The 72,089-nt window shown below is 32.6% G+C and overlaps 1 protein-coding gene and 2 long non-coding RNA genes across 5 annotated transcripts; 2 read left to right on the plus strand and 1 right to left on the minus strand.

Annotated features, from left to right (window-relative positions):
* The first annotated feature begins 30,065 nt into the window (after positions 1 to 30,065).
* Positions 30,066 to 54,499, plus strand: LOC129800370 (uncharacterized). Of its 3 annotated transcripts, none has more exons than XM_055844707.1 (8): positions 30,066 to 30,397; positions 31,170 to 31,444; positions 38,272 to 38,379; positions 43,776 to 43,854; positions 50,120 to 50,445; positions 53,743 to 53,877; positions 54,011 to 54,210; positions 54,300 to 54,499. In XM_055844707.1, the coding sequence occupies exons 2-8, from the start codon at positions 31,294 to 31,296 to the stop codon at positions 54,324 to 54,326; spliced, it is 1,026 nt and encodes a 341-aa protein (XP_055700682.1). In that variant the 5' UTR covers positions 30,066 to 30,397; positions 31,170 to 31,293; the 3' UTR covers positions 54,327 to 54,499. The 3 variants fall into 3 exon arrangements, with proteins under 3 accessions (XP_055700682.1, XP_055700685.1, XP_055700684.1); XM_055844710.1 differs by having other exon boundaries at positions 54,038 to 54,210; XM_055844709.1 differs by lacking the exon at positions 30,066 to 30,397 and adding an exon at positions 30,689 to 30,986.
* Positions 36,767 to 37,339, minus strand: LOC129800373 (uncharacterized). Its single transcript, XR_008751619.1, has 3 exons — positions 37,079 to 37,339; positions 36,927 to 36,993; positions 36,767 to 36,865 (listed from the first exon to the last, which is right to left on the minus strand). It is a non-coding gene; the product is annotated as an uncharacterized LOC129800373 (long non-coding RNA).
* LOC129800374 (uncharacterized) lies at positions 37,428 to 38,000 on the plus strand. Its single transcript, XR_008751620.1, has 3 exons — positions 37,428 to 37,688; positions 37,774 to 37,840; positions 37,902 to 38,000. It is a non-coding gene; the product is annotated as an uncharacterized LOC129800374 (long non-coding RNA).
* Positions 54,500 to 72,089: the final 17,590 nt, after the last annotated feature.

Consider the following 72,089-nt stretch of genomic DNA (forward strand, 5'->3'; position numbering starts at 1 on the left):
ATCTTAAAAATCCAATACTCAGCATGTAAAATTTCAGCTTGAAATCGCTCTCCTGAAAGTTAGCCATTCGTGACTTATTCGTTTTGCATTCTAGGCTGTCGATATGAAAAATACTTCGGAAGAATTTCGGAAGGGCAAGGACTTGTGAGAATCAAGGTGGCCGAAATATTACCCAAAGCTATGTCTATATTTTTATTTATTTTAAAATGTATTAAGAATAATTCTAGGGAAAACAAAGATGATACGCTATCTACAAGATACCAAGTAACACTCTTTAAAAAGAAGTATTACAAAAGATCAATTTGTACTAAAAATATTCAAACTTAAAACTTTGGCGCATACATACAACTATGTCGAAATATTTGCTACACTTACCCTGCAATATGGCCCTTCCAGTCAATCTCTATAAAAATTATTTTTATTGTCTGTGAATTAATTGTGGGAAATTTAATAGTGAGCAATTCATAATTACTAAACCAATGAAATACTATTTCTTTTTATCATCACCACTTGATTGAAACTTTTTAGGGATCATCCACATGGAAAGATTTTGATTCGAAAACTCCATTTCGAAATAAAAATCCCCAACTGAGCTTTAGCCCGGTGCAGTTATGAAAATTTTTGTGGTACAAAATCTTCTTCTTTGAAAGCTCCGTGTCTTTATGTTTTGCATTTAAGCAATTTTAAGCGATTTAATATAATCTTTATTCGTTTTTCTAATATAGAGCAAAAGAGAAACTTACATATACAGAGTTTCATATTCCTAAAAAGAGGATTTGAGACCTAATATATTAAAAAATAATGAAAACACCATGTGACAAAAGTTCGAAACGTTCAGACTTTCTATTTTAGTCAGGACACACGTGGGAAACTTATAACAGAGAGGGGAAGAAATTTATCTCAGAAATGAACCACTAGGAGAGAGATTTCCCGAGTCTCAATGATGCATAGCACAGTGAGGTACATTTCGATATTCCCCTGTATTGCAGACGCGGAAGATTTATTCGGTTATTTTGATTATAAAATAATTCATTCTGCCGTTCCTATTATCTTATAACGTTTCGTTAACAAAATTAAAATCTGCCACATTTCCTACACTCACTGAGAAAAAAAGAGGATACGATTTCCGTTTTTCGTTATAATGGTAATATTTTTAGGTCTAAAGTAGTATTTTTCATGTTAAATTCACACCTTTCTGGGGGTAAAATTAACATGGGATAGGGTAACTTTAACTCCGAAAACACCTACAATAAATATAACATTTACATTAATTTCGGATTAATACCGTAGGGTAAAATTAACATTTCTGAAATGTTTTTTTTTTACTTTTTCGGATTTCTCTCAAGTGTATTTAACCCTTTAACAACGAGACAGTTTTCGCTGACCGAAAATCAGCAATAAAAATGAAACCGATAAACAAAATCTGTAAAAGGTCTTACATCTAACCTTAGAAAATCCAACGAAGTCTGTTTTGGTGTATTGTCTCTATGACTAATAGAGACAAAAATAGCTCAAAAATTAAAGTAATTTTTCTGATGATACTAATGACTGATAATTTTCACTCTGATGAAAAATATTATGTTTGAATAGGGGGAGGTGGTGCTGCTTTGAGCTGTGGGGCTAGATTGTTAGGGGAGACTGGGGCACATGTAACCATTTTCGATACATGCGAATTTGAGGTGATTTTCCAAGGACACCGTGATTTTTTGGAAAATATTTCTTAGCTCATGTTTTACCCTTGGGTATAGGCAATTCGTCGAGGGTAATGCGGATGCTGGAAAACAATTGAGTTTTCCATAAAAATAAAATTTGTGTCCCTGTGCATTTTTCTCTTTTCACAAAATACCTGGGGTAGAAGTAACCACTTTCTGGGGAGGAAGTAAACACCTTTTTTCCCACCCTTGAAATTAACTTTGCACCACTTTCGATTATTTTAATTACTTAAGAGATATATAAAGACTGTATATTTTTCAAAAAATCACGACACTTTTTACAAAGAATAATTAAAATAGCAAAAAAACTAAAAGCATGCATATCAAAGACATTTTTCAATGGATTTTCCCCATATTTTGACACCATGTGACTTTTTATTGAACACAGTGCCACCATTTTTTTTTCGTAATCTATGAATTATAGATATTTCGCATGAAGGTCAATTTCCCGCTCTTTTACCTACTCATTTTGTGAAATTGAAATTGCCTGGTTACATCTACCCCAAATGCTGTTTTCTGACCAATTGTTAATTCTTTTGAAATAATGAGAATCTCAATTTCTCTAGTAAATGCATTAATATAATCCTAAAAGATGTAGGAAAGAACTGGTATTGCTACATTTCGATTATTTTACACAATTTTTAATTTCCAGGTGGAAATCCAAATGATCAAAATAATCGAAATATCAACATTTTCAGGAAAATGATTTTTATTTTTAAAGTATTAGGATTTTATTGACCAATTTATCTGTGGACATACATCCCCATGGTATCTATGAATGCTTATGGGTTTTATCCTCTGGAGTCTTAAAATTAATGAAAAAAATCACAGTGGTTACAACTACCCCAGATTACTACTGCCCCAGTTCCCCCTATACGACTTTTTCGCCTACTTCTAAATGAAGCTGGTCCTTACAATTATTTTATTTAGATCCACAATTATTTTGTCTATCCAAATTACATCATGTTAAAACCCAGTTTCCATTAGAAATATGCGAAAAACCGTTTAACAATGTAGCCCCACAGCTCAAAGTAGCTCCACCTCCCCCTGCTGTAGTTTCTTTTACCAAAACGTTTTACTTAAAAAAAATGGAAATATAAAAAATAATTAAAATCTATTTTTAATATGAGAATTTAAAAATTCGTCGGTTTTGAACTCAAAAATTTACTTTATAGCAAATAGCTGGAGAGTTGCAAAAAATATCCTAGATTAGTTCAACCTTCTACTTTGCAAGTACGTACAAACATAAGAAAAAAAATACTTTAGGTAGTCAGGAAAAATTATTTTATTTATGGGACACCGGTGTCCCAATCGTCCTTAAAGGGTTAATCCGAGACACTAATGTAGAGATCATAACTAACAGAAGGGGCATTTTATCTTAGCAATGAACCAGTAGGGAAGATTTTCGGAGATTGATCGATGAATAGTCCAATGTAGCATATTTTGAAATATTCTTGTTTAAAGAGGTCAAGAGAATATTTCAGATTTATTGTATCCTGAGTTTCATACTGGTTACAACTCTGAAATAACTGTGCCAATTAATAAGATGGTGAGATGGAGGGAAGAGTCACTCTTACAATTGTTAGGTATCTGTTCTTGTCAACAGACAGTATTGAAAATCAGCATGAAGACAGTAGTGCTTGAGGAATAATAATGCATATGTAGGGATAATGCTGGTGAATGTACAACAATGCGAGAAAAGGGAACTTTCACCGTGGCTTGAATAGATGAGTTCCATAAGATGGTAGAAGCAACAGTCTTTTGTAGACAATTTTAACCTTATGCCATATCAACAAGAGAGGGGAATATACCCTCAGTTTCTGTTGTCATCCACATCCGCTTGAAACTGAATGGTTTTACAAAAGGAGAATGAGGTGGAGAATTTTCAATTGTGCACACCACACACAGGGAGAGACACCAGACAAAAGTCCTGTCCTCCATCCTCATGCCAGGCACCCATCTTCAGCTAGTACAAAAGGACACGCCAGAATAATGCACACAAGAGCTTTCCCATAAGTTTCAACGAGAAAATGAATTTCTCAACATAAATAATATTGCGAAATAATAAAGTGGAAAATTCTATTGTCCTCCATCGCTCATCCTCCCTGATATAAGGAGCCTTGAGACACCAATAGATATCAAACGCTAAGAGACTTCCATGATAATAATTGCTCAGAGACTTTGTCTACTGCACACAAGAACCCAAGAGGCACAACACAATAAATGGAAATGAATGCTCTTGATAGAGTCCATCATCAAAACTCCCAGCAATGTTCTTCCCCACAGAATCATCGTGATTTATTTGGGTGACGTAAGAAAAGAAATTCCTTCCAATTATCCTCCACAGCCCCCAAAAAAAAAATGAAATCTCACTTCAAGCTACTGGCCATTTCTCAAAGAAAAAACATACCATCCCGAATGTAAAAGTTTACTTTTCACACTTCATTTTCTGCGCCCCCAAAGAAAAAAGCTTCCCAAGAAACTTTTGACTCACCATCAAAGTTTCTTCACTGTATTTTTTTTTTGTTTTCCTAACCACCAGATAATTAATATATGAATATCATAAATCAATTATCACAGCAATAAAATATGTACAAATGCCACGAAGTTTCTTTGTGAGAAAATTCGCAAATTGCCGTGATGAGCGGGGGAGTTAATGGGGAAAAGTTTTTCCTACCACTTATCGTGATTATTCAGACCCACTCTCTTACAAGTGTCATTAGGGAGCAACAGTCAGGGAAATTTTCTTCTCTTTCGAGCTTTGGTCACGGATAATTTTTGCTTCGACTTCCTTGAGATGATCCTGCGTTTGAAAGCTAAAGGATTCGAGTTACATCAATTTCATCTGACCTTTGTAATACTTTGGAAGATACAAAGGTTTGAAATTGCCCTAAAAAACGTTTAATTAAAATTTAAAATGGGTGGTAGAGCTCATGTACTTTTGCAAAATTCTTGACTTCGAGACTTAGATGATCTCAAAAACACTTTCGCACAATTTTCACCACTTACCGATTCCTAACTGATTTGAACCGATTTATAAATGAATCAAAAGATCGCTAAATATTTTTGCGTATTTTGGCTTTCGGGATTTTGGCTTTCGGGCTTTTGGATTTCGGGATTTTCACCCGGACCCGATTGAGAGATACTCTGTCTAGTTTGACCCTTGACCTTGAAAAATCGTTATAAGGAATTTTTCAATAGCACTTTCATATATAGACGAAATATTTGCTTAGGAAACCTCTAAAACATATCCAGAAATAAAAAAACTGCACGAATCATCTGGGAAAGGGACGGAGGGAAATGAAAGGGCATGTCTACGGTCCTTTTGTTTGACTTAGGGGGAGGTTACGTCTCTATCTTTAACCGTTTAGCTTCTAGAGCTGTCGACGACCTAACGGATTAGAAGGATCACCTTAAGATATCCTCAATAAATTAAACTTCATATTGCTAAATTTCCCTTAGTCTTTTATACCAATTTTTCAAAAACGAATATTTTTTGAGTTATGAAAGTTGTCTAGAAGGATTTTTCAAGGTCAAGTATTAAAAAAGTTCTAGAGAACACTTTTCATCCGTTTCAGACAAAGGACAATGGGCAGAAATGTATGGGAGCTGGTCCAACCCTTCGCCAGAGATAGGAGTAGGCCCATTTTGTAAGTATTGGTGTATGACTTAAAAATTGCCGAGACCCGTATCAGAAAGGACTTTCAGTCCTTGAGAAATTAGCGATATCCTTCTGAAAATTCACAAGTTTGACATTTTATTTCTTGAAAACGGCTTAACCGATCTTAATGAAATTCGAGTCAAAGTTAATGTGCGACCTAAGCTTCAAATATATATTTTTAGATTTAAACTTTGACTGCTCTATCTGGTGGCTGCCATACAAAATAATTGCGTTTTAAAGCCTTCGAATATTACAGGACAATAAAATGAAGAAAAAAATCGTATGACGGAAAACCATTGGTAATTTGGGAGTCCTTGAAGTGTCTCTAACATATCTCTCGAAGAAACTTAAAGTCCGTCGCGTCAAGTTTCTGTGATATCTTAAAATAAATGTTCTTAAAAAATAGGTAGAATTATTTTTATGAAACTCGCTTTTTTTCTCGATAACGTTATATCGTAAGTTGTCAGTGGCAAAGAACTATTTCTAAAGGAGAAGTCGGGGGATATTTTTCTAGAAGAAACCATACCCCTATATCTCCGTTTTCCTTGTAATTGTCCAGATTTTCCTCAAATATCCTCGAATGTCCTTTATTGCATTAAAAGCATTGCGTCCTTTTGTCTTCTTAAAAGAAATATTCTCCTTAAAAAAGTGCTAGGGTTGCTGAAGATCAGGGTTTGAAAGGTACCGTTACCAAAGGAATTTTAATAAACGGCTCAGAATATAATGGCTAAATTAACTCTAAAATTATTATTGAAAAAGTTTTTGAATAACAGTAACATTTAGGACCATGTGATCTTCAGAGGCTAACTCTTTTTCTTTTTAAAGAAAATATTTACTGAGCAGACATTTCAATACATACAATCCTTTTTTATGATTTTGAAGAATATTCAAGGATTTTTTAGGTAAATCTGGAAAATTGCACAGAAAATGAAGAGATAAAGATATAGTTTGTTCTAGAAAAATCTTGTTTGAGCCCTTCTTTACAAATTTTTCTTTGAAATGACCAACATAACAAACTGTTATTTTATAAAAGGAGTTTTGTAAAAAAAATCGTCACTTTTCTTAATTATATGTTTTATGCTCTAGTGCTTTTCCTACATACTTAGGGTTGGACCCGGAACAAAAGTTGTTACCTTTGCAAATACCTATTCGATCGTATAGGTCTCATTCGTGGCGAAAGGTTGGACCATTTTGCCCATTATCCTTTGGATCTTTTTAGAGGTTTTAGAATCTCTGAAAAGTCTGAATCGGTTCCAAGTTAATATTGCAAATATTCACATAATTAACTTTTATCGGAAAATCAACTTCAAACTTTTTTTTATATTGATCATTTTATTGAATAATGATTAAGTGAAGTGAAAAAGAATTTTGCAGAAGGTTCGAAATTGAGTTAAATATCTTTCTTCATTAGAACAAATGATGCGAGAAAAATTTTAAAGGCAACCCCAAAGACTTGATTTTTGAGCATTTCTCAAACCTTGAAAAGTCACCCCTTTCATAAAAATTGTGAGAAGTATTTGAAATTTTCTGATAGTATCATTTCAAATACTATCAATATCATTAGAATGATAAATTGACATTCTGAAATTGAGTGATATTATCAAATATTCCTTCTGAAGGGTGAAAAATTTATTAAGAATTGATACAATAAAGTATTTTTGAGGAATATTGAGTACATTCTTGTGTAAGTTGGACACAGTAATTTCGATGAAATATTTTATGAGTCATCGATCATCGCAAGGCTTCGTGTTAATTTGCAACAAAGCATTTTTTTGCTGCCAGTAATCCAATTGTTGTGAGAAATGGAAGAAGACAAATATCCGAATTGTGATACAATTGGCGCACGCATTCAGCAAGGATAAGTGGTCTTGGGCCTCTGAGATTATCATGCCATGCACAATGCTCAAGAATCTAGCAGTGTTCGTCAAAGAATAGGACGCCAGAGAACTCCAAGGCTATGCATCAATATATCTTATTTAGGAATCCACAGAAGGGACTCATATGCTCCACCCACCCATTGACTATTCCAAGCTCGTCGGCTGTTGATATACCAGAAAACATACACATTACTCGGCCGATGGTGTATGTGATTTTTGGTAAACAGCTTTTATGGCTTAACAGTAACACGAGATGCTTTCCACTCATCTCACCCCACTCTCGGATGGTGTCCAGAGACATCCAACCCATCAATGGGGTACAATGGCTCACAATCTCACAATGATGATGATGGGAGTCTTCTCGTTGACCAGCATGCAACGAAATCACAATATTTCGATGAACGTGACAAGAGTTTAAATTGTGAAATTAGATAGAAAATGGATGTGAAAAAGAATTACACACTATACCAATCCTCCTGTCATGCTATCGGATGTTAAATTAGGTGGATATTTCCGATATATATCTTAAACTATGAGGATATATGTTACCACCCAATCTCATATTCTGTGAGAAACTTTTCTGGAAATTTTAGTATAGCAATATTGTGCTGAATTGGAACATTGTGATTTTTATTGCTACACATATAAATAGTGGTCATCCAAAAATAGTGATAATCATAACTCTATTAGATCCTAATTAGATACCTGTGTAAGATTTAATAATATAACTTGAGGAGTACTAAAAAGCTCTAAAAGCATTTAATGTGACTTTATGTGAAACTTTACTTGACGGTTCGACACTTTACGAAAACACGGTTTCATATTTAAAATCTCGGCTCAGATTGTAACGGATCAGTTAATGGAGTGGCAGAGCGTCTTATGTTTTGCGAAAAACACGTAGTAGTATCTTGGATATTTTACCTCTAAAGTACTTTCGCATCATTTACCACTTACCAGTTTACAATCAATTTGAACCGGTTTATAAATCACCCAAGAGATCTCTAAAAACAAATGATAAGAAGTAACTGAGAGTTGATTTTCTGACAAAAACTATACACTGAGTGAGAGAAATCCGCTAAAGTTAAAATAACATTCCGGAAATGTTAATTTTACCTTGCATTATTGATTCGAAATCGGTGTAAATATTATACTTTTTTAGTGCATTAGAGGTTAAAAGTACCCTTCTTCATGTTAATTTTACCCTTAATAAGGTGTAAAATTAACATTTAAAAATGTTGATATATTTTTACAGCTAAAAAGTGTTAAATTTCTGAGGAAAAAATGTCAATCGCATCCTCTTTTTTTCTCAGTGTAGTAATCAGTATAACGGGGTTATCACACTTGCACATTAAAATTTTAATGTGATTCACATTAATTGTCGCTTGTGAGCGACCCCAAATATGTTATTTGTGTCTTTGAGTCACTTAATATTTGGGGTTTTTCTATTTATTGATAAAGAAGTGGACTTGGCCTGCAAAAATAAGTTTGAATTTACCTAAAGCATAAATATTTTTGACATTAAAAAATTAAAGAAAAAGCGAATAAATTTTTCGCATTAATGCTATAAATCAATTTATATAAAATTTTGCGGGCCAAGTCTACCTTTTTATTAACAAATAGATCAAATTTTGAATATAAAATGATTCAAACACACAAATTACACATTTGGACTCTCACCAGCGACAATTAATGTGAATCATATTAAAATTTTAATGTGCAAGTGTGATAACACAGTAATACCGGTTCATAACCATTATCATTTTATAAGAGTCAAAATTCCATTACCTTTCTAAAGAGACCGAATCACTAGAGACATTTTAACCTTTACTGCGAAACTTTATTTTAAATTTATTTTATTTTATAAACTTTTATTTTATTTTAAACTTTATTGGCGAAATATCCCCCTACACCGTGAAAAATTTGGATGGTCACAAATTATGTCTTTAGATTCTACTGCCTTAAAAGACAGTAGAACATAGTCATTTTTCTTTAAAATCTACTATCTTGAGTTTTTAGAATTTACTATCGTAAGATTCTAATTGCCGGAAGGTAAATTCTTCCGTTCTCCCTTAGAACTAATCTCAAGCCTGTCTTAGATTATAATAGCCGAATAGTAAATTTTATTAACCGGATATTATGTAAATATCATAAATTATCTTGAAAACACTAAAATTTACCGGAGGATAATAATTTAGATTGCAATTACTATCCACGATAGTAAAATTTAGCATTTTGCTATTAGAATGTCAGTTTGGAATACCTTCAATGAAATAATTATCAATATAGATATACACTGAGAAAAAAACAGGGGTGCGATTAACTTTTTTTCCTCATAATTTTAACACTTTTTAGGTGTAAGAATATATCAACATTTTTTAATGTTAATTTTACACCTTTTTAAGGGTAAAATTAACATGAAAAAGGGTAAATTTAACCCCTAATACACCTAAAAAGGGTAATATTTACACCGATTTCGGATCAATACTGCAAGGTAAAATTAACATTTCTGGAATGTTATTTTAACTTTTTCGGATTTCTCTCAGTGTAGGAATTCGCAACACAATCGAAACATGCTCGACTGTCATCACAGAAGTCCCGTGTTCACATATTGATGCAATAGCCAATATTAGAAAAAGATTTTCACGGCCTAAAATGGGTCGGAATCCAGAGAGTAACAATCAGGAAAAATCTTAAGCCCCCAAACAATGGTCAAAAATTAATTCAAATAAAAAAATAATTTTCAAGATTGTACATTTTTAAATCTAGTTAGTAAAATTTACTATCCGGCTAGTAAAGTCCCCTATCCAGATAATAGATAGGATAGTAGAATTTACTGTAGAACTATTAGATTCCACTATGTGATTAGTAAAACTTACTATCCGGTTATTGGAAGCTAGGGGAGGCTTTAAGTAGGATAGGAGAATTTAGTATCCAGCTAATTTAATATCCCGTTTGTTGGGTAATTATCCGGCTATTATAATTTTGTATGGAGTATGGTTTATGTTACCGTCCTGTTTTCGTAGTGTAGACAAGCTCTAAACCATATTAAAAAAAATATAGAAAAAATCGAAAGACGCGTTTTCGAGTATCTTAAAAAAATGTGGTTTTGGACGGAAAAGGAAGGGCTGAGAGGGGAGGGTTATGTTAACGGTCTTCGAGTTGGCTTATAGAGGGAATCCTCCGAAGATTCCAAGTCACTATTTTGACTATTTTTAACAGATTGGCCTCTAGATGAAATCTGCCTGGCGGATCAGATGGACAGATGGACAAATTCATCTTGACCTCAAAAAAAAAAAAACTCGATACTTTAGTACTACAAAATTCTACACTGAGAGAAATCCGAAAAAGTTAAATTAACATTCCAGAAATGTGAATTTTACCCTGCAGTATTGATCCGAAATCGGTGTAAATAATACCCTTTTTAGGTGTATTAGGGGTTAAAGTTATCCTTTTTTCATGTTAATTTTACCCTTTTTACCCTTAAAAAGGTGTAAAATTAACATTAAAAAATGTTGATATATTTTTACACCTAAAAAGTGTTAATGTTATGAGGAAAAAATGTTAATCGCACCCTCTTTTTTTCTCAGTGTACCAAAATATGACCGCTAGTAAGGAGTCGAAATAAATAATTCAAAATATATTCTGCTCTCTTTCTGTGGAGTGCGAGCAATAAAAAATCTTCATTTCAATCACTTTTACTGATATTAGAAGTTAAATATAAAACTTAGATTCAGCTTTTGTAAAGATTTAGGTTTTTCTAATTACCAAATTTAATTCATTTTCTGTTCATTTATTTTTTAAAAAAATCAATCTTGATCTTGAGTGGTGAAAAATAGATGGATAAATATAAATTATAGATGGCATTTGTTTAATGTTTGGTCTTTATCGGAAACCACAAGTCGGTATCTCCTATATTTCCCTTTGCAGAGACAATTGTACTACGTGGATAACGGCCAAACGGATGGCCATTTTCTGTAGATTTATTATTCGTGATCTATGATGGACCAAATCGTTTCTAAAAGTTTTGGGTCATACCAGAAAAGATGGGTTACACTTCGACCATAGCCAATGATTTAAAATAATATTCCCGTTAAGATGTTATTTTAATATCAATTAACTTTATAAAATTCTCTCTTAAATAAGCCATCAAGTATTATATTTATTCGCTAAGACAAACGGGGGCGTAGCAAACATGAGGCAGTTGTAAAGACTAATTTTTATGTTTCTACTACTTCGAATTACAGTAGACTCTCTCAAATTCGAGCGACAAACTTTTTGAAATGCAACGATTTTTTATTCATGTGCATATAGTTATTGAGTTTACACACTGATTGCATGAAAATCCCTCAATAATGCAAAATCACATCAAAACTAAGACGAACCATGCCAAATTTGAGCATATTTGATTCATTTGATAATCATATAACTTGAAAAATGACAACAAACTTTTTTCAAATGTAACCGCTGCTGCCCGAATTAAAAAGTAGCCCGATCTTAAAAGACCCGAATTTGCGAGAGTCTACTGTATGTCAACCATTGCTTCAGTGAACAAGGATTCCTAGTATCTATAAAAACATATAGGTTTTCTCCTTTAAAGTCTAATATCTACTTCATAAAATCGCAGTGTTTACAACTACCCCATATTCCGCTCATTTTCCCCGTTTCCGCTCATTTTTAGAGTATTATAATGGGTCCCGGTCAAAATCCCGAAAGCCAAAATCTCGAATTCTTAAAAGTGTCATAGGTACTCCCACGATTGCACCCGCACTTTCTGGAAGCAAAGGGCAATCTTCTGTGTCTTGGGAAATTATTCTAAACATTTTCCTCCATATAATTTCATCCCTTTCTGGATTTTGGCCTTTTCGGGATTTTGGCTTTCGGGATTTTGGCTGCTACCGATTATAATAACTTGGGGATTAGTTCGTTTAAAATGTTTGAAAATTCTATCGCTTTTGTGAAAATAAACAAAAAGGAACTTTATAGGAAAAATTCAATTGTTAGTGGATGAAAAGGGAATTGAAAAGACTATGAGATAATGATATGTGAATAAATTATTTACCCTTTACGGACTTTGAATTGCGAAAAAGCATGGAAAATATTGATGGTGATATGAAAATTCTGAGAGAGTTAAATCCATCAGATATAAATACATACCAAACGTTAAATCAGTGTGACAGGAATAGAGATGGATATTCTTAATCGGTTAGAATTTTAACGAGATTATGTGATTTACACTGTGAGTTGTCCCCATAACAACATAGAGTCCCAGAGAGTCACTCTTGCCGGTTTCACCAACATTTTATAACGTATGGAGCTTTGGAAAGCTGCTCCACAACGCATGAAATCCATCCATTTATCCTGGTATAGTCCTCAGGTCTTTTTTTTTCTATCCATCCTATTATCGTCCTCCACAGCATAGTAAAATCACTGGCATATCGTCGAGTCAACTCATTCGTTTTCATTCGTATGTGATTTGGAATTCAAAAAGTACGTTTTCCAGGATAAATTGAGTTTTGTCCGGGGAGCTTTTTGTGCCGTCTCCAACCCATGAAATGTCTCTCGATTGTACTTTTGACTCTGCAGATAGTCTGGGAGGCGTTGTGCAAGAGATGAGCGGCTCTTGTTGTCGTTTTTTTATTTTAGCTATTTCCATTGGACTGAGGGGGTAGATTTGGACAGCGGATTTTTTTTATCTCTGTTCTCTTGTCTGAGACAAAGAAAATCATCTCTCATGGAAAGTGACAATGTATGGATGGGATTTTGTGCTGGTAGATATTTAAATATCCGATTTGTCGCAATTGTCACAGCTAAATTCCAAAAGCTCCCATTTTAAGTCACTGATGAAGAAATTGCATTGTGCTTTTTTTCTTTGCTTTACTTAAGCAAATTACGGTCGATAAATTTGTAATGTTATTTCTATATTGTGTTTGGTACAATTTAGTTCCATTTTCACTCATACAAAAAAAACTGCTAGAAGAAAAAAATATGTAGAAGACAGGCGAAGAAGTTCTCTCCTCATCTCTCAAGTATTTGCTAAAGGGGAACTCAACTAAAACCTTATATAGAACTAGTTGGATTTCTACTCTCAACCCCTCCCGTATACGGATCCCAAAGTAGAGTTCTGTGAAATATGAGTTATTTCGAAAATTTCCCGAGGGGACACTCAGCACACATTTTTATTTCTCCTCTCTTTTTTTTCCCACCCACCCTCCTTTTCCAACCTTCAAGAACTATTATTCTTTCCATTTTCCATCCATTTTCACCCACCCAAAGAGGCGAATCACCAGCCAAAGTATATCTTTGTTCTCATCATGAGACTCATAGACTTGGCTCAAGGTTTGGGGTGCACAAGATATAAAAGTATGAGGAGAAAATATCACTCAATGATGCATTAAATTTTACCCTCCTTAAAGTTGTCCCCATTCTGTCGTTTTGCACTCGTATTATTTGGTAGTTTTCTCCTTTTCACATGCGACAAAAAAAAGAAAAATATTTCTAGAAAACAAGCAGAGAGATAAAGTACTTAAAAACAAATAAAAATATATAAAACATGAGTAAATGCTTTAGCCACGAGGAAACTATTGCATTAAATTTGCTGGAAACTTATTTGTTGTCTTTTTTTGCAATAAGTAACACCTATTTCAAAACCACAATAAAAATGAATTGAAAAATCAGAATAAAGGCTAAATTTATAAGCTTGAAAATATTCATGCTCTGATTAAACATAATATAAATTAATCAAAATCGAAATAAAATTCGACTTTTTCTTGATTCACTGAGAAAAAAAACAGGGGTGCGATTAACTCTTTTTCCTCATAACTTTGACACTTTTAAGGTGTAAAAATATATCAACATTTTATAATGTTGATTTTACACCTTTTTAAGGGTAAAAATAACATGAAAAAGGGTAATTTTAACCCCTAATACACCTAAAAAGCATAATATTTACACCGATTTCGGATCAATAATGCAGGGTAAAATTAACATTTCCGGAAAGTTATTTTAACTTTTTTGGATTTCTCTGTCAGTGTTAGGGCCTTGACAGACATGAGGATTAGCCGAGAGACGGCCTAGCGTAATTATATTAGAAATAATGGTTAAAATACATTTCCATCATTTTTCACTAAGTCGTCTCTCGGCTTAAGTCGTAAGTGTGTCCAGGGCATTAGGATTCAAATTGATTAAACCTATTCTAGAACTGAGTCAAAATCGAAAATTAAGAATTCCAATGCATTAGATTTCAAATTCAAAATTTCGAAAATCGACCATTTGGTTTTTCGGTGATCGCATGAAATTGTGATGTTCTGAATTTTAGTATTTTACAAAATCTTTTATTTGCATCTTTATTAATTGAGTTCTAAAATCACAATTGCTGCTATAGCTACTTTAGAATTTTCTTTTTCAAACCAATAATGTTGAGGTATGTCCTCCAATTCAACTCAACTGTAATAAGTGAATTAGTCTTGTTCTAGCTGGACCCTTGAATAACGAATTATTTAATCCTCAGGGTTCAAAACTCGAAACTCCAAACTGTCGTTTCTTCTATCGAACTAAGCAATCTGACTCATATGTCCATGGACTTATTCTTTTAATCCCCCTGGGTAGATGTAGTTCAGTTATAATGGTCACTTTTAATATAAAATATAAATCAGAAGTGTGCAAAAACCGTTGAAACCGAATTAACGTCAAAATAAGTTTGTTATAGTAGCGTTTTGACCATTGACGTATATGTTTCATTTGACGTTTATTCGGTTTCAATGGTTCTTGCACGCCTCTGATATAAATATTCAGATATATAGAAATTCAGAATAATGGCCTATCGCTTCCTATCATTTTGTCACTTCCGCCTTTTACCCATCCCACCATTTCCCAATCGGATCAGTCTGGATTTATCCTCCAACAAGTACGGAGTGCGCGAAAGGAGAGTGGAAGTAATTAAACCTTCTCCATGTGGAGGAGACTTCCGGAAGAAAAGGACAATTCTGCCTAAGGACAGCCTCATCCACCCAAGAACAGACGGAAGCGAGATCTACATTGCAGGTTATTATTACCTAGGACACCTGATCAGCCTCTTGGAACGACTACGGCAGGGGTGTGCAAGAAGCGTTGAAACCGAATAAACGTCAAAATAAATTTGTTCAGGTATCGTTTAGACCACTGACGTTCAAGCTTCATTTGACATTTGTTCAATTTCAAACGGTTTTTGCACACCTCTGGAATACGGTATTCCCGGAAGGAAATTCACTCTATGGGCCCCATCGGTGATGCTTCGTTGCCCTTGTGGAAGGTTTCCAGCTACTTAAGGGTGTCATCGGGGGATTCATTGAGGGAGTCTGCCGTAGTTCGTGGTGGACCCCGACTCCAAGCGATTTTTTTTTCTGTAGAGTAGGAAAGGAAATGGATCTCTAACAGCCGTACGCGAGAAGAGTTCATCACGGATGGAGCCTATTAGGCAGGGGCATCTCGACATTTCATTTCTCCATACGTTTTTACATAGAAGCACTGAAGATTACTGGCAAGTTTTTTCCTAAAGAGAATTGACTTATCAGTCTGATATATTTCGAAATCGTGCATTAAAAGCTATCCAAAAATATATATTTCATAATGTTCGCCGAAATAATACAAGAACTACGAGCAAATTTGTCTAAGTCGCGATGCAATAGCTGCAAAATTTTTACAAGAAAAAGTGAAAAATAGCTTCACTTTTTATTAGGCTTGATGGGTCCCTGCTATTAGAAATCTCGGATTCCTTTTACGGCTCAACACCAGACTCTCTTATTGTATGTACGCTATCAACCCTTTTTCTCCCCTTTGAGAGTTTTATTGTAGTTCAATTCGGGGTTTCTTAATTCTCTCTATTAAATCTTCACTTCTATTTCAACAATAAATTTTTGCATTTAAAGTAAAATAAAATACTATCAATCTTTTGAGTAATAAATAATTAAATTCATTTCGGCATCTACGTAAAACCATTGTTTCACAGTTTAGTTTTTTCCGAAGAGTTTAAGTTCAGGATTTATATCAGAATTTGTACGTTCACCTATTACATTTTGGACATAGCTTAACCAAGAACTGAACCAAGGGTCTTTACGTCACAAAAAACTATTCTAGTTTTTCAGTAAAAATAAAACTGTTCTGTTTTTCAGTAAAAAAAACTGTTCTAGTTTTTCAATAAAACTAGAAATGTTTCCCTTCTGGTGCGCCACTAGCGGCAGAAAACGCTCACCAGAGGCGCTGATGAATGTTCCCAATCTTCAATTCTCAAGCTTATGGTCGAAAACTGAACCAAATTTAAAAAATGCCATGTCATTTTCTGCTCTTTGATATTGACAATTTTAAAATAAATATTTCTTTACCTGAATAGGCCATAAATGCAAAATAAACAATAGCGAAAAATGATCTAACGACCTCATATTCTAGTCAAGAACTACTAACTTATGAAATACCTCAATAATTGCACATTAAACCGATTACCTTAAATCCATTCATCTCCTTTTCAACATGAAGAAGGTCAAAGTCAAGATGCACTTAATAAATCTGAACTAGCATTGAGAATGTTCGTCATTAAATGGTAGATGAATGTTCAATCAATTGGCGAGGCATATGCTGAAAATGAGAAGTATGAGAACGATTTCAGCAGAATGGAATGTTGGAGTAATTAATGTGGAAGCTTATGGTATTGTGAGGTTTACCAATTACCTTTCAAAATTCTCTATTTCAGTTTGATGCAATTTAATACTGTGACAAACAGCTCTGTATCTTTCAATCGAACCATCTCGTACCATAACATTCTATATGAAAGGCAAAGGGGAATGAATAACTCCATATCTGCCACAAGAATCTTCTCCCAAGCCACACCAAAATAATCAATAAATATCAATATGAAGCACAAACCATCAATTGATCTCAATTTCATATCAGTGACATGAGTGCTTTCCAATAAAATTCTTCACCCCTCGAGCATCAACTCTTTAGAGATGGGTGATAAATGAAAAAATTTCCAGCTCCTTAATTCATTTTCTATGTCACCAAAAGAGCATTTTATTGATTTTGGTGATTGGAAACTTTTGTGTATAACTTCAAAAGCAAGAAAAATCGTTGTTTAGAGCATCACTGAAAATTTTCATTTCATTCATTTCTTTGTGGACGCTTTTCACTCTGCTGTTCGTGCCAGAAACAGAATAAATAAATTAATTACAAAGTAGAAAGAAATATGAAAGAGAAAATTGTTGCATTTTCTGTATCTTTATGCATAATAAAAATTGAGAAAAAGTTATGTGTTAAAATGGCTTTTCAACTGAATTATAATTGTTAATATGAAAATTTTATGGGCAAATAAATGCAAAAGTAGGGGGTATATCACTTTAGAGAAAATAGTTTGAAGGAATATATTTTTAAAAAAAAGTCTAGAAAATATTCTAATTCCTCAAAATATTTTCTTGAATATCACACAAGAAAATATTTTACCAAATTTAATGAAAATATTAATAGAAACTCTAATTTAATTAAAAAATCAACTATTCAAAATAAAATCTATCTAGTAAAAATATATATTCAGTAATAAAACTAAGAAAGTCCCATAAAATTTAGGTAAAAGTTATTTCTCTTTCATTTTCTATTACTAAAAACTCAATAAATATATTCAACACTTTATATATTTTACATTTGTTCAAATTAAGAAAACCTTTAAATTAAAGTATCATAGTTAAATTATTTTGTACCATAATAAGTTTTAATTAAATTAAAATTTAGTTTTTATGGCTCCGGCACGCCTTTTAGATCAGGAAAATTTCATGAAGTCGAAATTCGAATCCCTTTCTTTCTCACATGCTTTGTATATGACTATCTCATTCTCTCGCACTCTTCTTCTTTTTTCAAACATCACACCATTTTTTTAAATTATTTATTATTATCATCTCTCTGTTTTTTAACCGACCCCCATACGGCCATCGCCGTCTTAGCGTCGATTCCAATCTACTCCGAGATGAAAACGATGGAAAATCCCTTCTCAGGTTGTATATTTTGTAATCATACATAAACACGTTTCAATTTAACTCAATCGAATTTGGTATGCGAAAGATTGAGATAGTCATATGCAAAACATGTGAGAAGGAAAGGGATACGACTTTAGACTTCATGAAGTTTTCCTGATGTAAAAGGTGTGCCGGAGCCTTTAGTAATGATTTTCTCACACCATTTAGGCAGATAAAATTTCATAAAACCAAAATTTGCTTCAATGTCTTTTTCAAATGTATTTTATTTATCCCAGTTTATTTATTTTAATAATCACGTGATGATTTACATGTGATCATCAAGTCGAATTAAATTTAAATTTGATTTTAGTCATTCGAACACAAATCTAAATTGAATTTGTGTTGATGACCATGTAAACCATTTCCTCACACTCAAATCTAAATTGAATTTCTTGTTATTCATGAAAAAATGCTTTATTGAGATAAAATGAAAAATGAGGTAAATAAAATCTCTTTGGGAGAGTAAGAGATGAAAATTTTGATTTCACAAAATATTTCCAACTCTGAGAGAAATTCGAAAAAGTTAAAAAAACATTCCGGGAATGTTAATTTTACCCTGCAGTATTTATCTGAAATCGGTATAAATATTATGCTTTTTATGTGTAATAGGGGTTAAAATTACCCTCTTCCATCTTAATTTTACCCTTAAAAATGTGTAAAATTAACATTAAAAAATGTTAATATATTTTTTCACCTAAAAAGTGTTAAATTTATGAAAAAAAAGTTAATCGCACCCCCGTTTTTTCCTAAGTGAAGCTACGATTAAAAGATATGACTGAAGTTTAAAAAAATAAATTTAGTCAGGAAAAATCGAAATTGATCAGTAAGTAAATCAGCAAAATAAAGTAAACTAAATAAGAAAGTAAATAATTTTATTGACGATCAAAAGTCAATTTTTGTACTGACCAAAAATTGATTTGTATAGAATTACTTTTTTAATTGTCACTTTTATTTTTAGGATTTTTGAAAAATGAATTTTGTCGAAAAAATAATTCAATTGTAAATAAACTTGTAAGACTGTCCAGTAGGGGAATTCTGTAATTTTCGTGGCATTGTCACGTGTGAGTTCGAAACCTGACAATGCCATTCGAGCTTTTTTTTGTCATATTATATGAGTTCGAAAATGCAATTCATTGAATTTTTAATGAAATCCCTTTACTTGATGATTTTATGAAAATACTGTACGTCTTGGTTAATTTGTTTAACAAAATTCATTGTCATTTTAATTGCCAGAGATCTCAAATATATGACTTTTGACAATGCCACGTGAGTTGAAATGGCAATGTTACGGCTGCAGAATCGCATTTTCGAAAAGGCTCTCCTAAAATTCTAACCCAATTTGTCATATGGCATTGCCAGAGCGTTACAGAATTCCCCTCCAGGCACATTGTACCTTCATTAAATCTTAAAATATAATTATACTGCCTTCAAAATTCTAAATTGATCAAATTGTATTGTTACCGGTCATTATTATTTTGTGTTTATTATTAAAAGATCGCTAAACGACAAAGGAAAATTATTTTAAAAAATCAGAAATAGAATTTTGTCAGTAATAATATTAATTTAAGGACATTCAAACTATAACACTATACAAAAAATGAATGTAATTTATATAAATAACTTCTGTTATGATTGAAGATAAAATAAAAAACATCTTTATTTTATTAAATTTTATTTTGTATGCTGCAAAAAATATACTCAAAGAATAGTAAATATATTTATCCAAAATAAAAAAAAATGTTTCTTAATATCTTAATCAAGTGTTTTAGATTTATTTATATTATATATTTAAAAATAATAATAAAAATATTCACAATTTGGAAGGGTTGATAATTATTTTTAGCACTATTTTAGTTTTTTTTTTATTTAAAAAAATGGGACTGTGGAAACTGCTCTCTCTTGAAGTTCGAGCAGTTAAAATTGGTGTCTTTTTGTCAAAATATTTCCAATTAAAAAAAAAAAACAACTCACGAAGCTTTCCTTATTAATATTCTGAACTTTTTATAATTGGAATTTTGAATTAATTAATTAATAAATCTTGGGAAAAATAGTTGGAGATGAAACTTACCCCTTTGAGAAACCACTCCACATTTCTCAAGTTTAATAAAATAGTAAAAAGAACATAAGGTAATCATTATCTTATGGATTACAAATCTTCATACAGTATCTACCTTACTTATTTTTTTTTTCTTTTCAGTTATATACGCATAAAATTCCACTTCAATAAGCAATAAAAACATTTCTTCAACTCATCCTGCAAGAAAACTTCGTGTAGAAAATGTATGTATGATTTCCCACAAAAGCACTATTAAAACGTTAAAAACTAGCAGAAAGAGACATTGTGAATAAAATTGGCATTTGCATATCAATGCAAATTTTACGCAATAATCATCAAATTTAAATTTATTAATTGAATATGGTTGAAAGATATATTAATTAAAATTGAAATGAAAAGGTAATTGAATATCAAATTTAATTACCACCAATATTCCATGAACAACAGACGTTATGGGAATATTGAACACTGCTTGTTTTATTTATATTTGTAGAAAATTGAAACGCACTTTTGAAAATGAAAATGAGGTTAGTTAATTGATCAGAAATATTGGATGGGGAATTTATCCATACAGGTGAAAAGTAGCACACGGTTGTTATTGTTATCTATAAATGAATTAAAATCGAGGAAAAATGATAATATTTGAAGGAATTAACAGTCAATTTTGCAAATAATTAATATCAAATAAAATATGCATATTATTACGTTAGTTGGTAATATAATTATCAATTTCAGTAAAGTAAAGGGTATGAGGGTGTGGTTGAATAGAAAATTTTCATGGTGTTCCTGAAGAATCAGCAAGAAACCTCTATTAAAAAGTTGAAAGACTCGGCTCTTCCAATTTAATCTGCAATTCATTAGAAAGACAATAATTATTCATCACCACATAAAACATGATGATGTTTTCCACTTGAGTTGAAACTTGTGCTTCACGCTGAAGAGCCTCTGCTGAAGACCCTTTTTGCCCATTCCACTTGAGTAGCATATACTCAAGGGATTCCGGCATACAGCTTCTCCAAAGGGATGATGTCCGGCTCGGTGGGAACCACAAGGGAGGAAGATGGAATTGTGCTGTAATACTTCAAGACGCGCTATGAAATGAAATTTTAATTGAATGACCGAAGAGTTTTAAGCGGTTAATGCTGACGCAATTTTAATTAGGTTAATTTTGGCCTCATCACTCACTTGAATGCCTAATAGAAAGCTGCAGCACTAATCGAGGCTGTCTTAGCTAAATTATGCGACAGATCGCGGAAGATCATAACTAAATAATGCTAAATATGAGATATTCGATATCTCACATTAAGAAGCAGTTACATCACTGAGAGAAATCCGAAAAAGTTGAAATAGCATTCCGGAAATGTTTATTTTACCCTGCATTATTGATCCAAAATCGGTGTAAATATTCCTCTTTTTAGATGTAGTAGGGGTTAAATTAACCCTTTTGCATGTTAATTTTATCCTTAAAAGGGTGTAAAATTAACATTAAAAAATGTTGATATATTTTTACACCTAAAAAGTGTTAAAGTTATGAGGAAAAAAAGTTAATCGCACCCTCTTTTTTTCTCAGTGATTGAGAAGTAATTGAAAAAATCGGTAAAACATTTCTCATTGCTTTCCAATAAACCTAAAGTAATGAGAGATAAACAAGATTACTACCTTCATTACTACCTTCCCTATCGTTGAAAAGCTGCATCTCTATAAGGGAACTGTTTGTAATTTTGGACACTTTGAGGGCAAAGTTTGACACTACAAATAAATCATAATAATAATAAACCAAACATAATTCACAAAATTAAATATTTTAAATTTTTGCTGAAGATGGTTAGTGTAGCACCTTTTCTAATTTTCTATGATGACTACTTATGTTCGTGAATCCGTACATAAACTCTTAAGTGCAAACAAAGTATGACCAGTGATAAACCTAGAGAAGCTTATGGAAGCTAAGATTCTTTGCAAGTAACCTCGGAGTGCTTTCAATTCGGGATGCTTTTAACTCGAAATGCTAAAAAAAATATATTTACTACTTCTACGACTATTTAATATTCAGGTTATTGGATTCTAATATCACGGAGTATCGTTAATTTTAAAAGCGAATAGGAATTCGTTAGGAGCAGTTTCAGGTAGCTCAATTTTTTTAACACTAAACTTACCAAGACTGGTCAAATTGACCAGTTTATAATCATTTTAACCCATTCAGTCAATGTACCAGAAATACTTGAGATAAAATGTTCATAAGGTAAGGTGCCCTGAAGTCGACCGGTTCCTCAATTCGACCGGTAGAGTTATTTATTCAATTTATTTATATTTGCACTAATATTTGGCGTATGATCTGACATTAGGTCAATTATTCCATAAATCAATACAATTCAGTGACAATTTTATAGAAATTCACCATTAAAACATTCAAATATTGACCACCGGTCGAGTCGAGGAACCGGTCGACTCGAGGGCACTTTACCTTATTTTGGGATTATTTTCCTACAAACTAATAGATGCATTTCTTGAAAAGAAAAAAATATCTATTATGGTCGCGCGGGGAGCCCCTGTCAAACACACTTAAACGGTCACTGAATTTAAATTCTGTGCATTAATTCATTACAAACTCTATTGCTTTAGATAGAGTAACTATCCAAGAATACAAATTGGCAATCAGAATTTAAATCAGGAAAAAGGAAAGAGGGCAATTTTAACAAATTCGACGGGATATCGAATTTTCCGTTCGCCATGAGCAAAAATTGTTGCATGTCCTTCCGTGAAGTAAGAAAACAATAACAAAATGTATTTTCATATCTATGGGACTTTTTTTTCCAAGAACTAAAGTTACTAAAAATCTATTCCCGACAGCAATTCGGATAAAAATTGCCCAGTAATAAGTCATCTAAAATAACTCAATTTGCGTATGATGCATAATACCATGGTAAGGAATGGAATGGGTTAAAATTAACACAAATTTAAATTTCCAAAAATATGCGTATATTATATTTTTCATTGTTTAAATTTTAGTTTTTCCTCTTTTCTTAGAAAAAAAGAAAGACAGTTGATTATTCTACCTACCGCGATCTGTCATTTGATCAAGCGCGCTAGGAAGAACGAGTAAAAACTGTCGGTATCGGTAAGTTTAGTCTTAAGACTCGATTGCCAAAGTTTTGTGATCTATATTTAATCTAATTCCCAGCCAAAATTCTAAAACGTCAGAATTCCTCAATAACTATATCCCGAAAGTCAAAATACCGAACGAGTCGAATTCTCGCTCGAATAGCCAAAATTTCGAAAATCAAAATTCCGAAGTCGAAATCCCAAATAGCCAAAATCCCGAATGCTAAAATTACGAACGCGTGAACCCCGAAAGCCAAAATCCCGAAATGGCCAAAATCATAGTGGGAGTATCATAGCTACTCCCACGAATGCAGCCGCGCTTGCTGGAGAAAAGGGAATTTTTTTGTGGTTTGGTAAATTATTATACACAGTATCTTTCGTATAATATCGTCCCTTTGCTTAAAGACTTTTGTTTGACCTTACGGGATTTCGACTAATTCGGGATTTGGTTCTTCAGGATTTGGGCTTTCGAAATTTTGATGTTCAAGATTTTGGCCAGCACAATTCCAATTACTTTTTTATCGTATTAACAATTTAAAAATATAAAGCATATTCCGGATGTTTAATTTATTTTTTGAAGATTATGCATTTTACTGCTCAAAGTCAAAGAGAGAGGAGTTTTATAATCGTCTTTTTTTCAATTGTCTTTTTTTAGCCGACTAGTAGAAATATTAACAAAATGATGTAATGTGCAAAACATTGATTTTTTGATTTGATTGTTTAAGTATAATCTATAAACGAAAAAACAGTATTTTTCCTAAGCAATTTCACAAGTACAAAAAAACTAATTAAAAGTAATTATTTTCATAAAACATCCTTGATTTCAAAGGTAAAAATTTGCAGAATGATTGAAATATTTCTAGTTTTAGTCAAATTCATCCTTTCCAGTAAGGATTAAAAATTAATAAAAAAAAAGAAGTAGTACAAGACGATTAAAAGCATTTGGAATTTAAATTTAAACATCTTTTATTAACATGGGCGATTACGGGATATATTTTTTAGACCAGTAAGACATACAGTGGCGACCAAAATAATAGAATCATTTTGCAAAGCTTATATTTTTTTTTTACTTTTGTTTTTTTTTTCCAATTTGTTGATAAAATTCTGCAGTAGAAATTTTCAAATTATTAGAATCGTAGAATAAGGGTTGTTTTGGCCACTAGACATCTCTATTTTAAACAGAATACGTCAATAGTGAAATTCAGTTCGGCCAAAAAAACTGGAAGACTGTCATTTATGGGTTCTAAACATGACTTTATTTAAACTTATCCGATTTATAGACCACATTCTTTAATTTAAATAAAAGTGGTCCTATTGTGTTGTTCAAACCAAATTTCACTATTGATGTATCCTGTGAAAAATAGAGACTTCTAGCGGCCAGAGCAACACTTATTTGACGTAAGGTAAGTATTTGAACATTTTTATGTCAAAATTATTTCAACGAATTGGAATAAACAAAAATGCTCATTGTAAAATAGTGGTCTTTGCGGACCTGATTCTATTATTATGGCCGCCACTGTATGTTATTGATGGAAAAGTAGTACACATCCAAAACGCTAACAAGGTTGTTGCTTTTCATTTAATTTTTCATTAGATACTTTTCCGTTACCCGAAATTTTGAATGCGCCAATTGAAATTTTGATGATGATGGAACCAATGGCAACATTTATCAATCTTTAAGGAAGAGTATGTGAATATTGAATTAATTATTTATTCTAAATTTACAGGTTAATTCACTGAGACTGTGAGTAATTAAGATGTGTTGATTGAGATTTACAATTTGCTCTCTTACCGCTTTTCTCTGTGTCTTTTTTCCCCAAAAATGCTGCAGAGTGAATGTTTTCACACATTGTAAAATAATTCACTCTATGGCATACCACTCAATCAGGAACTTCTGGTAGCCCACAAAAACACATCCTAAGAGACTTTTCTGCACCTCAAGTCAAAGAGTCTAAATAGAGAAAAAGGTGAAATGTGTCTGTGGATTGTCTAATGCAGAACATTTATGGGGAATCGCTGAAATTAAACGATTAAATAGGGACAAATGGAAAAAGTTGGACAAAATCGGTAGAAAATTTTTACTTCTGATGTACAGTGGGTACAGCGGCATTCCTCATTGTCTAACCAAAGTTGGGAAAAAAGTGAAAAAAAAAATCTGAAGGAATGGTGAGAGAACGTACCACGGAGAGCTGAACATTAAATTCAAATGGCTTTTATTCCCTCAGCCATTTATTCATTCAACGAATGTCACTCACTATTACCTGAAGCTCCATGACACGAGAAAATTTTCAATTCACCCATCGTCTTATTCGCACCACCACTAAGATGGCACAATCTGTCTGTAATCTACCTTTTCTAGATTGAAACGTACCAAGAATTGCTAGAATTATGAGGATTCTTGGTGAATAAAATTGTTAACGTTGACAAGGAATATTGAAATTAGCATCAATGTCATAATGTGACACATGTTGCATTAATTCAATATTATTTACAAGTTAATAATAAAAAAATTTATAATGGAAACATTGTCAATTTCAGGCAAAGAGTAATTAAACCTTTGAATGCAATTGGGTAATATACACTTTACACATTGATTAATTGTATATATTTATTATTATAATTTTTCACACTTTAGGGGAAGGCTTTCAGACCTCGCACATATGTACTCTATCTTCGAACATTTAATATTTTTACTAATGTTCCGAATGTTCCTTTAATGAATCTGACCTAATTTTGTTTAGGAAATGTGTGACTTGACTAGCTATTAAATTATGTTGTTATTAGGTCAGATTCATTAAAGAAATATAAGACAAATATGATGTTCTCGCAGTCAGAGTGTGTGCGAAACCTGAAAGCCTTCCCCTACATAAAAAAAATAATCAGTAACGACGAGGAATTCAATCTTTTTCACACAAAAGTTCTTTAAAAAACACTGCAATTTTACAAAGAAAATCTTTACAAATGTTACTATTTTTTATGTTTTTAAAAATGTATCTAGAATAATCTGGGATATACTAAACAAAGCGATATTCCTTTAAAAAAAAATTGAACTTCAAAAGCATTTGAAAATGCTGTAAATACCACATTTGTATTAAAATCATACTTTTTCAGAATTAGAACTGAATAAAAATATTCTGTACAAAAGATTAAGAAATTATAACATTAAATTATAAAATTTTACAAAAAAACATTAAAAAAAAACTTTATTAAATATCCAAGAAACTTAAAATAATTATGAAAATAAACAGCTCTGAACTGTGCTATTAAAGCACCCATATATTTTCATTTTGTGTTAGGGTGCGCCTACAAGTTAGGGGAAACCGGGGTAGAATTAGCCAGCAGATGAAATTTTTCATTGCGTATAATTTGTACAAAACATGTTTGTACCAGGCTGAAAAATAATTCAGTGAGTAGTAAGGGATGTGTTTACTTCGAATAAGTAGCGGTTTCCTCAATATTCCTTCTAAAGCAGGCTATAACATCTCACTGTCTAAGGCGGGCTTCAGACCTAAGACTTAGCCATCTGGCTTAATTCCCCTAATTCCTAATCAGTCAGGATTTTTTAGCAAATTGTTGTTTAGGATTGGATTATAAGGGCAAATGATTTATTAGATTTTGAAAACTCAATAAAATTGCTTATTATTTAGATTTTTGAGACCTTCGGGAACTGGGCTAAACCTCCAGTCTGAAGCCGGCATAATACCGTGAGCGGCTAATTCTACCCCAGTCTCCCCTAATATTTGTGTTACCAAAAAAACATCTAAATTCTTAATTTTCTTAATTACTTCTAATATCGGTTTTTTAAGGTCAAAGGTTTAAAAGGTTCTAGATAGCGTATTTCTCAACTGAATGTTATCATCTTTGGGATATTTAGAAAAGCCTTGGAATTTCTGACGAGTCTAAAAATCGGTTCCATTCGGTTACGAACCGATAAGCATTTTTTGTCCGAAAATCAGTTATAATTACTCTTAACCCTTTAATGACGAGACACTTTTTACGGACTGAAAATCAACAATAAAAATTAAACTGAGAAACATAATCAATGATAAGTCTTACGTATTAGTATTGTAGTTTTTATTGCCAAAAGGGTTTTGCTTAAAAAAATTAGAAGTAAAAAAAATAAATAAAATCAATTATGAATTTGAGAATTTAAAAATTCGCCATTTTTCAGATTAAATTTGTACTACATAGCAAATAGCTAGAGACTTGCAAAAAATATTCTAGATTCCTTCAACCTTCTACTTTACAATTATGTTCAAACATAAGAAAAAATAACTTTGGGTAGTCAGGAAAAATTATTTTCTTATGGGACACCGGTGTTCCAATCGTCCTTAAAGGGTTAAGCTATTTTTAATGATTTCGAGTATTCCGCAAAGCATGGTAAGTCTTGCCAAACTTAAAAAAAAAAATTTATGATGAAAATAGACTTGGCTCGCTAAAATTGGTTCAAATTTACTTTAGTCATAAATATGTTTTAATATTAAAAATTAATGAAAATGCCATTAATTATTCACATGCTTATAAATAATTTTGAACCAAGTTTTGCGGGCCAAGTCTACCTTTGTGTCTTTATGATTCACTCTGATAATATCACGATACAAATTTCGTACGAATCTCAGCAGATATTTTTTGAAAATATGATTTTCTAATTGTGGCATTGTCGAGGTGAACTGACAATTCAAAAATGACAATTTTATAAAACCAAACAGCCACTTTTAGACCAAGACAGAATGTATTTTGCAAAATTAATCAATTAGGGGAGACTGGGGCAAAACCTGTCAAAACGCATATTTAATTCTTTCACAAGCTCTGAGAAAACTTAAACGTTTTATAATAAGCATATTCTTATAGGAAATTTACTTCTCTACAACATTGCAGAAGTCTATTTTCCTCTATCTCTAAAGAAATGTGATTTTCGAATCATTTTCTAAAAATCGATTTTGTGGAGATTCTCAAAATTGCTGGGGCAAATTTTGTCAGTCTTCGGATAATTTGTGACGTTTTACTCTCGCAAACGTTAAAAATATCAAATAGACATATTTTTATAGGAAATTTATTCCTCTACAACTTTGTCGAAGATAATTTTTCTCTATCTTAACGAGAAATGTGCTTAAATTGAACTAATCAGTATTGATATTTTCTGTAAGCCAAATATTCCAAAAATAGGGCTCAAAATATCATTATTTTTATTTTACATAAACCTTCCTCGAATCCCTTGAAACTTTGTAAGTTTAGGAAGGTTCATGAAGGCTATCTATAATAAAATTTTCAAGCCTCAGTCTCTTTTATTTTAGAAAATAGTGAATATTGAAATTTCCGTTTCAACAAATTTTGCCCCAGTCTCCCCTACATTTTCGAACTCATATGATAAATATGACAGGTTTCCAATTCACCTGTGACAATGGAATAAAATTTAGAGAATCCTAGGGTTAGGACTAATTAAGTGCAAGAGTAAAATTTGCGATAAAAAAAAACAGAGATCACAAATAAAAATCTAAATCTATTCTATTTTTGACTTATCGATTGTTTTCTTAATTTAGAGTAGGGTGAAAGGAACATCTATTGACACTTTAAGAACTCGTGTCAGCACCTATTGACACCCTACTTTGTACCATTTGGGATACGAAATTTAAACATCTCTGTTTATAGTAAAAGGTATTTTACAGAAAAACGTTATAGAGTAAGTGTGCCAAATTTTGGCAGAGTTGCATGCAAGCGCCAAAGTGTCAAGTTTGAAATTTAATATCTTTAATAGAATTTGATTTTTTCATTCCTTCCACTTAAGGAGTGTTGCTTAGAACCTTGTAGACAGTTTATCGTCTTTATTTACTTTAAAATCGTTCTTAATATATTTTAAAATGAATAAAAATATAGACATAGCTTTGGGGCCCTATTTCGGCCACCTTCATTCTCATAGTTCCTTGCCCTTCGGGAATTCTTCCAATGTCTTTTTCACGTCATCTCATTTGTCAAAGCTACATTTTTTGTTATTCTTTTGCATTGTATAATCTCTAGAGTACGTAAAATCTAAAAGTTCATGGAAATTCGAGGAACGAAAAATGTGGCCGAAATTTGGCACACTTACCCTATTACTTATATTTTTCTAGATACATTAAATAATTTTCAACATTTTGACAAAAGTGTCAATAGGGGTTCCCTGTCGAACAGACGTTGCTCCGACCCTAAGTATTTGTTTGCTTTATGCTATTTTTATAGTCCTGCTTAAACTTTCTAAATTGCTATTCCAATGACTTTCAATTGATGTTTAATCAACAATCAACTCGTATTCTACCAAATGGCTTGAGAAATATCCCAGCTATTCTTAATCCTTATCACATCATCCGCTTTTCGAGGGGAGGAGAAAGGGGTTGAAACTAGATGGTAAATATTTGTCAGGTTTTTTCGGCAATATTGACACTTTTTTCCCTCTGTCCCAGAGGAATGAATATAAATTCTTCCGTAGTTGGAGAAACTTCCCCTGAAGCTGTTTGTTCATGGAAATCACTTCAGACTTTTCCCCACTCTGTGTATGCTTCGGCACGAATTTCCCACCGGAAAATTTTCCCCTCATGCTGTGCCCCTTTTCACAGAAAATCCAACACCAGAAAATCACCGTGCTATGCAGACATCAGTCTCGATACTTTCACGGTACGCGGAGGACGCTTTGCTGGTCCTTGGAATTTTGGACTGACGATAGGATAAAAAAGAAGCACGCGAAGACTTCGGGGTAGTGACTTCCTGGGTTCTAGGGGTGGTAGAGTTTCGCATTTCACGTCTTGTACGTGTGAATTACACCTAAGCGCGCTTGATTGGAGGAGGCTCCTCCGTGGTCTGAGACGGATGGAAGATTCTCATTCTTGTGAAAATCATGCTATAGTGAATAAAAGTGAATTCTAATTTTCTCTGGGAGTCGTGAAAGGAATTTCTTCCAGGCAAGAAGGGCAAAAAAAATATTGCGGGTAATTTTTCATTTAAAGTGCTTTGAGAGGTGATACATGGCAATTTTTGGGCTCAATTTTCTGCGAAAATGGGCATTAGGCGGAGGTTTTTTTTTCTTATTCTTGAGATAAGTGATACGACTATAGCTCAGAATTTACTAATCTTTAGCACAGGCAATAAAGTACTAAGCCCATACCTTCCTGCAATTGAATATCAACGGCTGAAAAATTAACAATCACCTTGGGGATTGAGCCAAAAAAGACAGGGAAGCTTAACTTTCCCCATGCATAGATTATGAAGGTGGTGGGAGGCCATTGGGGCGGATGGGAAAAAGAAAAACAAGGAATAACAGGAAAAGTGAAGAAGTATTCATAGTTTTGAGCCATGGAGGCAAAATTAGTTCTGTAATTGAGTTTTCGAAGCAATTTAGATGCGCATTTGCAACCGATTAGAATTTCATTCCACTAGATTTAAACTTAATTACACACCATGTAAGACTCCAAACTCTCAGCATACAAACTTTATGTGCTGCTCACTTAAGCATCATGTGTGGGTTCTTTATCCCACCTTTAATTTCATCTCATGAGACAGAATGAGCCATCGTGAAATGTAATTAAATTTGTCGTTTGCGCTAAAGTCACTAAATTGCCATCTTCATCTGCAAATGATCAATTTTCTGCCAAAAAAAATCTATTTTATTTAAAAATTGTGCTTTAACAAATAGAAGAAAATCCTCTTTGGCGTTAGAGAAAAATCGAGTTAAAGTGGGACACTTTATGCCTTCAATTGCAGACAACAGAAAGCCATATAGTTGAGAAAAGCCTCCCACACAAAGCCACCCCCCGCACTGAAAGCCAAAAAGGGTGGAAAAGCTGATGGTGAACCAGTTGGAGGACTCAACTTTCTTTTCAGTGAAATGAAAATGAAAATGTCAGTGGTGTCGAACAACACAAATTCTCTGGATCCACTGTCTGTCCACTCCAGAGTGTTTGTTGGGAATCTCAACACGTTCCAGTGTTCAAAGACGGATGTTGAGAAGATATTTCAGCGCTATGGACGTCTCTTGGGTAAGAAATCCAAACCAATATTTTCCCAACCCACCAACTTTGACACCATCAACTTGATCTTCACGACACAAATTCAATAATTGCACACATTTCACATCTAATTTGGTGCATGAGATTGAATTTCTCTGACTAGAACTCCAACAGTCTCAAGTGGCATCCACTTGGAGTCTAATTGAAAAGGATTCAGCCAATAAGCAGACAATGTCACGATAATCCAATACATTAGACAATTTCTCTTTTATTTTGATATAGGAGAGCAAGTAACTTGCTTTTATTAGAATTAAATGGTATTAAAACCACAAATTTATAATTTGTACCGTGTTTAAATAAAAATTAAATTGAATTGAATAATTTTGGAATTTCATTTTAAAGTAGCATTCAAATAAAATTGAAATTGATATGATAATGTCTTATTAGATAACACTACCCAAGTGGTGCATCACTATACATAATCACAACTTTAATATTTAATCGACCAAATCAAAAATAGTATTATAATTTATTTAAAAACATAGTAGGGGAAACTGGGGCACCATCAAACACGGGGCACCATCAAACACTAATTTTTATTTCTAAACTACTTGGTCTATCTGGAGCATTTCTTCAGTGGACATGCATCCCTAAAATGCCTATAAATTTCTATAGGTCTTGTCGAAAATCTGATAAAAAATCACAGTGTTTGGTGCTACCCCGTGTTTGGTGGTGCCCCAGTTTTCCCTATTTGTTCCATCAGACGATATTAAGTGAATTATCATAAATATTTATTTAATTTATTGTACTTTTGTTTAATTTTATTTTATATTGTTTTTTTTATTTAAACACACCTGTTACTGTGCAGTTGTAATTCTCTTATAAGCTTTAAGAACGTCTCTTTAGATGTGTCGAAAATTCTTTAGACGAAACACGAGGCAGAGTTCGATCTAGGATCGAAACCAAGGACCTCTGTGTCACAAAACCAATGCTTTGCTCAATTAGTCACTTATTAACCCCATATTACACATAACTAAATAAGTTCCGAGGCTAACTAATAAAAGCATAATATTTTACTATTATTACCACCATTATTTCTGCTGCTATATTATTGCTATCACTTTCAAAATTACTACAAAATAAAGATGCAATACGTTTGTACATCCACGTTTAACCCTTTGAAAACCATTGGCTCAGAGGAGTCCTAAAAAATTATTTTTTTCCATTTAGAAAATAAAGATAAGGGAAGAGTACCAGCGATCGGCAGTGTCCCTCGGATCGTCAGGTTAATACCACAATCTTGCTCCATATTAAATGATTTTTTAAAAATTATTAGCTACTTTTTACCAATTAACTCTCACAAGAATACGTGCATTAACTCAGATTTAATTTATAAAACCAATTTTCCCTGAGACACTTGATTAAATTCCTGACGATCCGAGGTACAGAGTGCAAGTTTGCAATTACACATATTTTTTTATTAATTTATTGTAAAAATTAAAAATTCAAAAGTGCAGATATAGTGAAAGGGATCACTAATGTATCAATTAGCATACATAATAATAGCAAATAATGTTTTGTGGATTATATTTTCAACTAAATATGGAGCATGTCTCTTAAATTCCGATCCGGGGTACTCTTCCCTTACAACTTAAAAAAATCTCTAGAGTTGCGGCATTATGGTGCTATTCCAGTGAATAATGGAATTCTTTCTTAGCACTTTACTGTTCTCATGTGCTTCTACATAATCGACTTTTCTTTGCGTTGGTTCCTGCCCCGACTGTTTGGTGGTTTTTGAACACACCGAGGACTGCGGGTAAAACAGTCGAGATTGGCACCAACAAAAAGAAAAGTCGATAATGCAGATGCACTTGAGAACAGTAAAATAATAAAAACACATGTTGTTTTTCCATTGGAATAGCACCATTATGGCCTGTCATTACTTACGGCCGCATCGAAATTTTTGTGACAAAATGATTAGGGGAAGTGGGGCACCTTTGAAATTGGGATTTTTCTCCTATGTTTAAGTGGGACTAAGCCATATTATAAATTAATTCAGCTTCCCAATCTGTTTGTGCGGTTAAATTATATCACGAGAAGGCTCAATTTTATTTAAAAATAGTTGAAAAATCCCAATTTCAAAGGTACCCCGCTTTCAAAAGTTCCCCACTTCCCCCTACAAAGAATCATATGGGATAAACTTATCATAATACAATAAATATGCTTAATTATGTAGTTATTAGAAATCATTTTATGACAGAAAATGAAGTTTTGTGCGAAAAGGTCATGAGTATGGATAGACAGGCCATAATTAATGCCACAACCCTATGTTTTCAGTGACCCACTGATACTGAATGGGTTAAGGTCGTAAAACCAACGCTCATTGGTATGTTTTGGAGATCTCGTGGATTGCAATTGTTACAAAACTGAATGTCTATAGATGATGACATTTTCATGTGATAGAACGTAATAGAAAATGTACCACATTGTACATGGAAAAACATATAAAGTGTCCATTACGTATACGTACGGAGAGGTGCTACTGGGTAGTGCTATTAATAAACTTAGCAGATTCTTCAAATGCAGGATATGACATTGTATAAGTGATTACTGAAATACAAATATCACTACGATTGATAATGATTGCTTTTGATCCTGATTACATCTAGCCTAACCTTCGTCATAATGGTATACATCACAAAATAATGAATCATCACATAAAATTGTTTTGGATTCATTGTTTTCTAAATATCACAATTTGTTGCATCAAAATCTCTGTTCAATTACAAACAAACACATTGTCATAAAATTGGTACATTATATCGTTTGAAAGTAGGCACATTTTCAAAAGTCATATGGATTTGTCAATATTAGTCCCATCGGTCCCATCTATCAAGCTTAAAACAAACTTTTTATCTAAATATTCTGTACATTTTGGCCCGTTACGTTTGTTCTAAATATGTATAAATATACATATAGGGGAGACCGGGGTATATTAGCCGCCAAATGATTTTTTTCATTGCGTATAATTTGTACAAAAAATGTTTGTATGAGGTTGATAAATATTTCAATGAATAGTGAGGGAAGTATATATTTAGAATAAAGAGTGGTTTCCTCAATATTCCTTCAAAGGCAAACTATAAGATACCACTATCTAATACTATACATGGCTAATTCTGCCTCGGTCTCCCCTACTCTTATTTGTATAAAATTTTTACTTTGGGGTATGAATAAGTGTTTATTTTTAATAATTTTTTATATAATCAAAAAACTTATAGGGAAAAATGGGGCAGTTTCATTTAGGGGTAGTTTCAATTTTGCATATTTTTCATAGTTCCTTGAAAGGAATGATATAAATCCTTTATGTCACTAAAGCTCCATGTCCACAAAATCATTTACAGTAGGATTGCTCGCTTGAGATCTACAAATTAATTTTATAAAAGTGTATTAAAATTAATCTTTTTCATATGTCTTATTTTCACGAATTTCTGAACAAATGCAGTTATCTGTTGAAGTACACAGATGTAGTCGTAGTCTTATTAGTTATTACATGATTATAAGTGAGACCAGGGCAGAGTTACCCAGCAAATGAAATTATTCTTTGCCTATAATGGAAAACTAGTTTAAATATTGATAAATATTTCAATGAATAGGGAGGGAATTAAATACTTTGAATAAAAGTAATATGCTCAATATTCTTTCTGAGCAAAGTTATAACATCGCGCTGTGTAATTTTATTCGTGACTAATCTGCCCCAGTTCCCCCTATTAAGATATTTGGCACTCGACAAATTCTAACGCACTTCTGCCAATTTCGCTTTATATTTTCAACGTATGTGAGGGGTAGTTTTATGCAAACTCACAATGGAAATTTTCTGTGACTAATAATAAAATATTTTAGTTAAAGCAACATCAAATGTTCATTAAAAAATGTTTACTAGCTATTTTAATGGAGTAAGTTCGAAATTTTAAAAATATCTTTCATAACAGTAAGGGGAAGTGGGGCTACTTTGAGCTGTGGGGTTACATTGTTATACGATTTTTTCCCATATTACTAATGCAAACTGGACTTTAACATGATGTAATTTGGATAGAGAAATTAATTGTGGATTTAGAAATAGGCGAAAAAGTCGTATCAAAATCTAGCCCCACAGCTCAAAGTAGCCCCACCACCCCCTACACTTCAAAAAAAAAATTTAAAAAAATATTCTGTTAAAGTTTCTATTATACTATTATTCTACTATTCTGTTAATAATTGCTTTATTGTTGTTATATAACTGTTATACTAAAAAAGACAAGTAACAAAGCGTTATAATCAGGGTTATAATTATCTTTGATTGTTCGAAATTAGTTCAACACTAAGAAACATCTTATATTAACAGACGAAATTATCAAAATTGAGCAACTAAAAAGTAGTATGGATGAAACTGCCTCGTCCTCCTCTATGTCTTCTTTTTAAGCTTATTTTATATGCTCTCTGAAAAATTATTAGCCTGATATTGATTAATAAGATCTTTTTACACTTCATCTTTCATCTAATCCTAATGCGATAAAGAAACATTGAAAAACTACACTTTATTCATAAAGTTAAATCGTTTTACTAAAATGTCTATTACATTGGGAAGCTATGATTCAGTAATAAACACTTCAATTAGTTTTTGATTAGTTGCTTGATAAAGAAGTCGAATAATTGTAGCAGAGACAGCGGAATAAAAATCGATTATCACAATTCTAAATATAGAAAAATCATTGTCAAAAACGTTAAAAGAGAAATCAAGCGACATTATAAAGGAATGTCGATCGATGTAGAGGTCACAGGAAAAATATTAGCTTTTCTATTTTATCTTAAAAATATATTAATGAATATTGACATATATCTATTTTAAATTATTAAGTGAAATATTTAATATTAATTCTATCTAAATAAATATCTTCGTGAACTCTGGCATACGTATAGTTTATTAATGAGATAAATTAATAATCTAAAATAATTTTATAATTAAAATGCTATGTTTTAAAGAAGTATTTACCATAAAAATTTTAAGATCAATATAAGATAATTCTTGAGAAAAAACTTTCAGCAAAAATCTTGGAAAGAAACAGACATGTTTTGAAAAAAAAAAAACAGACAAAAAGAATAAAAATATACTATGAACCCTTGTATTATTCTGTAGTGTTCTTCAGATTTTTGTGTATTTCTTGATTTTCATGACTTTTAAAATATTCAAGCTAAATAAAAAGATGGCTGATTTAAAATAGTACAGTGAGAAATTGAAATTAACTATTTGCGCAAGCCAATTAAAAGGCATAAAACTCGAATAGTAAAATATTATACGAAGGTCAAGGAGATGGACTCCCTCCGGATGCGTCAGGGGGTGCAATCCTTCCAGGACAGGAAAACACAAAATTCTTTGCCAAAGCTTTCGACGCTTCAACGCGTCTTCCTCAGTGGCTAAAAAGGCGGGAAATTTTATTTAGACAATGTTCTTACATTTCTTTGTCTTGTAACTCACTCAAATCTGTGATTTGTCTCTGAAATTTTGTCCGCACTGTCTGTCTACTACTCCAAATGAGGATTTACTAAACATTAAAAATATATACATAACATAAATAACAATAATGTGCACGACTTTCTACAATTACTCTAATTTTTCACTATAATTACCAGGGAAAACTGGGAATTCGTCGCGGGTACTCCTTATTGGACATTGATATGAGGCCAACTGTTTTGTGTATGAATTATTTAACAACTATTTTTCAAGCCTTTGTGGCAGTTGTTGACCTTCTTCAATTTTTATAATTCCCCTAGATCATAGGCAACCGTCTTAGCAATCATTCTCTCCTTGTCATGCAATCATCTGAGCAATCCTGCATATGCATTATGTACCCCAGAGATGTCGGAGCGTTTGTTTACAGTGTCCGGGAGATGTCTTTTTATGTGCAGTGATTCCAACATCATCCTCTTTGCATAGCATTTGTGGATGATGTTGGAATCACTGCACATAAAAAGACATCTCCCGGACACTGTAAACAAACGCTCCGACATCTCTGGGGTACATAATGCATATGCAGGATTGCTCAGATGATTGCATGACAAGGAGAGAATGATTGCTAAGACGGTTGCCTATGATCTAGGGGAATTATAAAAATTGAAGAAGGTCAACAACTGCCACAAAGGCTTGAAAAATAGTTGTTAAATAATTCATACACAAAACAGTTGGCCTCATATCAATGTCCAATAAGGAGTACCCGCGACGAATTCCCAGTTTTCCCTGGTAATTATAGTGAAAAATTAGAGTAATTGTAGAAAGTCGTGCACATTATTGTTATTTATGTTATGTATATATTTTTAATGTTTAGTAAATCCTCATTTGGAGTAGTAGACAGACAGTGCGGACAAAATTTCAGAGACAAATCACAGATTTGAGTGAGTTACAAGACAAAGAAATGTAAGAACATTGTCTAAATAAAATTTCCCGCCTTTTTAGCCACTGAGGAAGACGCGTTGAAGCGTCGAAAGCTTTGGCAAAGAATTTTGTGTTTTCCTGTCCTGGAAGGATTGCACCCCCTGACGCATCCGGAGGGAGTCCATCTCCTTGACCTTCGTATATGAATTGCCGTCAGTAATCTACCGAAAAAGTAAAATATTATATTTCACCAAGTAAAAAATATAAACTTTTGCAAAATAAAGCTCTTTGTTTTTCCTCTGTCGAAACTTGCATGATAATTTTATTACTAATTTTTTATTCCTAGCCCAATTTAATTTTTACTGCTTATTTTTGCAGTGCCATTAAAATATCTTGAATTTAACAAAGTCAAATGATTTAAAGTAACTTACTGTCCAACCTTTTTCCACAGGTATTTCCATGCACAAAGGATACGCATTTGTGCAGTATGCAAATCCCTTCGATGCTAGAAAAGCATGTCATGGAGAAGATGGAAGAACGGTTTTAAGTCAAGTGCTCGGTAAGTTAAGACTTTTTAATCCCCTCACTCAATATTTCACATTTTCCCAACCAACTCTGACCAAAAGGAGGAGAGAAAGAGTCAAAACAATTAGTTTGATACTTAAACCTCAAACTCCTGGGAATCGTCAAGGATTTTGCTAAAGAATTAGAGGTAGGGGTAGAGAGTAAGAATTTCTCAGGGTTCGTCTCCCTTTCGAAAAAGAGCGAGGAAATAATTTCTCAGCCATAGCCATTTCGATTGTTCGTTTCAAGTCATTTCCTCTTCGAGAAGAGAAGAAATTAACTCCCATAAATTCAAGAGCAGCTATATCGAAGCTCTGAACACGTCCGGAGAAAAATGCTTTAGTGCTCCAGCACTCTGTAATCTGTCGATGTATCGCGTCTGCAATTGATTTTCTTGGGGCTTTCTTTTTGTCTTGTAATCTTTAATTGCTGACTAATTGAATTTTCTCCAATGAAACCACCCGGCGTCTCCATTGCACTGAATAATCCACATTTTCTGCTGTTCCTCCCTCTCTTTCCTTTCGAGAAAAAAAACACGTGATCCGATCTTAGAATATCAACAGGAGTAAAAGAGGATATCCAGAACCATGGAGACAGGAAGAAGAATCACATCCTCTATCAGTTAAATAAAGTGAATAAACCAATTCGGAGAAAATCACCTCAATTCCAATTGTACGTGACTCTGTGGCATCACAGATCTTCCATCTGCTCACCTACCTCGAGATTTTTCGCCTTCTTTAGCAACTTTACCCTCCATTCCAGCTATCCCCAAAATTCCACCCAACCATTGAGTCCATCATGATACCCTCAAAAACTTTTCTCTGTCCACTCTCTCCAACTCCTGAGCACAGTGTCTTTCTTAAGGAAACATGAGAAGAAGTCAATGGATAAGTCATGTGTGTTGAAAGTCTTTATTGGATGAATAAAAAATGTGTGGAAATGTTAGAGTTAGATACAAAATAGATTAATCAATTGAGGATTATTAGATAATTATTAAACTTTTTTATCCAAATTTATTATTCTATGACAAATATTTGCTATTAAAACACAATTGAATTTTATTCAGGAAAGGGATTAGGAATTCATGTTATAAAGGAAATTTATTAGACTTGGATGATTCCGCTACGTATATAAACAATACCTAGGACGATATTATTTAAAGAAAAAAAAATATTAGGGATAGTCAAATACAGAAATGACCTTGAACTCCTTTATCTTTTTTTCATTTTCTCAAGCCTAGCTTGAGATACTCAAGCTGAAATATTGAGTATTACGCTTACACTATTAAGTCTTAAATTAGTGATGGCATTGAATAAACGCTTTCATTCCATACTACGCTATTCAGAATAACAACTTTTCAGGAGAACCATTTGAAATTGGTAATTTTCTATGTTGCCTCTGTAATTTATCTTTTGAAAAAATTTAAAATATCTCTTCACCTGAATGTAGTATGATCACCAAGTTTTAAAAACATTTTCATTTTTGAAACTTTCAATTATCCAAATATTAAATTTAAAAAAAAACATATCTCTTGAAACTGTAGCACCGTCGGACGCGGGGTAGCACCAAACACTGTGATTTTTTTTTAAATTTAGACTTCAGAGGACGAGATCTCTATGAATTCATAAATACTATAGGGATGCTTGTGCACTGAAGAAATGGTCATCATGGTCATCATAGTCCAAGAAGTTTGGAAATAAAAATCAGTGTTCGGTTCTAGCCCATGTTCAGTGGAGCCCCAATTTCCCAGATTAGTAGAAAATGCATAATGGCATAGTACTCTTCAAGCGCCTGGCAAGTTGAGCTTTTTATATGGAGTTATTTGATTTGAAGCCAATTCCTAAATTGATCTCGGACTCAGCTCACAGTGCTCCAAGGAAAAAATTTATTTAAACAAAAATTTAGTATATTTATCCCTCCATACGGAAAGGTATCTTATAATACGGAAAAACTTCTCACTTTTTAAATATTTAGCATAACGATCACGAGTGCAGAAAAATTCCCATACGCATTTGTATGTGAAAGTAAGAAATTGGCTCCAACTTTGAAGGCCACTCGCCGGGGACTAGGTGCTCTTATTCATAACAATTTGCTGTAAAGATAATCAGAATTCCAGAAAAGAGCTGTGGGTGAAATCCATAAGGAACATAGAAAATAAATTGAGTTGTCCGAAGCTTGAGTCGTCCGAAGATAGCGCACTTTCCCCTACATCTTTTAACGATTTTACTATTTACTACTCAAATTTATTATTTACCTGTTCAATTGTTTTTTGCTGTTATATAAATTAATTCAACAATTAATATTAGAAAACAATAAAAAAATTAAGCTATAAGAATTGTTTGTACTAAATTGGAATCAAAAATTAAAAAATATTACAAAGAAATTTAAAAAAAAAATTAGGATATTGTCTTTATTAAAATACAACGCATTATCGTAGAAATTAAAAATTTAAACTCCTAAAATTGTTTAGTCCAATAACGTTTTCTGGTCCAGACATAAGTGCTTTCTAACTCTGGCAAATAAGAGACTGCGATGCAACATAAATATTTCATGAGATTTAATAATTAATTGCATGTCGATTAACCAAGAGTAAATGAAAAATTAACCAAAAAAACTCCTTACAATTTTCAAATAAATCTTTGTGTTTTAAATATTCATTTAGATATTTAAAGGCTAAACTTCTAATACCCCTTTCTTTCCTGTCCAAAATCACGTTTTTTGGAAGTGGTCGAAAACGCGTCGTGCACTTTTTTTATTTTTGGATATGTTTTAGAGAAGGCGGACATTTCCCCCTTATACGAAAATACTCTACCCTTGAATTATTCTTAAACATAGTTTTTCAAGGTCAAAGATTAAGAAGGCTCTAGAGATCATATTTCTCAAAAATACAGTATCATATTTGTGCTCGTTGGAATGGTCTCGGAATTTCTGACAAGTCTGAATTGGTTCCAGTCCGGTTTTATCCGAAATTTAATTTTATTACTCCTGAGCTAAGTTGGGCGATCTTTTGAGTAATTGACGATACGATTTAAATCGATTTTGAATTAGTAAACGGTAAATGTTGTAAAAATACTTTTGACGGGTCCTGTTCAAAATCCCTAAAAGCAAAATTCCGGAAGCCAAAATCCCTAAAGCCAAAATCCCGAAAGCCAAAATCCCGAATTCTTAAAAGTGTCATACCTACTCCCACGATTTCACGCACGCTTGCTGAGGGCAAAGCGAAATTTTCTGTGTCTTCAGAAATTATTCTACACATTTTCCTACGTATAATTTCATCCCTTTCAGAATATTGGACTTTCGGTATTTTGACTTTCTGGATTTCGGCCCTTTCGGGATTTGGCTGCTTCCGACTTTTGAAGTATAGGATGTAATTCAGGAGTTCGAGGATTTTGCAATGCATGGGACGCTTTGCGACCGCTTTTATGATATAACGTGAAGTCCTTGAAGCGTCTTGTTATGTGAACTTAAACGACATTATCTCAAGACAGTATCAAAAATCACATTTTCTGCGATTACAAAGCTTATAATTCATTTACAGTTGTTTTAATTACAGTTTATCATAGTTTTACTGATATTTTTTCTGAAGGTAAATGTAAATTAGCACAGTAAATGCAAATTTTAATGCTGTAGAAATGTGTTTACGCTATATGCCTTGACATGTGGGAACTGCTAGAGGTTTAACCCTTTACGGTCGAATGGACATCTGGTGTCCCAAAAACAAAAACCATTTTTTCGGACTATTAAAGGATAGGGTGGAGTAACCACTTATCACCATGCTTATGAAAAATGGGAATTAATTTTATTGTAACTTTTGAACCCCTATTACAAGATAACTCAAATTTGACACAAAGTTACTTAAATTTATTAGCTGCAGATTCGTGAAAACAATAGTCCTCCAATTTAACCCTAGACTACTTAAAAAACTGATTTTTATTAACAATGCAGAAATAACCACTTCGTCGCTACTTTTTACCACTTTTCGTCAGTTCTGTAACCACTTCTCGCCACCCACTTGGAAAGGCTCAAACTCAACTATTTTGGGCAATATGATGCAAAGAATACATTCAGTATTTCTCTTTCCTCATGATCACCCTATTATTATTCATTTTAAATGATTTTTCTTCGCTTTTATTTGATAAATCAAATTATTGGAGTATTGCATAAAGTAAACAAAGTAGATTTGACAAGTGAGAATCTACGAAGTGAAGTTAGCGTCGCTTATTGAAAAGAGATGGCGACAGGTGGTAAAATCATTTAAATATATTACCACTTTTCGCCATGCCTTATTTTTATATAAATATAATATAAAATGAAATATTAACTAAATACAAATTTTATTTATTCCACAAGTGTAATTAAATATTCAATAGATAAATTATTTATCCAAAAAGGTACATTTTGCTTGATGAAAATTTGATGACACTTATTATATTTGGTAAGAAATATTGGATTTGATGCACTTGCTTAAAATTTTGCTATAAAAAATGCTCAAAATCGTAAATTAAAAGCGAATAATTAGTATTTTTCGACTTTATACTTAACAGCAGTAAAAATACAAGTAACTTTGCGGATCATTTATTTCATAAATCGCGAAAAATAGCGATTTCATTATAAGTGGCGAAAAGTGGGTCACTCACTGGCGAGAAGTGGTGATTCTACACTATAATAACTTTCTATATTCGAAAAAATATTTTTGTTTTTGGGACACCGATGTCCTGCTAGTCATCAAAGGGTTAAATAATATTAACTCCTCGTGGATAGTTTGGATTTGGAACTCAGTCGTTTGGGAGTAGGTCAACTTTTCCATTAATTTGCAAAAAGACAGTTGATCTAAAAATATGAACGAGGGGATATCTTTGTCTATTTTATGAAATTCAAGCATTCTTAGAGAAGGATGAACCGGAATTAAATTAACATATTTAATTAACATCATCATATTTACTGAAACATTTATCAATTTTAATCCCATCAATGAAGAGCTTCATTTCCTTACTAAGGTTTACCCTGATCTCCCCTATTTTATATCGATTGTGAAGTTATAGTGCTCTATGAATAAGGCAATACAATATTTAATCAATCTGTGCCAAAAATACTTTACAATCCATCAAAATCGCAGTAAATCCAATTTATTGCTCTTTGATGATTGGAATTATATCTATTGAATAACTTAGTGTAACATAACTATCAACTCTGTGTTTGATGGTCAAAGTTTCATCTCCGTTCCCTATATCATTACTTTGTGTGAGTCTCATTTCTCTATCAGAGATTCCTCTCACCTCCTTGGAGCTATTTTATCCTTTTGGTGTGCTCGACATGAATCTCCAACTCCCCTGAAGCACTAAATGAAAATGGCAATAAATTTAATAAGTTCTTCTTTTGCCTTTCACACAGATGTAAATCTTGTGTCAGAGCCCAAGGCACATCAAATTGGACGCAAGAAGCTGCAAATGGCGAAAATTGGACAGGACATGTACGTATAAATTGTTATTTTATCTCTGCACCATCAAACTTTTCCATCACCAACTGCACTATGGTTCATCCCTGAACAATGATTTACATTATAAAAGTACTTTTAGCACTCATGGATAAATTGGATGGTTGTCTGGAAATTTTCATGTTGTGTGCTGGGAAATTTTATGACTCTCGTGAGTGGGTGAATAATTTTTGGTGCGTGTCTCTTATTCTCGATGTAACAAACTCTCTTCAATTGGATCCAATTGCAAATATTTACACTGTGATTTTAAATATCCGTGAGAATTTTTGGAGTAAATATTTACGGAAACATTTTGTTGTTGTTGCTGGTTTGTTTAAAGGCCCTTCAGATTTTTCCACGCAGTAGATGCTTTAGCAACAATACCCCTTTCCCGCATTTTTTTTCTACCATTTAATTTTTATTGCCACCTCTAACCACCACAAAGAAGTAGCAATTTTCCCACTCTGTCGGCTTTTCACCCAGAATAAAACCAAAGAGGAAAAGCCAGTTGGCAGAATGGGAAAATGGGCTTGAAAATTTTATTTTACCGAGGAGGACAACCTCCTGCAGTATTTAATTTACACCACCATTGTGAAAATGGAGTGGAAAAAGGGTGTGAAAAGTGGACAAGAGAGTTGTATATATTTACGCCATAAGAACACTTGAGACTTTGGTATTTATTCCCTATAAATGTTTATATCTCATTATTCTGTTGATTTTCCATTATTTCCATCCGCCTCTTCTTGAGACAATAACAACACCCAGAGTGTTTACACTCAGAAAAATTATACGCCCCCTCACCCCATTGTCTCTGAATAAATCGTTGGAGCTACAAAAGAAAATTCATGGGGAAGAAATTAGGAAATTGGTGAATGGCTTAATTTCTATTTACACGTGTTAAATTTTGATTTGTCATCGAAATATAATTAATTTATCACGTAAATTTTCCATGAAAGCAAAATTAAGACACAAACTTTGGGAGGGAAATGAATAATTATCTGTGAATTTGATAAAAATCTTTTTGTACAAAAATCATTTTTGATGGTAATCGCCTGTAATGACTGTAATTAGTGTGTCAAACTTCATAAAAAATGAGTTGGTATTCACCTGTGACTTTTATTTTTTTCTTTGTTAATTGAAAACACCGAATGGATGTGACACCATCAAAAATTATAAAAGTTGACTGATAATTTAAAATATTTTATAAAATTAAAATGTTGAATTATTCTTTAATTCCCTTGTTTAAAATATATAAACTTCGTGCAATTGCGAAAGATATGGCAGTATTTTTGTAAAAATAGTTAACTGAAATGGAATTTAGTTAATATATAAAGTAATCGGTAATCATAAATGGAAGCTTAGAGCAAAAGTACAGTGGAGCCTCGCTATAGTCCATATTTGGTTCCAGATTTGACACTTGGGTCGCACCAGGGGGGTGTCATTAGCTCTGAAATATGCGACCAGTTTTAGTGTAATTTTTTCCGTTTTCGTACACATTTCACAAGATATCTCCAAAACTACGTAAGTTGCCAATTTACAGTTTTCCGTTTGCCTCTTCGTTATTAAATTGGCTTTTATTTTGTATTAGTAGTTTTTGCTAATTCATTCTACAATGACAGAAAACAGTTAATAAACTCAAAAGTTTTTTCGGCTCGCTAGAAACATATGCAACACATAGGAAATGTCATGCCCCTGGGTCGCACTATAGTCAATGTCATTTTTTAAAATTATCAAAGACGTTTAGTATTGAAATTGCTCGACGGCTTCCACTTTCTTTTGCGATTGTGGTACTTGTCCTCGCTCTCTTCATTATGGATCACCATTATTACAAATACTCAATAAAGTTTGCAAAAATATTAAAATAATTATGACAGCATTGCATGTCGCATACTAAAAAAAAACATAACCTAGCTTTAAATCAGTGTTTTGAAATCAACGGTCGATAAATTGTGGACTATAGAGCGATGGACTACAGCGGGGCTCTACTGTAGTCTCCTTTGAATGCACACTGGAATTGTCGATTTGACTCAAAGGGACTTATAGGGGAAACTAGGGCACCACTAAACACGGGGTACCACCAAACACTGCGATTTTTTAATCGGATATTCGACTTCAGAGGATAAGGCCTATAGGAATTTATAGGCACTAAAGGGATGCTTGTCCACTGAAGGAATAGTCGAGATAGTCCAAGTAGTTTAGAAATAAAAATTAGTGTTTGGTGGTACCCCGTGTTTGGTGGTGTCCCAGTTTCCCTTAATCAAGAAAATTATACACGGTAATGACCTTTGTACTTTCTTCTTCTTTATTTTCTCAGTACGACGTTTCGGAGGCAGATTTCCTCCTTTCTCATGTCTACAAATGCATTTTTGAATCAAATTTCCGAGAATTTAAAAAAAATTACAAGCAATTAAAACCGTCTCAAAACACTTACACGGAAATTCGGGAAAAAAATTGAGACATTTTTTCCCGAATTTTCCACTTACATGAGACTGTTGTTATTATTTGTAAATCTATTCAAAAATGTATTTGTAGACCCGAAAAAGGAGGAAATCTGCCTCCGAAACGTCGTACTGAGAGAATAAAGGAGAAGAAAGTACAAAAGTCATTACCGTGTTATAATTTCCTTGACCGATATAATTGGCCGAAAACACGCTTAAAAAGGACTTATAATCTATTACTGATCGAATTCCAAAAAGAGAGCAGATATCTCTCGATTTTAAGTTATATATATACATATATTTCAACTCCTCGAATTTTCAACAAAATTTTGTCAATTTTAACATTCAAGTTTTCTGACGCCTCGCTGTTTGTCCGTCCGGCTGTCACCAGCGCTAGAGTCAAACGGTTTGAGATACAGACATGTAACTTTTGGGTAACCTCCATAAGTCTACCTAAGGACCTTTATTATGCCTCTCATTTTCGCCACCTGTCTCATTTCGCTCATTTCCCTCGAAAACCATGTTTTTTGGGATTGTTCGAAAACGCGTTGTGCGATTTTCATAATAAACGGTTTTTCAAAGTCAAAAGTTGAAAGAGCGAACCGTATCATGTTTGGGCTCGTTGAACAGTTGAATGGTTATGAACCAGTAATGAACCAGTTCATAGCCGATAAGCCATTTTTATCCGAAATTCACTTTTTTATATCTAAGCTAATTTGGACGATGTTTTAAATTATATATAAACCGGTGCCTATCGGTTTTGAACCAGTAAATTGAGAAAAAAAACTGGCCCAGTGGGAATAACTCTGCGAAATATTCGAACTCGTGAATATTAATTTTTCCCCATTATTTGAATTAATAAAGAAGTCTAATAACGTAAATGATGCGAAAATACTTTTGAGGCATAGCATCTAAGTTACGAGTTCGAGTACTTCACTAAGCCTGAGACGTTTTGCCGCTCTTTGCTTTTTTTACTGATAAAAAAGGAGTTTTTGCTGATCAAAAATATGTTTTTCGATTGTAATTTAATTTGTGTATAATCATTACCGCAATATAAAATTTTTATTTTTTATTTACTTTTAGGTGTGATTCCTTCTAATCGCACCTATTTAAAAGTTTAAAATTAGAGTTTCACAATAATGCCTCAATACTTTCCTTTGAGAAGGGAAATAAAATAAATTAATTATAAGCTAAATTGTGCTTACTTAGTGCAATAGCTAATAATTCCAAGGCATTTGTATAAATTTCTTTTTCATTACGATCCTTAGAATAAAAGAAAATTCTTTGCATATAGTTAAAAAAATATATAAAGATTATCAAGTTTACTTTTTTACCATGATTACTGTTGTAAAGATACACAAATATTTTCTTCATAAAAACGTGTAATCTAAAATTGTGTAAAATAATTTTGTATAATTTAAATTTAAATCGTTCAATTTAGAATGGATAACGCAACCTGGGATAAATATGAATTTTTTTTTGAGAACACTTGGAAGCCCAGGCTATTTGCGAGAATTTGAAAAATATTCAGAATTTCGGAAAAGTTTCGTATACAGTTACCCTAACATTTCTAATAATTTTTTACTATATGCTTTTTTGGCATTAAACTCCTGGGTTCCATTGAAAAATTGCACCTAATTATTAAGTTTTTGTTACATTAATCATATCAAAAAACAGCTCCAATAATACCTTTCATATTCGTACACAGTGGCGGCCAAAATAATAGAATCACTTTGAAAAGCTTATATTTTTGTATTTTTTCCCAATTTGTTGATTTAAATCTGAAGTAGAAATCTTAAAATTATTAGAATCGTAGAATAAAGGTTGTTTTGGCCGCTAGAGGTCTCTATTTTACACAGAATACGTCAATAATAATATTCAGTTTCGCCAAAAAAAATAGAAAACTGTCATTTATGGTTTCTAAATATGACTTTATTTAAACTTATTCGATTCATAGACCACATTCTTTAATTTAAATGGAAGTGGTCATATCGTATTGCTCAAACTAAATTTTATTATTGATCTATTCTGTGAAAAATAGAGACCTCTAGCAGCCAAAACAATATTTATTTTACGTAAGATTATTATAAAAACGTTTCTATATCAAAATTATTTCAACGAATTGGAATAAACAAAAATGCTAAAGGTAAAATAGTGGTCTTTGCGAATTTGATTCTATTATTTTGGCCGCCACTGTATATTTTGGTGGTAGTCCAGGCCGATAATTTGCCCTTCATGTACTAAGACTGCAAAAATCTATATTCTGAATTTTTCAGTATCAAAGTTAATCCACAAAAGAGCTCATTTCTCAACCAATCTGCTTTAAATTCAATTTATTTTTATAGTCTTGATATTGTATATCTGTATTGTTTGTAACTAGAAACAAGTCAGTATCGGTAAAATATTACCGATTTTTATCAAATTTTAGTGAATGATTTGTGATTTATAAGTCATTTTAAATCAGAAGTTTATATACAATGTCTATTATCAGGGGGGTGACATTAGCTCTGAAAAATGCGACCAGTTTCAGTGTAATTTTTTCTCTGTTTTCGTACACATTTCACGAGATATCTCCAAAACTACGCAGGTTGCCAATTTAGGGTTTTCGGTTGCCTCTTCGTTATTAAATTGGCTTTTATTTTGTATTAGTATTTTTTACTAATATATTCTACAATGACAGAAAACAGCTAATAAATTCAAATTTTTTTTCGGCTCGCTAGAAACATATGGGAAACATAGGAAATATCATGCCACTGTCTATTATTAAGGGATTGAGAGAGGATGTAATTGCCCAAATTATCTTTATTAGTTTTCTAAATTCCATTTCATTTAGCTATTTTCAACATTATATACATTTTCTATTCTATTTAGCTACACAATAGAATACATTTGAACTGTTCAAGACTTCGGCTTGACTTTTCTGGCCAAAGTAGTATCGAAGTGAAAACTTGTGGCGCCTATGCTCCTCTCAACACACTATCTATGCACTTTAGCATTGTCCTCTGCCGTGTTGCGAAATTCTTTGTGGCACTTGAAGTAACATAATGTTCTCGTAACAAGAGGATTGTCGACAAGTTAAATCTACAAATGACATGATATCTGTTGCTGACAGTTTTATGTGACATGGTCGTGTTTCCTCTTCTTCTCTCTGGCATCATTTCTTGTGTCACCCAGGATGTGTGTGATGGTAAATCTTGAAGCATAACACGACTTCAAACACGATTATTATGTAATTCTAAGCGCACAACAGAGCCATTCCATATTCTTGGACGTCTTCGACAATTGCGTGGAAAATTTTTACCACAAAAATATGAAATGGGTATGGGGTGGTTGAAGGGGGCTGGGTGGGTGGATAAGGTGCTAGTGAACAAAGAAAACCCTCGAGGGCAACAAAGAACCAACAGATTGGTCAAACACTCCTACGGATATTTCTGTGGCACTCTCAACAATGATGCACGTCTAATTGGCACTTTTGGGTCATTATGGGACCAACAATGGGGCTCTTTCTTCTCCCATCTTCATCATCATGATGCTGCTGGTGAAGGAAATTATCGCCTCTGGGTGGAAAATTTACAGATTGGGCTTCTTTGGGAGATGTTGTGTGCTTTCGACACTTTTGAGGTGTTTGTCAAAAACATGGTCATACGCAGAAAGGTCGTAATTAGGAGGAGAAACATGAGCATGTAGCATATATACTAAGATTATGTCTTTCACTGCAATTTCTCATGCAATTTTCCCGCCATATTTCATATCCATCAAAAAGCATCTTATAAGCACATTGAAAGCCAGAAAGATGATAGCACACGAAACTCTTCCCTTTACAGTTTATACACGTCAACACTGCTCCAAGGAAAATTGCAGAAACCAATGAAGAGGCAACGGTTAATGCAACAGCAGCAGCACAATCGCTTGGCTGGCATTTCGTCAAAAACTAAATTGAATTTGTTCCAACTAACACAGGGCTATCAGCACCATCAGATCTTTCTCCAGCAACACCACAAGCCCAGGCAGAAGCCACTCTTCCGGTGGAAGCTGGAAAATGAAGATAGTGCAAGAACCAATGGACATACATCGGTGCAACAAGTAAATCACAATCTCGACCAGACCCAACACAAGCCACTCAATTTCGCGGATAACTTCAAAGTGTACAGTAAGTTTTTTTATTCTGTTCTTTCAATTATTCACTTGACACACTTTTGCCTTAATCATTTTCTACCCTCAAAAATACCATAAGATGGTACAAAGGGGCTGGGAAAACTGTGAAAATTTTTCCGCAACAGAATTTTCTGCATGAGCAAATGCCAAGGGCTTTATTCCACAAGAATTCAGGCTGATGCTAGAGTGCAAATTTACTATGCTTTTGATGTGGAAAATTCCTCAGGGTGAATTTAAAGGGGAAAATCAACATTTTCCATCTACAAATGTGACATTCAGCCCTCCTTGCAATTTTAACATCTCATTCTTATTGTTTGGATTTTAATTAGCCTTCAGAAGCTCCGGGGACAATTGTTATATGCGATACTTAAAACTTAATTATAGCGAATACTATTGTAGCTTGAGATCATAAAATGCATAAAATGCATTCAAAAGAAACGTTTCTAATTCAAAAAGCTTTTTACAAAAAAAAACCCAAGAGTTTAAATTTATACATAGAACTGAAAACCATTGAAACTATTATTTTCAAAGTTTATTTTAGAGCAAGAATGGTTGAAAAATTTATAGCTTGGAGTCAAAGAAGTTAAGAAGAATGTATGAAAAAAAGATCGAGAATAAACTATTTGATCTTATGAATGATATAATTCTTTCATCAAAAATTCAGTTTATAACGAATAAGAAATTTGGCATTGTGTTCTTTACAGTTGAGGGAATAGGTTTATACCGTTTTTTGGTATATTTATTATATAATATTCATATAAAGGCTTGATATAAGCACTGCGAAGGCTTGAATTAATACATAGAATTTAAATGGATAAACCCATAGTCATTATGTGATTTTGCAGCTTTAAATGAAATGAACTAAAGTGTATATGACTTCACGAATTTCATTTTAAGCACGCCAAATGCTTAAATTAACACATAGAACTAAAACAGTTAACCCTTTAACGACGAGACACTTTTCACGGACTGAAAATCAACAATAAAAATTAAACTGAGAAACATAATCAATGATAAGTCTTACATCTAACCTTGGAAAGTCCAACAGAGTCTGATTTGATGTATTTTGTGCTTCTATGAAAGGTAGGGACAAAAATAGCCTAAAAATTTAAGTAATTTTTCTGACAATACCAGTGAATAATATTTTTCGCTTTAATGAAAAATATTACGTATGAGTATTGTAGTTTTTATTGCCAAAAGGGTTTTGATTAAAAAATATTAGAAGTATAAAAAATAAATAAAATCAATTATGAATTTGAGAATTTAAAAATTCGCCATTTTTGAGCTTAAATATTTAGTATATAGCAAATAGCTAGAGACTTGCAAAAAATATCCTAGATTCCTTCAACCTTCTACTTGGCAATTACGTACAAACATAAGAAAAAAATAACTTTGGGTAGTCGGGAAAAATTATTTTCTTTATGGGACACCGGTGTTCCAATCGTCCTTAAAGGGTTAAAACATGTTTAGTTTAGAGCTAATACAAAATAAATATGTATATTAAGAAATACATTGCAAAGGTTAGATATAAACGCGGCGGAAGCTTAAGGGGTTACGTAAGTCACGAAAACTTAAAAAAAAAAGCATATTATATCTACAACTCTTTTTAATACAATAAAAGAAAATTAATAAATTTAAACTCTCAAACACATAAAAATACACCATTTTAACTATATTTTCGGAAATCTTCATATTATAATTTTAAAAATTCATCCATTGGAACTTGATTTTGAGAGGCCTTTTTTGGAAAAACTTACTTTACGATCTGGGATAGTCACGATTAAGATTAAGATTTGAACAAATCTTAGTCACGATTACTCTGCATAGATTGAACGTAGAATTTTTGAAAAAAAGTGGATTTTTGGGAAAATTTTACACAAAAAGATACGATTTTCGACATATTTTGTTTTTTAAAATAAAGTTATAATCAAACATATAAAAATCATTCATTTGAGTACGAGTTTAGGAGTTTAGCTGCTCTTCTGATAACAGAAAACATTTTGTTTTTTGACTTGGTATGAATTTACTCAGAATAATCTTGACCTTAAGAGTGGAAAAAGATGGTTTAAATATAATTAAAAATATCCAAAAATATAATTTAAATTTAAATGTTATACTATTATAAGTTTAACCATTTAAGGACGATTTGGTCACCCATGTCCCATAGAGAAAATAATTTTTCCTGATTACCTAAAGTTATTTCTTTCTAATGTATGTACGAAATCATAAAGTAGAAAGTTATAGGAATCTAGAATATTTTTTGCAAATTTCCAACTATTTGCTTATGTAGTAGATATTTAAGCTTAAAAATAACGAATTTTCAAATGACCACACTGATAAATATTTTTTATTATTTTTTTATGTTGCAAATTATTTTTAAACAAAATCCTTTTGGGAATGGAAAGTACAATACAAATACTTAATATTTTTCGTTATAGTGAAAATTATCATACATTGATATCGCCAAAAAAAATTTAATAAATTTTTAGGCTGTTCGCAAAAAGTGGTAAAAAAAATACACCGAATGACGTTTTATTGGATTATCCAAGGTTATATGTAACACGTTTCATTGATTTTGTTTATTAGTTTCATTTTTATTGTTGATTTTCGGTCAGAAAAAATCGTCTCGTCCTTAAAGGATTAAGAGCTCAAATTATATTATTATTATGATAAAAAATACTGCTTTTTAGTTTTTGTGACTAGATGAAATTAAAGCAAAAATAAACCTATTTTGTATTACTTTAGTATAACTTTAAGTCAAAAAATCAGTAACAAACAAAAAATTTTTGAAGAATTATAAAAGATACTGAAAAATATTTTAAATACAAAAAATGTGTTGTTATAATACTTGATGCTAAAATTAACACATGAGACTAATAACCTCTGCACACTAGAGAACTTTATGTCCATATTGAAGCAAATTCCCTACGCTTTTGTAGGAAAAATTCTTCAATATAGACATAAATTTCTCTAGTGTGTAGAGGCCATGAGGCAGAACTACATACTACAGATGTACATGATACACAGACGATGTTTAAATCAATACACAGAATTGAATCAACTGACACTGAAATTCGTAATGTAGTTTCATAATTTACAGTTAATGGAATAAGCTTAAGAAAAAGATTACTTTAATTGATTTCTCAAAAATAAGCACCCCAAAAGCAAAAAAATACACAAAAAATAGATTTCCGTTGCGCAATTTTGAATTTGAAATTTGACGTTTCCATATGTCAAAACTTAGTTCAAATTCTTCTTTTGCATGACAAGTCCATGTTTTTTTCTTCTCCAGACAATGCCGATACCCTGATTTGTGGCAATTGCCGAGAGCATTTTACGGAATTGCAAGACATTCTGGATCACAAGAAAACCTACTGTCAACTGCGAATGACGTGCAAATGTCAGGAATTTTCAATTTCCACGAACGGTGAGTTTGTCAAAAAAAAAACTGGTGTCCCAGAAATTATGACAATTTTTGTGTGACTAAATCTTTTTTGGTGATGACCACTGCTGTTTTTTTTGGAAAATTTTTGGTAAACTGCCTCATCTGGTCAAAGCAGCTCATTTGACAAAATTGATTTGTATAGTGTGCAAGGAGACATTTACAAATCCCTGGGATTTAATGGTGCATGCCCAATCGAATCACTCAATCAATATATACGAGCTGGACGAGGAAAATCCTCAGAAGAGTGACTTTGAGAGGGAGCGCAGTTCAACAGGTGATCCTTCGCAATCTTCCGATGCTGGAGATTCGAGTTCGGTGAGTGTCACTAACCCATTTTCCTGGACACAATATTCCCCTGTGATATCCAGGATATAATCAATTGTGGTATCTTGTCTTCCATGCAGGATGAATCTTCTGGGAAAATGAATTAGTGCAGCAGAATGACAGGAGGGAATATTTTATCACCTGAAATTGGGCGTTATTGTGAGATGTAATATGTGACAAAATCTCTTAGAGGCACAGGAAAACAATGATATCAATTCACCTATCAAACAAAGAAAAAAACAAAAAAAAATGAAGAAATAAATATTTGATGCTTAAAAAAGGAGGAAATTAATAAATTTCCTGTTGTATGGTATGTCTCGGATTCGTTGCTAACAGAGTGTAATTTGAGGCAATATCATAGACTTTTTTATTGCTAAAATATATTTTCATTCCCAGACGTATTTTGAAGATTGTCTAAGGTCATATTTTGTACATCTTTATAAATATTTATTATTTATTTATTTATTTTGATGTACCAGACTTGTATTGACATTTTGTACATTGTTCAGTTTATAATTTTTATTCGATTTTACAATGTGTTTGAGAAATATGTCCCTTCAGACGCTTCAATCCAGGGGCATGGCATTTCCTATGTTTCCCATATGTTTCTAGCGAGCCGAAAAATCGTTTGAGTTTATTAGCTGTTTTCTCTCATTGTAGAATGAATTAGCAAAAAATACTAATACAAGATAAAAGCCAATTTAATATGGAATGGGCAACCGAAAACCCTAAATTGGCAACCTACGTAGTTTTGGAGATATCTTGTGAAATGTGTACGAAAACAGGGAAGAAATTACACTAAAACCGGTCGCATTTTTCAGAACTAATGGCACCCGCCTGCTTCAGTCATTTGCACCGGACGGGATTCGAACTCACAATTGTGATACTCTTACCAATTGCATCACGGACCCTAATGTATGAAGATGTCTCTGAATTTTCCTAGTAAAGGTTTTTCACGGTCAATAGGGTCAAAAGTTAATCAGCCGTACAGACTATATTTCTTAACCGCTGTACTTTAGATAAGTCTGGATTGGATCCGGCCAGTTACGGAGCAGTTCTGGACCAATAATAAATTTTATAAAAATTTATGTAACTTCTAGACTATTTTAACATTTTTCTAGTAAATTACAAAATTGGTTAAAACCGATTGTGAATTGCGAAACTAAAAAAAAGAAAAACTAAAAAAACTAAAAAATAAAAAAAACTAAAAAAAAACTAAAAAAAATAAAAAAGGAGTGTAAAAATCTACGAATAATGCTCGAACTCGTAAGAATGACAGTTTTCTTATGAGTTAAGCAGTCTGATAATTTTTATGAATTTACCACTGAATTCTGAAATAAATCTTTTGAACGGTAAATCTCTAAATTTAATATTTAACTTTAAGCCCTTCAAACTCAAAATTGAGTGAATAGTCTCGACAAATAATACACTGTGAGAGAAATCCGAAAAAGTTAAAATAACATTCCGAAAATGTTAATTTTACCCTTAAAAAAGTGTAAAATTAACATTAAAAAATGTTGATATATTTTTACACCTAAAAAGTGATAAAGTTATGAGGAAAAAAAGTCAATCACGCCCTCTTTTTTTCTCAGTGATTGATCCAAGATCGGTGTAAATATTACCCTTTTTAGGTATATTAGGGGTTAAAATAATCCTTTTTCATGTTAATTTTACACTTAAAGAGGTGTAAAATTAACATTAAAAAATGTTGATATATTTTTACACATAAAAAGTGTTAAAGTTCTGAGGAAAAAAAGTTACTCGCACCCTATTTTTTTTCTCAGTGTGCGAAAATGCTTTAGATATGTAGCCTCTAAGCCTTACTAATGCCCTATAGACACATTTATGACTTAAACTAAGAGACTGCTCAATGTCTAGTCCCCGGCGAGTGGTCTTCAAAGTTGAAGCCAATTTCTTACTTTCACATACAAATGCGTATGGGAATTTTTCTGCACTCGTGATATTTATGCTAAATATTTAAAAAGTGAAAAGTTTTTCCGTATTATAAGATACCTTTCCGTATGGAGGGATAAATATACTAAATTTTTGTTTCAATAAATTTTTCCTTGGAGCACTGTGAGCTGAGTCCGAAATCAATTTAGGAATTGGCTTCAAATAGCTCCATATAAAAAGGCCAACTTGCCAGACGCTTGTTTAATGTAATTATAATCACAGTATGATTAGACTACGTTCCCATCAGTTTCCCACTAACAAAATCGTTTCTTGACTTAAGCCGAGAGACGAGTTAGTCAAAAACTGATGGAAATGTAATCTTATCATTATTTTAATTATAATTACGTTAAGCCGTTTTTCAGCTTAAGTCGCAAGTGTGTCTAAGGCATAAATTTAAGCACTTTGTATGGAGCTTTGTATGAAAACAAACTAAAGAAATTTTTATCTACAGGGATATTTAAAGATTTTTACTTTCTAATACAGGGGCCCATCAAGCCTAATAAAAAGTGAAGCTATTTTCCACTTCTCCCTGTAAAAATTTTGCAGCTATTGCACCGCGACTAAAACAAATTTGCTTGTAGTTCTTATATCACTTCGGCGAACATTATGATATATGTGTTTTTATATGGTTTTTAGTGCACGATTTCGAAATATATCAGGCTGATAAGTCAATTCTCTTTAGGAAAAAACTTGCCAATAGTCTTCAGTGCTTCTATGCAAAAACGTATGGAAAAATAAAATATCGAGAGGCCCCTGTTCTAATAAATACAAGAAGGAAAAAATTAAAAGATTAATAGGCATTAGGCAGCATATGAATCAAATTCATTGAAAAACAAATAATATCCTTTTACTTGAAACTTGATCTTTAAAATTTTGAAAAACCAGTTGTGAAAGCTACAAAATGTTCTGTAATGCAGAATGTTTTGTACAGCAAATTCTTGACATCCAGTGTGAAAGTGTAAAAATGCCCGAAAAATCTAATTAAAAGGTAAATGGTTTGGAGGAAGAAGAGGGAGTGTCGAGGAAGTGTGATGGGGGGTAGGGTAAGGGGTCTCAAGAAGAATAATTATGGGGAGAACCTTTCATTTTCTTATGCTATTTTACGGGTTTTCACATTCATTCTCGCGTGACTTGTCCACTTTAATTATTTGAAATTTATTACAGCATTCAGGAATAGTTTTCTCTTCCCTTTCTCGGACTTTCTGTGGCCCTTTTTTTCTGCAGTAACACAGGAAAACTCTGTCCCTGGGTTTTATACACAAAACATTAAGAAAACGTATTATCACACTGTGACCCCGAAATATTTCCGTCAGAGACACAAAAGCATCCACGAGACACGCCATTGGGATCACATAAACTTCCCCAGGACAGAGTTGTGGTGACGAGAGGTGAGGTTCAGGAACAAGTCATCCCCAGGATGAGAAGGATGGGAAAACACGAAACTCTCTGAATGAATAATTAATATTTCAAGAAGCTTCTATGTTTGGGAAGCCAGAGGAATAAAAGATACCTACAGTGGATTTTCTTCTTGTCACACAGACCTCATTCTTCACTTACCCCAGCCCTCTGTCCCTTCCCTTATTTGTCTTTTGTTCTGCCAAAAGAACTGAATGATTCTGCAGCTACATCAGTAGTTTGATGCATTTGCCTCATTTTCTGATCGACGTGGTCGTGAAAACAAGGATTCAGCAGGAAAAAATATTTTACTAATCCATGAGTCACATGCAACAAAAAAGCATGTGCTGGCTGATGTTTTTATAGAGCAAGGTGAAATGGAAGTCATGTCTATTTGCAACAAGAATTATGAGAAATAGTTTGGTTTTCTGGATGACTAATTAAAGGTAAGACGCCAAATAAGGTAATTCAAATTAATTTTGAAATATTAACTTACTGATTGTCAACTAATTCACAATAAAATGAAAATGAGTGTTGAACAACACAGAAATTAGCTTTGATTAACTCCCCATGATCATCTTAATTCAAGCACATTGCATTAAATATACACAAAGTTTTCTATTTAAAGAATTTAAAAAAATGTATCTCTTTTTGCCAATTTAGTTAGTCAATCAATTATTTAAAAAAAAAGTATTTTTTTAATTGTTTCTTCTTAAGAAATTTGAAATTATAGATTAACCTCAAAAATATAGTAAGAACTCAAGAATTTTTTTTCTATTAGTGATATAAAATCTAGATAGGGGCTTCAAACTGATATATTTATAAGAGATGTTACAGGACTTATTTTTTCGAAAATATATCCAATAGGGGAAAGTGCTCTCCCTTCGAACGTTCATGCCTTCGAATAATGTGAATTTCATTTGTTTTTCTGAAATGATGATAAGCCAATAAATATTTAATAGAAATGTGTAAGTCTCTTAGGAAAACTAAAAGAAAATTCACATTATTCGAAGGCATGAACGTTCGAAGGTTAGAGTACTTTTCCCTACGTGTTTTATTAATAGTATTATTTCAACATTAGCATGCTTTATTTTAACAGGTATATGTATACAGTTTAGTAATAAAATTAATTAAAAATCTCTCCAAAATTTTCTATAAGGGCCAATCCATCTCAAAACGACCGAAAAAATCGCAAATCGAGGGGTCATGGTCTTAGATGTTTTTGAATTTTACATATGTTAAAGTACACGATAAAATAATATACCCCTATTTTTTTTTCGTCCGAAAAAAAATCCTGGCCGGAGATACATGGCGTCAAAGATGGCGCCTCGCGCTTCATTCCTCAATTGCGATTTTTAGCAAATATTTTAAAATGCTCTATTTCGGGAACGGGTTGAGATTTCTTCTTACTCTTTTTTTTTATTTGAAAGATAATTTTATACTCTTTAAAACTATATACTTGATTTTGCATTATCTGCTTAAGTTTTTTTGTAACGGTCTTTTAAAAAAAATTTGAAAAAATTTAAAAATTAATTTTTCTCGAAAACCCCATTCTCAAAAATTTTGATTTTTTTACTGATGATCAGTAACATTGAGTACTACATTCCCTGAAAAGGCGAGCTTCCACTTTTGCACTTACTTTTTTTAAAAAATATTTGAAAAATTACCATATTTTCAAAATTAAAAATAACCAGTTAAACTCAAAATTTTGAGTTCAACTTTTCAGGGAATATAGTACTCCACAATACTTATAAACAGCCAAAAAATCAAAATTTCTCGAAATCAAGTTTTTGAAAAAAATTTTTTTTTTGAGTTTTAAATAAAAATGTCTTTTATTGACAAAAATAAGCCTTTAAATCATATTAAACACATGTACTAATTATGTTTTTTTGTTTACTTTTAGTTTTTGAAAAAAAAAATTTTTGGAAATTTTTTTGGATTATTTTGAAAAAATTCATTCATTCATTTTCAACCGCTTATCCCTATTGGGGTCGCGGGCCCATGACATCCAATCTAGCAGCCCACGCCTGTCGGTCCTCCGCCACTTCAGGAAGATGTTCGGGTTCGATCCCGAGGCGTTCCAAGGCAAGATTCTGAATTTGATTCAGCCACCTTGTCCTAGGTCTGCCTCGAGGCCGAGGTCTCCTCACAATGGCTTGCATAGCTTTTCTGGGGAATCTTTCTTCATTCATGCGTTGAACATGTCCATACCATCGAAGTTGTGATCTCTCAACCCGAAGAAGCAGCTCCTCGATTCTTAGTTCCTCACGAACGGCCACATTCCTCACTCGATCTCTACGAGTGATTCCCTTTACCGCTCGAAGGTACCTCATCTCGGCAGCTTGTACTCGCGATCTTACCCTTTCGGTCATTACCCAAATCTCATGACCATAGGTGAGAATAGGAATGAACACAGCTTTGAAAACCGATAATTTAGCCGATCGACTAAGCTCGACCTTCCTCAACACGCTTCTGCCAAGCTCCCTCATTACTGCAGAAGCCTGACCGATTCGCGACGAGAGTTCTGCCTCCATCCTACCATCACTCGTGAATAACACCCCGAGATACTTGAACTTCTCCACCTGTGTCAATGAGTCTCCACTAACATGTAGAGTGCATTTCACAGATTGTCGGGAAATCACCATTACTTCCGACTTACCCACGTTCACCTTCATACCTGTTTCGGCACAAACATTTACAAATCGGTCAAGTGTGCGCTGAAGCTCTTCTTCGGAAGATCCAAAAAGAACCAAATAATAAATAAATTTGAAAAAATACAAAAAAAATTTTTTGAAATTCCGTTTAAAAAAAAATCTACATATTGACACATGTGTCAAATGTATCTTAAAGTTTGATTTTTGTCAATAAAAGACATTTTTATTTAAAACTCAAAAAAAAATTTTTTTTTCAAAAACTTGATTTCGAAAAATTTTTATTTTTTGGCTGTTTATAAGTATTGTGGAGTACTATATTCCCTGAAAAGTTGAACTCAAAATTTTGAGTTTAACTGGTTATTTTTAATTTTGAAAATATGGTAATTTTTCAAATATTTTTTAAAAAAAGTAAGTGCAAAAGTGGAAGCTCGCCTTTTCAGGGAATGTAGTACTCAATGTTACTGATCATCAATAAAAAAATCAAAATTTTTGAGAATGGGGTTTTTGAGAAAAATTAATTTTTAATTTTTTTCAAATTTTTTTTAAAAGACCGTTACAAAAAAACTTAAGCAGATAATGCAAAATCAAGTATATAGTTTTAAAGAGTATAAAATTATCTTTCAAATAAAAAAAAGAGTAAGAAGAAATCTCAACCCGTTCCCGAAATAGAGCATTTTAAAATATTTGCTAAAAATCGCAATTGAGGAATGAAGCGCGAGGCGCCATCTTTGACGCCATGTATCTCCGGCCAGGATTTTTTTTCGGACGAAAAAAAAAATAGGGGTATATTATTTTATCGTGTACTTTAACATATGTAAAATTCAAAAACATCTAAGACCATGAAGGGTACCCCTATGGTCGTCTTGAGATGGATTGGCCCATAAGGACTTTAAGAACATTTATTTCAACCAGGGGCCCATCAAGCCTAATAAAAAGTGAAGCTATTTTTCACTTTTTCTTGTAAAAATTTTGCAGATATTGCACCGCGACTTGAACAAATTTGCTCGTAGTTCTTGTACTATTTCGGCGAACATTATGAGATATGTATTTTTAAATAGCTTTTAAAGCACAAGTTCGAAATATATCAGACTGATAAGTCAATTCTCTTTAGGAAAAAACTTGCCAATAGTCTTCAGTGCCTCTATGCAAAAACGTATGGAAAAATGAAATGTCGAGAGGCCCCTGTTTCAACTTTGGAAATGCATTTACAAGTAATGAAAATATTGTGCCAGATTCAAATGACATAGGGGAAAGTACTCTCCCTTCGAACTTCATGTCTTCGAATAATGTTAATTTTCTTTTATTTTTCCTAAGAGACTTACACATTTATATATTAATTATTAGTTCGCTTATCGGCAATTTTTATTGATAATCACGCGATAATTATATATAAATGTCTGAGGCAGTAGCGTACCTAGAGGAGTGCGAGAGGGGTGGCCCGCTTAGGGCGCAAGACTTCAGGGGCGCCGGTTTTGCTATTTTTTTTTATCAAATGAACTGTCGTGAGTTGACTCGTAGTTCACACTCTGACACTTTATTTTTGACATGTTGAACTAAAAAATGTTGTAATAAAAGAGACTCGGGGCAATCATCTTCCAGATGGACCCCTTTAAAAAAAATAAATAAAAAAAATTAAAGAGACCCAGAGACAATGGGGCGCTACTCTAATTCTTGAAATGCATCATTTCTTTTAATCTCTCAAAATTTCGCGTTGAAATATAAAAAAAAACTTTTAATTCCCTCAGAATTTCTGGGGCACCCCTCTGGTTCTCAAAAAGCAGTTTTCCCTTATATTTTTGCAAGTTTAGTGTTGAAATAAAATGCGACACTTTAAATTTCCCAGGCTTTCTGGGGCGCCAAGTATTTTGCAGGGCTTTCTTGACGCCCCTCTGGCTTTTAAAATGCATTTTGTTCTTATATTCTTTCAAGATTTCGAGTTGAAATAAAAAAAATACTTTAAAATGTTAAGTCAAGATTGTTCTGAATAGACGTTCAAGCATAAAATGGTTCAGATTGTGCATAAAACTCGCACTTCTCATATTGTCCATAAAATCTGCATAGCTGAAGCATAAAATGGTTTATATTGTGCCGAAAATACGCACAGTTCAATTATAAAATATATAACGAGGTTGTGATGAAAACCGGTACGGATCAATCATAAAATTGTTAAATTTGTGCTGACAACACACTCAGACTAAGTATAAAACACCCAAAATCGTATTGACGATCTGCACAGCTCAAGAATAAAACTGTTAATATTGTGCTGAAAACACGCACAGCTGTTAAACATAAAACGGTTAAGATTAAGACACCTGCTAAAAATTTAGATTCAATTTTGTTTGAGCTATACAGGACTTGTGCAGAATTTCAACCATTCTATTTTTGTGCTGTACTCGCTGTGCCGGTCTTGAGTATCATCCGTTTTAAGATTTAGCCACTGTGCATGTTTTTAACAAATTGCCGTTTCACACTTAAGCTGTGCATGTTTTCAGAACAATTTTTACCGGTTTATACTTGTACTCCAAACATATATAAGCTTATCAATTCCATTTTTTACGGGACACCCCTTAACGACAGTGCGAAAAAGTCTCACGAACTTATGCAATCATTCGATAGGTTAATATGTGTTTTTTGTGATGCTTCTGCATTCGACGTATGACCTGCTACCCTCCCCCCCCCCCGTTTGAACATTTTTTCCATGCTAGGGGCACCTTCGAGGTACCACCGCACCCCTCACATAAGTACCTAGGTACCCCACTGGTCTGAGGGATGATAAAAGAAATTTACATTATTCGAAGGCATGAGCGTTCGAAAGCAGGCTATTTCCCCCTACTTTTTTATTCATTTTTGTCCAAAAAACTATTAAAGTGTCTAAAAAACAGTTCATTATTCATTATTTAGTGTCTTTTGGCACCTTTTCCTCATGGAAATTCATAAAAATTTTATATTTTCACCATATAAAACTTTTTTTATATTTCAAAAAAATATATTTAGTACTCTGTTTATTTAGCTAAAACATCAATATATTGTACGATAAAATGAGAAATATTTTATGGATTAGCAAATGGAAAGTGAGACACTAGAAATGCATTGGATGCTGTAAAAAATATCACAAATTTTTTACGACTATATTTTTCAATTTTTCCACCATGAAAAATCACACTACCCCTTCCCAATTGAAAATTTTCACTCGGTCCAGAGAAAATAGCATTGACCAATTGTATGACACTCTATACCTTTTGCGATATTGCGACAGTTATTATTATTATTTTGTATGCATGTAACGAGCAGCGCAATAAATAATTTCTAGGTGCCTTTTGACTCTGGTTCGGATGGCGGGGTAAGAGGTCACAATTCTGTGTATGAATTTGCTCTCACCATCCATTTTGCGTCTACATTGAAAAACAATTTGATTGTTCATTTTTCATGATATGGCTGTGGCATGAGCTAGGTAATAATTTTACTTTTGAACACTTTTTGGGATGCATTGGATGTACGTGTGGTGGAAAATGAGAGTGAAATACACAAAGAATTTTAAATGAATTATTTTTTCGATGATATGAAATACGGGATATTGACTGTATAGCAAAAATTCTCATGGATTTTCTGAGAGAGTTATGTATAGATGTATATCCTACAAATTGCACATAATACCAATTATTTCTTGTAAATCTGAAAAATACTTGTAAGTCTTATAAAATCTTCTTTATCGTACTTGAATACAAGTGTCTTGGAAGGGTAGGACATATAAAATTTTAGATATAAAATAATAGCCCAAGAAGCAATTTTTTCTTAATACATAAGGAGGACATATTTTCATAGAAAATTTATTCTTCTACACCTTTGTAAAACACCGTTTTCTCTATCTATGCGAGAAAAGCGCATTTTAAGCTATTTTACAAAAAAACACAAAAGACTGCAAATCGTTTGACCAAAGCATTGACGTTTCTTTTCACCGTGGGACATCAGAAATTGCTTCGCTTTTTTGTTATTTTTATCTCTATACCTTTTGTTACTTTTTACCCCAAGTGATCGTTTTTAATAAAAGGATTTCTGGAGAAGAGAATCTTTGTAAAATTCTAAAATAGATAGGGGATTCGTATTCAAAGAATATCCAGATAATTTGGGAAATATTCACCAGTAGTGTATCAAGTTTAATATAAGTAGCTAATAATTGATATCTTCTGCAAGGAAAATATTTCAAAAATATAACTAAAAATTTCGTTTTTTTTATTTTCTAAATTACTCGTTCAACTTCTAACAAACTTACGACATTGAAGAAAACCAATGGAGGCTATCTATTTAAAAAAAATTAAGCCGCTATCTTATTTATATTGGAAGATATTGAATTTTAAAATTTTCGATTTGTGACTTTTTGCCCCAGTCTCCCCTATAGTATTTTTTCTATAAATCTTTATAAACTAGGGCGTTTATGAAATCCAATGGAGATTAATGATATATAATAATTGAAATATTTGAATTCTAAGAGGGTATATCATAGACCGATGACACAGTATCTGTATTGGTCTTTTTAAAAATCTACTAAATAAAAAAGAATTTTATTAAATATTGGAGTTCTATTGTAAATTCCAGTAATGGAAATGGCTTACTTACAAAATTTTACGCATTCTGTTTTGTACTAATTAATAGAAATTTAATAATATAAATTTCGGTTGTGTATTTTGCCTTAACTGGCATTAATTTAATGAAAATAATTATATAATTACCTGCAGGCAAACAAAATTAAGGAATAAGATTATCTATTAGAAGAATTCTAAAAATATCTTTCCAAATAAAATATTCTTTTTGATCTATAACCCAAAAGCCTAAATACCTTATTTCATTTAGTATATAAATTGTTTTCGTGGGCGTGGCCTATTTTGCAAAGATGTAGTGTCTTTAAGGTAAGTTTCAAAATTAAAATAATCACTGAGAAAAAAGAGGGTGCGATTAACTTATTTTCCTCATAGCTTTAACACTTTTTAGGTGTTTAATGTTAATTTTACACCTTTTTAAGGGTAAAATTAACATGAAAAAGGGTTAATTTAACCCCTAATACACCTAAAAAAGGTAATATTTACCCCGATTTCGGATCAATAATGCAGGGTAAAATTAACATTTCCAGAATGTTATTTTAACTTTTGCGGATTTCTCTCAGTGATGTAATTGTTTTGCTTTAAAATGTTGTCTGTGAAGAGTCTAATATTCGTAGCTCTAGAAGGGGGTGTGGTCTATAAATCTTTTTTAAAACACCCATATGGTTAATCTAAGCAAACGTTAGAACTTAGGTAAATAAGTAAGAATCTTGGTAAAATCGGCAAACTTTGAGGAATATTCACTTTGAATTTGAATGGTAACTGTTTCAGAAACGATCTAACAATAGAAATATGGAATGACTTCATTTTCACCACAGATTTCACAAAAAGCTTTTGACTTTGTTTACAAAATTTCTCTGAAAGATGAACACATCTCTTCAAATACAGAATGATAAGGCCTTTTGAAAAGTCTGCCAGGAAGAGGACAAATCCAGAAGGAAAACAAAAGGTTCCTCCGCAGATGGTTTGCATGGGATCTTTTCAGGTGGATTTTCAATTAGGCACACATTTGCTAAAGCTCTTCACATGACCCTTCATGTTGGCCGAGAAAGAACGTCAGTAAGTGCATCTTCAATTGTATGACCCTCGTGGAGGACAAAAGAGCATCCGGATGAGGACTCTTGTGCGTTAAGAGAGGAAAATGGAGTGCTCCAGAGACAGTTTCTTTTCACTTCTATTTGCACACATATTAATTGAAATACAATTGTGACATTTTGTCCTGAATAGAGTTGGATTCTTCAGATTATGCTCCACGGTACTGTAAATTGTTCTAAAAGGAGTCATGGAGGAGGATTCACAGAAGAAATGCTGATATAGCAAAGAGATGGTAGAAAGGAAAGAAGCAACACAGCGTTTCAGGGATAATTCTTTAGTCTCTGTCAATATTTGCCAAAGTGATTAAAGGATTTACAGAGAGATGCGCTCAACTGGTTGCCCGTGAGTCTCTTCTCCGGTTTTGCGAAACATCCATGATGAAAACGAAGTCAAAGGGGTGTGATTCTGTTTGCTCACCACACTTATGTGTGCTCTTTTCCCAAGCAAAACGTGTCTTTCACCGTCTCTCACCTGATGGAAAATCATCAACTCAACAAATTTTCACGACTATATATAGCACACAGCACACCAATCCATGTTTTATATCTCTCCCACTAACCAATTTTCATAGAAATCAACCCCCCAACACCCACTCTAAAATACAGGACAATAAAATAAAATTAATTTTGTATAATACCTTTGACATGTTCACACAAATCTCTCCAATGAATAGGAATCCTCGCATTAATTTTAGTCATACATGAACATATCTATTGAACATGAAAGAGCGTGTGTGTGTGCAATAGAAAATAATGTTAACTTATTAATTAAATCACAATGGACAAATTACACAGTATACTTTTTCACCACGCCTCCAACTTGTTGAATTTAAACGCGGCTGACACGTGTGGAAATTTTTTATCCAACTCACCAAATAGTGCCTAATGGAAAGCCACCCCCACTGCACACAGATAAAATGGGAGAAATATTGACTAAGGTTAAATTTAGAGCGTAGAATTAACACTTGCTGAGGTACAGAATACGTGAAAGTTCAAAACGAAGAGCTATTTCACACAAAAATGGATCAGTTGCTGGGAAGCAAAAAGGACAATGGGCAAAAATGTATAGGAGCTGGTCCAACTTTTCGCAAGAGGCGGGACTAGGCCCACTTTGTAGGTATTGGCGTATGACTTAAAATTTACCGGGACCCAAGTCAAAAAGGAGTGTCAGTCCTTGGGAAATTAACGTTATCCTTGTGAAAATTCATAACTTTGACAATTCATTACTCGAAAACGGTTTGCCCTATCTTAACGAAAATCGAATCAAAGTAGTTAGGGGAAAGTGCCCATGCTTGACACCATTGGAAGCTTCTTAATGACTAAATTTTCTATGTTTCACAATATATATCTGATTCATCGCAACCATATTTTAAAAACTATGGGAAAGTGGCCAGTTTTTAAAATATATTGCGGAATCACGTTTATTGAGAAACATAGGAAAAATTTAGTCATTACGAAGCTTCCAATGGTATCAAGCATGGGCACTTTCCCCTATATGACTTAAGCTTTAAATAAATATTTTTAGATTTTCCCTCTGACTAGTCCATCTGGTAGCACTCATTTAAGCTAATCATGTTTTAAAGACATCGAGCATCACAAGACAACAAAACGAAAACTTTTTCGAGTAGGGTGGAATTACCACTTCTCGCCAGTGCCCCACTTTTCGCCACCTATATTGAAATCGCTATTTTCCGCGATTTATGAAATAAATGAGCCGCAAAGTTATTTGTATTTTTACTGCTGCTACGTATAAAGTCGAAAAATCATAATTATTCGTTTTGGATTGACGATTTTGAGCATTTTTAAGAGCAATATTTTAAGCAAGTGCATCGAATCTAATATTTCTTACCAAATATATTAGGTGTCATCAAATTTTTATCAAGCAAAATATACCTTTTTGGATAAATAATTTGACTATTGAATATTTAATTACATTTGTGAAATACATGTAATTTGTATTTAGTTAATCAATATTTCATTTTACATAATGAGGCATGGTGAAAAATAATCATATTCTGGAGTTGATTTTACCACCTGTCATCATCTCCTTTCAATAGGCGACGCTAACTTCACTTCGTAGATTCTCAGTTGTCAAATCTGCATTGTTTACCTTTTACAATAGTCCTATAACTTGATTTCTTAAATAAAAGCGAAGAAAAATTTTTTAAAGTGAGTAATAAATAAGGTGATCATGAGGAAAAAGAAATGCTGAATGTATTCTTTTCATAACATTACCTAAAAAATTCGATTTCGGACCTTTTCAAGTGGGTGGCGAGAAGTGGTTACAAAACTGGCGAAAAGTGGTAAAAAGTGGCCACGAAGTGGTTATTTTTGCATTGTTAATGAAAATCAGTCTTTTAAGTAGTTCAGCATTAAATTGTAGGACTATTGTTTTCGCGTATCTAGTGCTAATACATCTAAGTAAATTTATTTCAAATTTGAGTTATCTTGTAATAAGGGTTCAGAAGTTATAATAAAATGAAGCCCTCTTTTTCCTAAACATGGTGATAAGTGGTTACTCTACCCTAATGGGAAACCATCGGTATTTTCGGAGTCCTTGGTGTGTCTTTAACACATCTCCCGAAAAAAATCATAGTCTATCATGTCATGTTTTTGAAAAGTAAAGTAAGAATTCTTAAGAAATAGATAGAATAATTTCATGAAACTTGCTTTTTCTCAATAACGGGATACCGTAATAGTAAGTTATTGATGCCAAAGAACGATTTCTTAAGAAGATCTCAAGGAACCTTTTCCATAGAAGAAATTGTATCCCTGTCTCTCCATTTTCCTTATAATTATCTAGATTTTCTTCAAATATCTTCGAATATCCTTTAATTCCATTAAAAGTGTCTTATTCTTTTGTATCCTTTACAGAAATACTTTCTTTAAAAAAGGAATTAGGATTGCTAAAGATCATAGGGTTGAAAAGCTATCATTATCAAAAGAATTTTAACAGCATTTCAAAGTAGAACGGCTTAATTAAAATATTTTTACTCTTAACTTACTATTCAAAGTGTTTAAATAACGGTATCTTTTTGAACCCTGCGATTTTCAGAGGCTTTAACTATTTTTCAAGGGGAATATTTCTGCATAGGACACATTTCCCTATATGCAATCCTTTTTTTATGAATTTGAAAGATGTTCAAAGATTTATTAGGAAGATCTAGAAAATGACTGGGAAAAGGAAGAGATAAAGATGGTTCGTTCTGGGAAGATCCTTCTTCAGCCCTTCTTTACAAATTGTTCTTTGGAACGATCAACATAAGACAAACTATTATTATTATAAAAAGAGTTTTGTAAAAAAAAATCGTCACATTTCTTAAACATATATTTTATGCTCTAGTGCCTCTAGTGCTTTTCCTACAAACTTTTGGGTTTTGTCTCGGAACAAAAATTGTTACCTTTGCTCATACCTATTCGATGATACAGGTCTTACTCGTGGCGAAAGAAGAAGCTTTCCAGAAAATATTCTGAAAAATTATTATTATGCCCGACGCACAATAACTTTTATTTTGTAAACATGTTTTTGACATTTCAATGAGAGTGAATGAAACAGAGATCTATAGTTATCTCGTTTTCTCTTATAGGAAATTTTGAAAACATATTTACAAACAAAAGTTGTTGTGCGTCGGGTATTATGCCCAACGCACAATAACTTTTGTTTGTAAACATGTTTTTAAAATTTCCTATAAAAGAGAGCAAGATAACTAGATGTCGGTTTCATTCGCTCTCATTGAAATGTCAAAAACATGTTTACAAAATAAAAGTTATTTTGCGTTGGGCATTACAATAAAAGTGATCATTTCAAAAATTCATAACAAAAGTAAAGGATTATTTTTTTAATATTGAACATGATTGACTAATAGCTAGATTAACCTTGTCAGTCAACATTTGAAGTTTCATTTTTATGCAGTTTTATAAAAACAATTACAGAACTCAAACGAGAACTGTTGCGAAATTAATAGTTTTGTAAATATCAGGTACAACATAGGTTTTATCCCATTCCATTTACAGAAATAAGAAAAATATGCAAAAATTGAGTTTAATTTAAATAATAAAAATATTTATTAAATAAAAAATTTGAGAATTTTTGCCTTGCCCAAAGATATACCTAGCAATTTTGTCTAATGTAAAACTCTATATATATTTATGAGAAGACTTCTTTTGAACTGTAACAGATTTCAAATATTTTAGTAAAAATTATTAGTAAAAGTGAAAATTGGTAAGTAATATTCGCAAAGAGAAAATTAAAGTAAATGTATAAGCTTATTCATTATAATACTTTGATGTAAACTTATTTTATTTTTTTACTGACCAAATTTTGTCAAATTTCTTATCTTTATCGACGAAAAATATATTTTTCCTTTTATATTATATAATATGTCTGATTGTTCTAAATATGTAATACAAATAAGCTTGAGGATTCAATTTAAGAAATACTATGAGAGTTTTATAAATATCATAAAAGCCTTTTATAAAAGGAATCTAATGAAGTTTTTGAAACACTTATAAATAATAATAATAATAATTCTGGCACAACATTCCATGAAGGAACAAGGCCTTCCCGCAAGGGGATTTCTAGACATGCATTATTATTTGTTCTTGTACGGGATGAGGTTGACAGTCCCATGCCCGTGGAATCAATGCAGTGAAGCTCATTGGATGCAATCCTAACACCTTTAACTCTTTCGCGTCTTTAGGGTAATGTCATGACTCGGGGAAAAAAGTTTTTTTTTGGGTATTTACATTAATTGAAATCTATCTGTTCGTGCACGACATCATAATAGAAGGATATAAGATTCTTGGCTCATTTTCTCAAGACTCCAGTTAAATTTCAATTAATGTAAATAGCCAAAAAGAAACTTTTTTCCCCGGGTCATGACCCTAAAGACGCGAAAGAGTTAACGCCAGAAAAATTCCTAATGACCTAAAGGGGATTCGAACCCGGGACACTTGTATCATAGAGCGAGTGCTCTACCACTTGACCCATTGAATAATAAATAATAGTAAAGAAGAATTTTTAATTGATTTTAACAGCTATTTATTTAAAGCATGCTCATCTTGCATTATTATATAACGTAATTTTAAGTGTAAAATCAACGCTATTCATCATTGACACAAATTTTTTTGATTACATAAAGACGCAAAGCAGTAACTTTCAGTCAACCACTTTGCTCTATTTTTACTAAATTTCTCTTAATCAAATTTAATTACTATTTTGATGGTATTTCTATTAGTTGACAAATTTTGGACGCTCATTAAATTACATTACATTAAGCATGAAAACATAAAGTCATGTACAAAAATTGTCCATCAATAAAATTTATAAAAATCAATTATACTAGCATTAAAAATAAATCTACAATATTGCATAATTTATCAGAGAACTTTACAGTTTTCCTTTTGAAGCTTACATTACAAAAGAATTAATATAGAAACGTGGAGATGGGGGTACGTTTTGGGAAAAGAGCATGAGGATTAATTTTCATGCTATGTCTATAGACAAAGTGCATAGAGTTTCTGTTTCATGTGAAATGGAACTTTGATTGCTTATTCCACACGTTCGGCGTCTGATTACAATATGATTAGCACTGTGGAAAAGTTTTAATTAAAGCTGCAGTTTGTGTGTGTTTGCAAAAGAACAACAATTTAATATTATCCTTTGCACCTTCCTACCAAGTCCATCGTATGACTCTATTCCCATTATTTCATTAACTGCCAGTTTATGAAAAAGCTCTACTAACACTTTCACGAGTTATTTTTGCAATAAGAAGCCTTACAATGAAATTGAGTTGTTTTGCAATTTTGTAATTGCAGTTGGAAACCCTTTGAAGAAGTTTTATGGATAAACAATCATTTTCACTTTGATGAAGAAAAATGAATAAACTAGCCATCGAAAACTAAGTTAAATTTCCTCAAACAGTAAAATATAGTCCTTTACTTCATTTGCTTCATTGTATTTTTTCTTTGTTTGTTTATTTGAGAAAGAAGTATAGGTACTGTAGTACTTTTCAAATTAGGACACATAAGGACCATAATGTCGTTCGAATTATGAAGAAATTCGAGCGTAAAAATGTTTGAAATGCAACTATTTTGTTGTTTCCTACCTTACACTCATTAAATTTACACATTTATTTTCTTAATACTACAATCAACCATCATAATCAAACGGGAAAAAT

This window comes from Phlebotomus papatasi, chromosome 2 (assembly GCF_024763615.1).
Source record: "Phlebotomus papatasi isolate M1 chromosome 2, Ppap_2.1, whole genome shotgun sequence".
NCBI lineage: Eukaryota > Metazoa > Arthropoda > Insecta > Diptera > Psychodidae > Phlebotomus > Phlebotomus papatasi.

What these genes read in the sequence shown, in the direction of transcription:
- LOC129800370 (XM_055844707.1), top strand. Translation starts at nt 31,294, where the DNA reads ATGAAAATGAAAATGTCAGTGGTGTCGAACAACACAAATTCTCTGGAT. An exon ending in GCGAAAATTGGACAGGACAT is followed by an intron (nt 43,855 to 50,119) that starts GTACGTATAAAT and finishes TTCCCTTTACAG; the next exon opens with TTTATACACGTCAACACTGC. An exon ending in ATGCTGGAGATTCGAGTTCG is followed by an intron (nt 54,211 to 54,299) that starts GTGAGTGTCACT and finishes TCTTCCATGCAG; the next exon opens with GATGAATCTTCTGGGAAAAT.